Raw genomic sequence first — 60,948 nt, 5'->3', positions numbered from 1 at the left:
GCCCTGCGCACTTGTCACAAAAAATTTTAAGCTCTACTAACTAAAAAAATGTTTTGAGTATTCTCAACTTATCAGGTTTTACAGTGAAAGAATGTGGTGTGGTTTGTATGTTAGTGCCACACAAAAGAAAGATATTCTGTGAAAGAAGCAAACTGTTGAGATTATTATGTAACACATCTAAACTGACAGGTGTTTGTTTTATCAGAAGACATCTTTATCTAGTCTCAGCTATTTACTGCGTAATAAACTTGTGCGTCATTTTTTTCCCCGCAGAAGCATGTATTAGTTATAAAACTCTCAGCTCATCTCCACCCTTGGATCTGACCCAGTATATGAATATGAAAAATAAACTGTCTTCAAGAAGGATTAAGCAGCTAATTGTCTGCACAAAGAAAATAAGTTATGTCTTAAAGGAAATGAGTGTAATTCCACACATTGCTGTAAACTGCTGTGGTTAATTCAGTATTGTATATAATGAGTGTGACATGTGAGACATATGAACATTTTGGGGGGTTTACAAGTTACAGAGATCCTGAAAGATTCACTAGTTCCTTCACTTCAATGTATATAAATTGTTCAAAATGTCATATTCCTATTTTGGATTACATGAAATATTAAGTACATGTTAAAATTATTACTGAACTTTGGTCCAAGTCATAAATATGTTTTCCGATCAGGGACGTAATAAGGATGTTGAGCTGCGATGAATCTCGCAGATCTTTGAACTCTTTTATGGCCATGAGCGCACTGATATTGCACCAATTACTAAGATGAGATTTAAGTCAACTCTGTCTTGTGAACACGACAGAATCCAGCACCTGTTCATGGAGTAAGCGTCCGTCTTTAGAAATGGAGGAACTGAAGCAGCGGGGACGCAAAAGAGAAGGCCGTCACAGGTGAAAGACGCACCATCATTCATAGAATCAATCAATAATCTGCTCACAAGTACAGTAATAAATGCTAATACATTTCATGCTTTCGTTTAATTTTTAAGGTAAAATAGGGTGCATACAAAACACTGATTATATATATATATATATATAATCACTGGTAATATGGTACTGTGTAAAAATATTGATGTAATTTGGCAATATTAACAACAGTCCCTTTGTCTTTATGTGGGTTGGTTGGTTGGAGGAGTGCTTTATTCCTGCATTTTTAGCACATCATTTAGCACAGCATAGTTTATATAAACCGTATAGAAACTATTACCTCAGTAGCTAAATTTATACATATGTATAAAAATATATTTCTGCTGGCACAGAAAATGTTACGTCAGTAGTGCGTGCTACATGCCACTCTCGCTTAAGATAAATGAGTGTGTTAAGCAATAAATTGTGAAAGAGTGAGAATTTATGTTAAACATAAAAAGCTGTGGAGTAACTCTATTCACAATATACAACTTGATTTCAAGACCCTTATTACGTATTACATTAAAATGGTTACTTCATATTAAAATTATTATAGACACAAATTGTTTTAATATGTCATCTAATATAATAAAATGCCATATCTGTTTTGTGTCATCTCATGTTTAATGCTATCTTTGTTTTATGTATAAATTATTTGCTCTAAATTATTTGAGAAGATGTAATGTACTGATTTCACATGTAATCCTGAAGTGTTGGGGAAAGTTACTTTTAAAAGTAATACATTACAATATTGCGTTACTCCCTAAAAAAGTAACTAATTATGTCACTTAGTTACTTTAAATGGAAAGTAATGTTTTATGTTACTTTTGCATTTTTTAAATCTGGGCAGGACTTGCTTGTTGTTGGAGTTTGTTTTTGGCAAATGTAAAAGATGTAAAAAGCCTCAGGCTGAAGGAAAATAAAATGTACTTCTGTACAGTAGAACGCACAAGGAGAGAATTCAATACTATTCAGCAATAAAAAAATAAATAAATAAGCAAAATTGTTAATTTATCCAAACTAATTTTTGCTTATTAACATAGTTGAATAGGCTCATCAAAGGTCAGCAGCAAAGACATTGGTTAATGAAATGGGATTAAATACACAAAGGCTTGCATATACATATCATTGCTCTTTTGTTGGTTTTGATTGCCTCTATTGTCCTCATTTGAAAGACTCTTTGGATAAAATCGTCTGCTAAATGACTAAATGTAAACGTAACATATTTAATTATTGCAAGTTTGTGTCTTATTCTGAGTTTGCATTTGACTGTTTTTATTCATTTTGGGGAATACTGATTTTTTTTTTTTTTTTTGAGTGAGATGAATTAATGCATGTTCACATTTAGTCTAGAATACAGTAACATCAGCACACACAACGCCTTATTACTTATGATTTCTCTCAACAGGAGAGCTGTCAGTCAATAAATGGGAAAACAAAGTAACTGGCGTTTCTTATTTGAAAAAGTAACTCAGATATGTTCTTGTTAATTTAAAAGTAATGCATTACTGTACTAGTCACTTGAAAAAAAAATAAAAATCTGATTACGTAACTTGCGTCACTTGTAATGCGTTACCACCAACACTGTTCATCATCCCTCAGAAACACCACCTCACCGCTGCTTTTCTTCAGTCCGAGTTTTTACCTTTTACAATGACTGTCTGTTTAGGGACACCTGGGACCCGTTCCAGCTGAACCCGATCGGAGCCGAAAAAGAGAGGAAGAGAACATGCTTTCGTATTTTGCAGAACTTGGTGGCCGTTATCGTGGGCCTGCTCGTGTTGGTCAGCGGAGTTATGAGCAAGGTGAATCATTAATATTTATAGAGGCTAAGAGCACCACCGCCCATTACTGTTTACCTAAAGAGTGATCTCCATGGTGACATGTACATTAACTGGAAATCACCAACATCTGGAGCCTGCACACATAAACCGCATTGTTGAGTTATTAAAATATATATATATATATATATATATATATCTATCTATCTATCTGTAACCGATATTCACTTTAGAAACATAAAATGCAATACATTTATTTATTTGTTATTTGTTTGCTTACACAACACTGAAGATTCAGTGATCATAGATGACTCAGCAATCTAACGCATTAAATGCATTATGTGTGTTGTAGGGCTCTCTGCTGGTCTTGACCACTCTGACCAGTCCAGTGTCTTTGAGGAACGACGTGGACAGACAGTTCTACACGCTCATGTTGATGTGTGTGCTAGTGATGCCGAATATGCTGATGTTCCTCAAGTCTCTGTGGAAGTGTGTCTTCAAGAGCTATGTGGCCCCCAACCCGAAGACACTGGCGATCGTGAGTTGATGTGATGCAGATTAACACAGGAGAACACTCCTTTCTACAAATTTGGTAGAAAAAGACTTAAATAAATCCAACAGTTCCTGATATGTGTGTTTGTAAGTGGATAATGAGGAATGAAAAGGGAAAAGTCACATGAATCAAACTGGTACAAATAGGTGGACAAATTAGTCTAGTCAACAGCTCACTCACCCAGATATTACTGCTTTCTGATAAGTCCGGCTAGTCATGGCTGACCATTGGAATTGGTTGTCCAGTTAATCAAATGCTTCCAAACTCAGTCCTGGAGGGCCGGTGTCCTGCAGAGTTTAGCTCCTACTTGCCTCAACACACCTGCCGGGAAGTGAGGCAAGAGCTTGATTAGTTGGTTCAGGTGTGTGTCTAACAGAGGTTGGAGCTAAACTGTGCAGGACACCGGCCCTCCAGGACCGAGTCTGGGCACCAGTGACCGACCAAAAGACCATAAAAGAACAGCTTTGAAATCTATGCAAAACCAGTTACCATCAAAAGCTGGAATTTCCAGCAGGTTGGACTTGTCTGCTCGTGCTATTATATAACAATGATGACTTGATGGCAGAGGAGTAACTCCTGGTCTAGTTCCTGTACCTCAAACAAGCATGAACTGATGAAATGTAACAACTGTCGTCAATATTTCTGCAGATGTGTGGGATCGAGAGTCTGGTGGCCATCGGGACGGCGATACTGGTACTCATTGTGATGCCTAGGCTTGATGTTCTGACAAACCTCTGCATCCCCGGAGGCATCTGCATCCTTTCAGCCGCGCTTCAGATCGCCTTCCGCTTGCAGTCGCAGAGCTGGATGATCCTCTACCCCATATGCTCCCTCATCCTTGTGATCAGCGGCTACATTCTACTCGTGGTCGACTACTACGTGAGAGAAACCTCGCACGTCCCGGGACAAGTAGAAGGTTGTTACATATACGTAGGCATTGCAATCTTTGCATCTCTGCTGGTTTCTCTGAACTGGTGGGAGAACCCTTTTCAGGCCAGCACTAACATTCAGGAAATGCTCAGTCAAATGGACTCTTTCAGAGACACAGTGTATGTGTTCACCAGCGTCATTCGAATGGCATTGACTTTGGGGGTGTACTTCCTGTATTACTGCCTGATTGCGGAAACTCGCATTGAATGGGACGCGTTCACCAAAGCCAGTAAAGGCACAGTAGAGATAGGCCTCGGGCTGTTTTTCCTGCAGGCGTTCTGCTCCGCCGCGTGCCACTGGTTTGGAGTCGTGGCCTGCAAGATCCACTCCGTGAGATTCGCTTTTGCTCTGCCCGTGTCGTTAACTGGTCCGGCAACACTGATCCTGGGCATAATCCTTTTCTTGACACAAGCTGAGAGTTTCGCCCCTTCACCTGAAACCGCGAGCTTATACGTCATCGAAAATGTTACAATTCACACTCCTTTCTGGCCATTTTGTCACGAACTTCAAGCTCTCAAGGACCTCAATACCACCCCGGTTGTAATGCTGGAAATTACCCATAGCATCTGCAAAACGTCACTCAACAATCCAAACGCCATGTGGCCTTTCTCCATGATGGCGCTGGAGGGCGTCTGCATGTGGCTCGGCCTAGTCTCGTGCACGTATTACGTGTGGAAAATAAAGGTGCAGAGAATCGAACGCACATCCCAACTTTTCGTACGCCGCCTGTATGAATCCGCCTTCATTGATCTCTCTATGCTGCTGAACACGAAAATGAAGGCGGTTCGTTCGGCAAACAAGGAGAGGTACGTATAAAATCATGACGTATGTGAGTCGGTACACATCGTACAGTACAAGTGCATAGATTTAGTCCAGATCTGACCTTCTTTCTGTTGTGTAGTAGTAGCAGCAGCAACGATGATATGGAAAACTGTGTCATTTACCTTTGTGCAACAATGTGGCATGAAACATACGACGAGATGCTGAAAATCATGACTTCGATGTTCAGGTATTAACGATGGATGGGTATTATAAGTATATGAAGAGTTCAGATGCAAAACCAGCTAAAAGCCATCTTGGTCAAAAATGAGATAATGATACTGAGTGAATGCTCTTGACACAAATTATACGTCCATCAAATACTTTTTCTTCAAACTCACTAAAATAGCAGCCTCAGCCCAATCAGAAATACCGGTACTTACATAGAAACCTATACATCTGAGCCTGATAAAAATGCATTTTGTAAAGAAAGACATCAGATGGATTTAGCTGGTTTTGCATCTAAACTCTTCATATTTCAGCTCAAAGCCAAACTGACTGAAGCCCCTAAAGTGAAGAAAACACCTAGTTGTCAATGGTCGTTAATCTAAGGGGTTTGTTTGCTGGTCGGTTTCAGACTGGACAGATACCGAGGGGACCCGAAGGAGGAACACAAGGACTGCTTTGACTTTGAGTGCCATATTTTTGTCGATGACGCCTTCATGGTAGAAAAAGACACTAATACAAAGCTTGTCAACACCTATGTTTCCGACCTTATACAAGTAGTGATGGAGGTGTACAGGTAAGGCAAAGGTTTCCTGTCCAGATGTTAATGATGCATTTCACAGCCAACTGTAAATTAAATTGCACGGTTTTTACTTTCAAGGGTGTTTACAAATAAGGAGCCCGATGAGGTTTCCATCATTGAAACGCCGTATGGTGGTCGTCTTGCGTTTGTCATGCCAGAGGGAAACATGCTTTTCGTCCATCTTAAAGACAAGCAACTGATTCGACACAAAAAGAGATGGTCACAGGTGAACGTCAAAGTCTTGTTCCTTACTATGAAAAATAATTCAGTCTTTGCAACACTGTTAAATGTTGACTATTTACCTGATCCAGAATGCGCATGTGTGCAATTTCAGATCATGTACCTGTATTACCTGCTTGGCTGGAAAGGATACAATGTCAAAAACCCTCAGAAAATAACAGTAAGTTCTGATTTTCTTTAGACACTGAGCATTTGGTCACTAGTGATGTTCGAAAGGTCAAGCTTCACACTACTACTATTGCTCATGCGCTGGATTAGTGATTTGAATAAACCCCCAAACTCATTGTGTTATGTGCATAAATCATAAAGCTTTAAAATGAAAAAGGTCCCGCACACTTATACTGAAGGATGGACCCGAGACCTGGGAGACACAAAGAGGCAAACCTAGAAACAGATAACCTAGTAAGCACATATGGCTGAAGATAACTTTCTGCTTTTGACATTCTGTGTTCTTACAGAGACAAAACAACCCGAGTCGTGCCAGTCTCATATCATTAGATGGTGAGAGTTATTTACTACCTTCTCATGACAATGACATGAAGAGGAGGCATATATCCGACGACAACACCTATATCATGGCCTTGGATGGAGACACAGATTTCCACCCCGGCGCTCTAATACTGCTGGTCGATCGTCTGAGAATGTATGACAACGTGGGCGCAGCCTGTGGACGGATCCACCCCACTGGAATGGGTAAAATATCATTTGCGTTCAGAGAGTAAATAGTATACATAGGATACATAAATACATTATAAATAGGGAATGTAGGATGTCAAATTACATAACAGTATTATGTAAAAACCCGTACCAAACTATAGTAGGAAAGGAGCTGCGGTCTGGATTCTATAGCAGAAAATGACATGCCCTTTTATAGGCCTGCTATTAATATACAAAGTCCACTGACGTAAACCCTTTCCGGGCAATCACTGCAGCGTCTTATTAACACCGCATAGTAGACAGAGCCATCGAAAAGATCAGATAGCTAATCTCAACAAAACATGTCATCCAGCTTTTACAATATGATAACAGTGCTCAGTTATCTGAAAGACATAAGCTGAATATAAAAATGCTCACATGCAGCGTACACGCTACACTCCATTTTTCATGTTCTTCGGTCGCTGTGCATGTGATGTTTCAGGCCCAATGGTGTGGTATCAGAAGTTCGAGTACGCAGTGGGTCACTGGCTACAGAAGACGGCGGAGCACGTGTTTGGTTCGGTTCTGTGCAGTCCAGGCTGTTTCAGTCTGTTCAGAGGATCTGCACTGATGGACGACAATGTCCTGAAACGATACACCACCAAAGCCACACAAGCCTCTGAGTATGTGCAGTATGATCAAGGTAAACCCACCAAAGCTCAGAATCCCTGTTTCTACAGCATCAGATATCTCACTGTCATGCTAGCCATCCACTAGAAGTCTTGCTTACTCTTAATAAATAACTTGCAGTTACATTATCATTTGTCTTTACTGTTTCTACTATCTTGTCATCCAGTGAGACATAAAGTATCTGAATAGCCTTTTCCTGAAATGTATGGACACTTAAGTACTGCAGTGTTCGTAAATGGGGGAAAATGTCTTTTCTTTTGGGACTGATTTTACCCTATTGCTGGGGAATGGCTAAAAGGGAACAACATGTCAGTGCCATGCTACCTGTTTATAATTAACAAAGAATAATATCTACTGTCTGCACATATAACAAGGAGCTAATATCAAACTTCAGCAGCAACTAGCATTAGTTTATTTAGACCTTTCTTCTTTGGCCCTGCACTGTACTCACATATACACATTTTAAAAATGAAAATTACCCCATCATTTACTCATTCCATTCTAGGTGTACATGATTTTGTTCTTTCAGATGGATACAGTCGGAGTTATATTAAAAAATGTCCTGGCTCTTCCGAGCTTGATAATGTCAGTGAATGGTGGTCAAGATTTTAAAGCCCGATAAAGTGCATCCATCCATCTTAAATAGTGTCCCACATGGCTCCGGTGGAGTTAATAAAATTCCTTCTGAGGTGAAGCGAAGCTTTGCATAAGAAAAATATCCATATTCATGAGAGAGTGATGTTCCAGCAGTTGATGTAGGACGTAGGTGTAGCTCCAGTGAGAAGTGAGAACCTGGAAGCGCAGCGGAGAGAGCAAAATAAAACACCGGTCACAAGTTAGTACAAAACGAGGATTTGTAAAGACAAATGTTGGAGGATTTCAATATAAGCCAAGACTGGACTGATTTTCCATATTTTCACCGGAGCTTACGCTACACCTACGTTCTACATTATCCACTTTCTTGTGAATGCACAGATACTGGAAGCTAGAGATTACGGCATTACATTTTAAATATGGATATTTTCTGTTACTACAAAAATGCATCGATTTGCTTCAGGAGGCCTTTATTAACCCAGGAGCCATGTGGGGCACTTTTTATGATGGATTCATACACTTTATTTTGCTTCAAAATCTCGACCACTATTCACTGCCATTATAAAGCTTGGAAGCGCCAGGACATTTATATAACTCTGACTGTATTCATCTGAAAGAAGAAAGTCATATTCACCTCGGATGGGGTCATCATGAGGTGAATTATCCCTTTAACACTTTTTTCAGTGCCTCTGTTCAGTATAACAGATGGTTAGACATCTAAGACGTATTGCATCTGGTGTTTGAATGTAGATGATTCTGTATGGATGTTGAAAATCAGGTTCCTCTAGGCTCCATCAGATCATCATGTTATTTAACTGCTCACATTTAGGTGAGGACCGCTGGCTGTGCACTCTCCTCCTGCAGCAGGGCTGGCGGGTGGAGTATAACGCTGCTTCAGATGCTTACACCAACTCACCTCAAGAGTTCAAAGAGTTTTATAACCAGAGGCGCCGGTGGGGCCCTTCAACACTGGCCAACACTCTCGATCTGCTCCACAGCGGAGCGGAAACGGTCAAGAGGAACACCTCCATCTCCATGATCTACATCTTATATCAGATCTTCACTGTGGCTTCCTCTATCCTGGGACCTGCCTCTGTCACCCTCATGGTAGCAGGTAAATATTCAAAGACTGGCTAAGAACATGTTAAGCTGCCCTGCTGGAAACGTCAGCTAAAACCAGCTTCTGATGGGGGTAAGGGTTGACCTGGTAGACCATTTGGTTAACCTGTTAAAGGCTTGTGTATTACCTAATCTGGTTGATATCTAGTTAAACATGCCCCAAGACACAGCTTCGTTTACCAACTTGAACTTCTCAGGCTGGTATGACCTGGTCAAACATACATCTCTGTGAATACATAAAAGTATAAAAACTGATGTGGAGTGCAGAGTGTGCTAATTTTCCCTTTCTTTTCCATTTTAGGAGCTTTCCAGTTTGTGTTTGGAATTGAAGGCACCCTTTGCATAATAATTGCTGTTATACCTCCAACTCTTTACATGATCATATGTTTTGTGACCAAACCCAACTTCCAAATCACAATTGCTGCTATTCTGAGTGTCATATATGCGTTCCTGATGACGGCATCCTTCTTTTCAATCATTGGTAATCATTTTTTTTTTGTTTTGTTTTGTTTGTTTTTTTGTGCGTGTATAAATTGTGTTTGGTGATATTTCATTTCATTGGATGTCTTATTTTAGGTGACATGGTTAAACAGGGAACATTTATAACTCCTACTGGACTCTTCCTGGTGTCTGGTGCGATCCTGTACATGGTGACAGCCATCCTTCACCCTCAAGAGTGCACTTTGATTATCTATGGTCTGATGTACTTCATCTGCATTCCCAGTGGATATCTCCTCCTCACGATATATTCCCTAGTCAACATGCATATTGTATCTTGGGGCACTCGAGAATCCAGCAAGGGCAAGGAGCAGAAAAAGCAAGTGGGTGTTGTGTGCCATCGTGACTGCAAAATGTGCTGCTGGGATGTGAAAGTCCAAGTCACTCAAGAGACCGATAGTCTAGTCCTTCAACAATTACAGCAAGCCGTCAATCCCCACGCACCTGCAGCCAAAGCCGAGCCAAACGAGCCAGAAGAGCCAAAGTCTCAGAGCACCCAAGAAGTCCATAGCAGCTTGGATGCGAACAAACACATCCTGGACTTAAAAGATGAAGAGATGACTCATAAGAAGGACGTGTCCAAAGAGAATCTCAACAAGGACAACGACGAAAGAGACAATTGCTCTGACAGAAGGTAAAGAATTTGAAAATGTGTTTGGATTACATTTGCAATGCAGTTGAAAGGTTCTTATTGTTTCCACAACTGTTGCTTCAAATAAATCTTACAGTGGGAGTTCCAAAAGCTACGAGAAAAAAATCGATGATGACACAGACTATGATGATGACGATGACAGCGACGACGATTATGATTACAATGAATACGATGCTCTGGAGCCAAAAGAAGTTGTGCCTGAGAGTGGTAAGAGATGTAGTAAAAGTATATATGTACCCCCTTTCTGAGTGTACAGTTGGCCCGTGCATCGAGTGTTGTTTACATTGTTCTTATTCAAACGGACAGACTGGGTGGACCCGGTGAAGACAGAGTTCCTGAAGAAACTGACGTACGCAAATCTGAAGAGAAACCTTCAGGAGCAAATCCGATACACACTGAGAAACAAGAACCAGGAGGATCTGTGCGAGGAACTGGTGCTGATTCTCACCGACACCCTGAACGAGGAGCTAAAGGATAAAGTGGGTCCTGAAGACGTGTTGAGTGTGGCTCAGCTGGAGGAACTGCAGTATGCGCTGAACGAAGCCGCCAGGCGCATCGTGAAGACCAACCGCATCGAGAACGGAGCGCAGCGACTGGAGCGACGTGTCAAGAGAGCAATCGAAAGAACACTTGTGGCTCCACAGGTTGAGAAACTATCTGAGGTAATGATTTGTGGATGCTTCGTGTTCTAATAAGATTTACACAAGTGGGACATGTTCCTGGATCTCCATTCCCATCAACGCGTCAAACACAACACTTACCCTAACTCTGGCCGACCATAAACCTCCCCCTAAAAACCAGGGGTGGGTAACTCTGGCCCTTGAGATCCACTTTGCAGTTTAGCTAGTACAGTGTTTCCCAACCCTGTTCCTGCAGGCACCCCAGTAGCACTCATTTTGGATGTCTCCCTTATCTCACCCATCCTTTTCAGATACTGGAGTCTCTATCAATGTGCTGTTGAGTTGATTCAGGTGTCTTTGATTAGGAGGAGTTCAGCAGTGTTTAGAGCTGGGGTGCCTCCAGGAACACGGTTGAGAAACACAGCTTTAGTAACCCTAAAGACCTTGATTATCTTGTTCAGGTGTGTTTGACTAGCATTGGAGCTATAGTTGCCAACCCCGCCCTAACCCCAACTTTGTTCCTAAAGTCTGATTGTTTGACAGGAACAACAAGGAAGTTATTCCAAGAACATGTCCAAACTGGCCAAATCACAGTAAGCAATTGAAGAGGTATTAGCTGTAGTGTTAAGCCTCATGCTAATGGCCAATGGCTAAGGCTAAGGTTAGGGAACAAAAATCTTCAAAACCATTTGTGAGTAGCTCACATTTAAAAATCGTTTTTGGCTTATAGAGACATGGTTGACAGGAATTCTGTTCAGAGATCAACGACGGATGTACATCCAGGAACATGTCTTAACTACTTCAATCTCACTAAGCGATGAGAGATATCAGATGTGAGCATTAAACCTCATGGTAAAGGCTAAGGTTAGGGCCTGGAACACCTGTCTTAACCAGTAATGAGTAGGAATTGGTTTTGGTGTACAAGGTTAGGATGGCTTTAACTGGTTGACAGGAATACTATTCCAGGATCAACAAATTTAGATGATTCATTTGGGTTAATCATGATGTGAAAAGCTGTAGCAGATTGTCTATGGATGAGTGAATGACTGATCGACTACACCACATATATGTTTCCCTATTTAACCAGGATGAATACGACTTCTGGGAGAAACTGTTAGAGCGTTATTTGCACCCTATACAAGATGACAAAGCTCATCTTGAAGAAGTGACACGGGAGCTGAAGTCACTACGGAACAAGGTAAGGTTGGCTAATGAATAGTTCATCTCTCCTGGCTCATAACTTCAAATACTAAATGACTATTCTCTCTGTTTCGCAGGCAGTGTTTTTGTACTTCATCATTAACGTCCTATGGATTGTAGCAACGTTCTTCCTTCAGGCCATTGGCACTGAAGTTCTGAGCATCAATATTCCAAAGTACTACCCCAACGGAACTTTGGCAGACGAACCCTTGAGGGTGGAGCCTTTGAGTTTGATGTTTCTGCTGTCGTTCGCCATTCTGCTCATCGTTCAGTTCTTGGCTATGCTTTACCACAGGTAAAACACACATCACATACTGCCACATAGGCACCTGAACAATCCCTCTACTTTTATACGCACACACACGCACACGTATATGTAAGCTGATTATTTAAGATGTGAAACCCTGTTGTTTCCCATTACAGAGTATACACCCTCATCCACGTGGTATCGTACAGAAGCACAGAGAAAAACTACAAAGAAAAAGATGAGGTGAGTAACTGCTCTTTAGTGCTGCCATTTAGCCCTGCTTCAGCCTGTATATTAAGTGTTTTCCTTCTAAACAGCTGACCGTACTGGATTAGTAAATTGTTTTTACAATTGTTTGGTTCGCAGGAGGATGAAGATGAGGGACTGATCCTGGGGAATCCCGTTAATCTTACCGTCACTGCTGATGACTTATAAAACTGTTGCGAAATGCTGATTCTTTCGCTCCCAGTTAGTGAAGTTACAGTAGAAGTGAATGATTTCTCATGCATGAAAAAGAAAATGAAGCCGATCAACGCCGCATGCCTGGAACTTGAGCTAGGATTTGTTTACTGTAGTTGTTTGCACAGTCACATTTTTCTATGTATTCTATGAACAATGTTTTACTGTTTGATCACTTGCAAGTTAGTTCATCTCTGTGTTAATGTATTAGTTTGTCAAATATTAAAATGTTCTGTAACAAATTGGTTTCATCAAGTCTGTTTCTGTGGGCGTATTTCATTCATGGCTGGACGAAAGTCCTGTCATCTTTTATTCACCCTCACGTTTTAGCTCCATGCCTTTACTCCATGGAGCACAATGCATTTTAATCCTGGTCAATTTATTATCTTAATTTTATGACTACACCACAAATGTAAGGTCTTGGAAAGGCCATTTATAGATTTGTGTGTAAAACAGAATAATAGATAGATAGATAGATAGATAGATAGATAGATAGATAGAGTTGTGCAAAAGTTTACACATACCTTGCAGAATCTGCAAAATGTTATTTTAACAAGTATAAGAAAATAAGAAGGATCATGCCAAATGCATGTTATTTTTTTATTCAGTACTGACCAGAATAAAATATTTCACATAAAAGATGTTTACATATAGTCCACAAGAGAAAATGAGCATTAAATTTATAAAATTAACCCATTCAAAAGTTTACATACACTTGATTCTTAATACTGTGTTGTTACCTGAATGTAAACATTCAATTTCTTACTTTCTCTTGTGGACTATATGTAAATATATTTTATGTGAAATATCTTATTGAGATCAGTGCTAAATAAAAACTAACATGCACTTGGAACAATTTCTCTTATTTTGGTAAAGTAATTAACCTTTTGCAGATTCTGACTTCAGCTGTAGATAGATACGTAGATAAATAGATCCAAAAAGCAAAAGCATTACATTGTTTATTTTATCCATATTCATTTTTAACATACACACTGATTGCATTATGGATGGAAATAAATTAATCAAATATTTCTACATTACATAAAAACTCTAACCGTCAAGACTGTGCTGTAATGCTTAAAATATTATATGTGTAACAGAGAAAATAGCATTAAAACCAATCATCTATGTATACGAATGATTATTTATTGTGTTAAAACAGATCAGATGTTCCAGATTCGTGGATCTCCTAAAAAGCATGACTGTGACCGTTGCGCACATGGTCCTTTATCATTTGGCCATCTTCTTCTCCATGCTGAGGAAGACAATGAGAAACAGATAATGTGTTACCTTATGATATGCAAACACACTCCAGTCTAACAGAACCAGACTAACCTGAACACGATCAGAAATATACATGTTTACGGTAAACGTGAGACAATATTAGAAATCAGAAAGGTGTGTGAAAACACACAGGAGATGAAGGTCATACTTGTATTTGATGAGTCTGCTGCCCTGAACGAGCTGCGCCGCTTCATTGGTAAAGTGGCAGGCGAACAGAAGCCAGTTTCTAGGTTGGACCTTGTAGGCGAAGCGCATGAACAGCAGCGAGTAGCAGGTGAGAGCTGGTAAAAACAAGAGTAAAAACACCTCGATTCACCTTTGACTTCACAATATCAGACTGTTGCACAAGCCGCTGCTCTGTCACGTACCGAAGGTCATTCTGCCGCTGATGATTTCTGGACTCTTCTTCATGTCGCTGATGGCGGCGATAGGCAGGCCCCAGTTTGCCACCGGACCCCAGAAATGCTGAAATAACATGACATACGACAACTATAAGCATCGCACTTGTGCTCTGAGCCGGGATAGAGGTGTGATTACAGCTTACATAACAGAACTTACTGTGCTGAGGTGAAGATCCCACAGGAATCCATAGATCGATCATGAAAGAAAACCATTCTCATAAATGATCAAGGTAAAACAGGCACTTTCTTAATCAAAAACAAAGTAATATACAATATCAAGTGTCTGGTTGTTCAAAACGAACACTCACAAAAACAAAAACTGGCTTGACAAAAAAAAAAGGTCCTGTAACATTACACTGTTTCTAAATATAAAACGATATACTAAATATAACACTCTTGGAACAACTTTTCTAGGAAAACGTGGGCGTTTTATTGTGTTTTAACAACAGGAGTAAACATGAAGACACATCTCTGCAGTTAAACCAATGAAACATGAGTAACAATGTGAACATGTTTTTATTTCACTGTCGATACTGCTTTATATAAAGAAGTTTCGATATAATGTGATTAAAATTAATAATAATACAGCTTCACACATTGTAAAATGTTTATGAGCCAATTTATGTTTATGAGCGTCAATTTTTGCCACGGGCAACTTCAGCGTCCAACAGTGACCTCTGACCCTGAGCTGATGCTGTGACGCGAGAAGCCGCCTGCAGGCTGACAGCGGTACTGCAGCTCATGTCCTTCACGCGCTCAGCAGCAGCTTTCTACGTGTATTATGAACAGTACTCAAAAACACCAGTCTGTATGTGCGTCTGCGACTCATTCACAGCATTCTGCTTAATCATTCTCACATATTGACATTGTTTGACTCGCGAATGAGAGACGCAGTGACTGACCTCATGAGATAGTCTCTGAACTCTTTGCTGCGGAGATGATCCACGGCCTTACGCGCCAGAGTTCCAGCCATTGTCAGTTCAGAAGATGAAACAGCGACGATGTGACTTAAGTTGCTGTGAAGTAAACACTGCTCGCTGTGCAGCAGCTACCGGACGTCAACTAGAGGACAGTGGCACAGGCGCGCTACCGGGATGACGTCATTTCCTGTATAAATATTTACTCTTGACAAATGTAAAGCCCTCAAAATACCGTGGACAAATTACCATTGTTTATTATTATTATAATTAATATTATTATTAACAACAACAACAACAAAATCCTTAGAAATACAATTTACCAGGTTTACGTTAGGGTTGTTTTCACATGTTGTTTTGGTTTTTACCCTGCAGCTACGCTTTTTTTTTGGCAAAACACTCTTTATAATGTATAAAGAACATACATATAATAATGAAAACATGTATTAATAGTTATATTATAATGAATGCATTGAAAGTTGTGTTAATTCTCCGCTGTTTATTTTTGTTTTATAATAGTGTAAACAGTAGTCAACATTTGAAGCGGATCAAAAATGTTCATCAAAGTTGTTCTAAGACAAGAGCGGGTATTGTTTTTGGTTTTAGGACAGCTTTGCTGAAATGTTTTGATCAAATGTTGGCTGCCGTATACCTCTGCACTGCCATTGGCTGTCGTGAAACATGTGGTCAGGTCGTGACGTGTGACGTTGAGCGGAAGTAAAGATGGCGCTGGACGGCTCGTCCACGTCTGTTATGGCTCATAATAACCCATACCACAGTCATGTTTCTGATTATTATAGCAGAAAATTGAGTAACAAACCCGATGTAGTGCCATCAGGAGTCACCGAGAGGAAAGTGTCGCCTTCAGATAAGCCTGACATGGTGGCGCTGGACGTGATCAGCATTAAGGACTCGGGTGAGCGAGAGTTTCTTGGGTTTTTTTCGTGTGTGGATGGGAATCACGGAAGATGTGCCGCAGAAACGCCAGCGCTTCTTCAGGCGAACTGAGACCTGTTTCTAATGTCTGTGTGGTATCAACAACCTCACAGTGTCTGTAAAATGTTAATAAGTGTGTTTGATTGTCATATTCAGATGCTCCGGTGCACAGGAAGAAGCATGAGACTGACACGTATGTGCTGGTAAGACTCGTGTGTAGTCTCATACAAACACTCTCATGAAGAAAACATGACGTCAGACTCCTCATAACAAACGTCATGCGCTGTTATTGGGCTCAGTGACGTGGTGCGTGTCCAGGCCAGAAGGAAAGTCTTATAAAAATTGGCTTTGCCATGTTCTTAGTGTTGAAAAACATATGCCATTTCAATGGAAAGTTTCTCTTCAATAATATATTTTATTTTGAGGGATTGGGTCACGGTTTCTCAGACACGTTTTTCATTACCTGTCAAAAGTTTGGGGCCCGTAATATTGCTTTGATGCCTCTGAAAGAAATAAAAGGGGGAATATTATTAGAGTTTCAAATAGCTGATTTCTGCATGGATCTGTGTTCAGCTGTAATTGATTTGTGTGATCAAAGCTGAATTTTCAGCATCATTACTCCAGTCTTCAGATCCTTCAGAAATCATTCTGATATGCTGATTTGCTGCTCAATAAACATTTATGACTATCAGCAATGTTGAAAACAGTTGTGCTGCACAATATGTTTGTGGAAGCTGTGATGCATTTTATTTTTTTAGGATTCACAGATGAATAGAAAAATCAGAAGAACAGCATTTATCTGAAATAGAAATCATTTGTAACATTAGAAATGTCTTTGCTGTCACTTTTGATCAATTTAATGGGTCCTCGATGAGTAAAAGTATTAATTTATTCTCTTTTTTTTTTTTTACAATCTTGCTGACCTTAAGCTTTTGATTATTAGTTGTATGCCGTTTTTTCTTACTCTGGTATGTTATTCGAAAAGCATCATGGGAGAGTGCACTTGTTGCTGAGCTCACTGGCTGTGAACTCTGACTCTCAGAATTGTGGGTAACTGGCTGTGCTCTGATCTGCTCTCTGTCCATTACTGCAGGGTACGATTCATCCCTTCCGCAAAACTCACCGCTCCGTCCTGGGGAAATTTGCACAGGAGTTTAGTTTGGTGACCTCTGACAGACGGGTGAGTTCAGCTGCACCTTCACTCACCGAACTATAATAAAGCAGTGATCTAAAAACACCACGAAAAGGAATAGAAGATTTCATATCAAAGACATCCACACCATGTTTTTGCATTCTTGCATATGGTCAAAGGAAGTTTCGATGAGCGTTTGTTGGTTATGATATAAGGAGTTGACAAAAATCCAGACAGACTGGTTTTATGAGGTTTAGCACAGGGGTGTCAAACTCCATTCCCTGCGGAGTTTAGTTCCAACACACAAACCATGTAGTTTTCAAAAAAGCCTGAAGGACATGATAAGCTGGATCAGGTGTGTTTAATTAGGGTTGAAGCTAAACTCTGCAGGGCTTTGGCCCTCTAGGATCGGAGTTTGACACCCCTGGCATAGCAGGTGTTTCTGACAGCAGGGGTCAGTGTTTCACTGGTTTTCTCTCATCTCACAGACAGTATAGTTTCTGCAGTGCTGCTGAAGCGAGCAGCTGTTTCATGAATGATTTCTCAGAAATGAGTTGATAGAGATGAGCAGTGCTTGATCAGGTGTCTGTGTGTTTCAGTCTTGGAGGATTCTTCTGTTCGGCGTGTTGAATCTCATCTGCACGGCCTGTCTGCTGATGTGGTGCAGCTCCACGAACAGTATGGGTGAGCAGTCTCAGTGCACACATTACCCAGCATGCTCCAAACCACACACATCACCACTTTAATATGACCGTCACATTGCTTTGTGAAACAGAGCATCTTCATGTCTGTGAATGAATAAACTGTGTGTATTTAAGACCTACAGTATATGTGCAGAATCTGTCTGATTGTTATAAACTTTGATGATTCTACATGAAATATGATTGAAATCTGTTGAGTACAGTGTGACTACACTGACGAATTCGATAATGCCACATAGGCTACGTTTACCTGCAACCAAATAATCCGTTTGTAATCAGATTGACGGCTCGATCGGACCGAAAAGCCTTCATATAAACACCTTAATCGATCCGATTGAGCTCGATCGGGTTGAAGTGGGTGGTTTATTCCTGTTCTAATACGACTGTGAGTGCATGTAAAACACTTGATCGGATTGAAAACCTAAACTGAAAGGACTTTTTTTGGCACTTTGTTTGCCAAAAAAATGAAAGGACTTTTAAAAGGTTAGTTTCGTTGTTAAATACATATTAATTAGATTTTTAATTTGCATCTAATCATAAAATATAGAATCCAGAAAAGTTAAAACGGACAACAAAGAATTTCTGGAAGAAAATAAAACAATGTGTAGTGCACTGTTATTGTTACAATTTTAATACATGTGTTTTATTATTATTATTATTATTATTTATTTATGTATTTTTTTTAACATACTAAAATCACTGTAATGCACTGACTCTTGTTGCTGACTGTGATGTTTTGTAAGCTCCTTTCTGAACTGCTCTGCGGGTGAGTGTGTGCATATATAAATCACACAGAGTGAAGTGTTTTGAGAATCTAAAAATGGCTGTAGTTTTGTAAGAGGTTTAAGTTTAGGGTAAGGGGATAGAAAATACAGTTTGTACAGTAGAAAAACATCACACCTATGGAATGAACCCATAATGATAGCAATACCAGTGTGTGTGTGCACTTGCATGTGTGTGTGAGACGTATCACTCAGCACCACTGTGCTTGAGCAGGAGAAATGTGATACTCATGTATTGAGCTCTTCAGTAAAAATGATCTTAACGTCAATGGCCACTGCATGTAAGAAGCACCTTTAGAGCTCCTCTGTCTCACAGATGGCAGACACAGCGCCCGCGATGATGCTTTGAGGATCAGACTCTGTCTTAGGGTTCAGTCTAAAAGAAACCAAAAAATGATGTGTAATTTAGTGAATTGTGAGCTCAGCCACTGCTTTCATGTGTGTGTGTTCAAGAGTTGACGAAAGCAGCTGTTCTCATGCTTAAATGAGAGTGAGTTGATACAGCCGAAATCAAACAAGGAGAGCGTCTCTGATACAGGCCTACACTGACAGCTACAGGACCTGAAACACAGTTACAGTGGAGGTCTGCAGAGCCGCCGTGTTGACCTCTGTGTCAGATCTCACAGCACACCTCCTACACATGCAGCGGATCTGAGTGTTGTGTCACTCCTGAAGTTTTTAGCCCTGTCTGATGCAGACACATCTAAATGCGGCTGGCTGAAGAGCATGTTATAACATTCTGATCAAAAATTATGAGGTCAGCATTTTATTAAAACGTAAGTGCACAAAACCACAGTTCACAATCAGACCAGTAGCAAGGAGTAAGAAAACGAATCAAGTCAGTTTTGGACTCATGCTGACTAAAGCCCTAGAATTAATTTGATAACTTTGATTTTCCAGTGGGACAGTGAACTGTTGGAATGTGCAGGAAACTGCAGGAAAACTGATAGCTGTGTGACTGCAAACAATGCACCGCGCTCACACCAGTGCTTCATCATGGTTTAAAGGAACAGTTCACCAGTAACTGAGGATTTGCTGAAAATGTAGCATCAGATTTGTAGAAATGTGTCATTCCATCACTGTCTCACCAGTGGATGCTCTGCAGTGAATGGGTGCCGTCAGAATGAGAGTCCAAACAGCTGATAAAAACATCACAATAATCCACAAGTAATCCACACCGCTCCAGTCCATCAGTTCACATCTTGAGAAGACAAAAGCTGAAAATCCATTATTAAGATGTTTTTAACTAAAATACATAGAGTCCATAATCTAGAATAACTCTTCCTCCAGTGACAAACGTCCGTCTCCTGCTGTGTCTCACATCAAAATCCAGCCACAATTTTGTTTAGAGCTGTTTTGGATTGTAAACGGTCCTTGATCTGTGCAGATTTCTATCCTGATTCAGACTTTCACTGGAGAAAGCAGTTCTGCTATAGCATTTATATGGAATTGTCTGTTTTGCTAACATATCAGATACATTACAGTCAGTATAAGTGTAATGTGATATTGTTTTTAATGTCTTAGAAAATGAAGTATAAAAATGTGAATATGCACAGTTAAATATCTAAAATTGAGCAAAAGAAATCTCTGGTGTCTGTCAACAACTTGTATAATATCAAACACTTTTTTTTTTTCTGTGCAAAGACTTGTAGATCTTTCTTCATGTGTCTGTGGTTGTTTGGGATGGCTGAAAGCATTTACTCTCAGTGCAGTCGGGTGTCGTCGTTTATGTTCCCTGGGAAGCGATCGAGTGACCTTGGCTTTGTCAGCGTCACGTCGAGCGGCACGAGCCGCAGTGAAATCCCTCCACGCGTTGCTCCGTGGTTCCCGTACGCCACGGTACGACTCTGCTGTGGTTTGTCTCGCAGGTGGCCGTCGAACGCGGCTGTTGTGCAATCGTAAGGTTTTGATATGGTCGCGGGGCAGGATGTTTTTATTGTGCTGCTCGGCCGTTATTTCTTGCAGGAGCAGCAATCTTTTGGTGCTTCTCAGTTTACCCTCCGCATGGCCACTTCCTCCCACCGGTTTCCATTTTCCCGCCAGGTGTTAGTTTGTAGTTTGTCAATAAAGCTTTTAGTTTACATCTGGAGCTATCTATTGTTATTTTAATGTGCCGCGTTGACAGACACCTGAGCCGAGCCGCTCGATACGTGTTCCAGAACTCGATGACAGCTGAGCGCTGCAGTTTGCAAATCTTTTTTACCGAAAGTACCAGCTAGCAGAGAAAGCCGATACTCACCCTGGGCCGCCGCGACTACGGCCTCGCTCGCAGGCTCCTGAACGTTTCGCTTATGTTTCGGATAACCGACCGGCGCTGAGCGCTTTAATGGGGCTGAGCTCCCGCGAGGCCCGCAGTGAGACGGCTGAAGGTCAGGGTTCGAGGACGATCAGATGTGTTTTGATGCTCTGGCCTGTAGATGTTATTAAATATTCAGCTAAAGATCCTGGCTTGGTTTACCACTGCGTCTTCATCTCCTCTTCTTCTTCATTGATTAGGTCTGTAAACATACACAAGTCACCTTAATCTGCACACTGTGTGCTACAAGATGTGTGTCTTCTGTGTCCCAGCTCTGGGATCTATTTAAGCAGCGCCTCATCTGTCTCTAGCACGTGTCATTACGCCATGCTTTCACCCCGGCGTGTGCACGTTTCTCTCTTTGTTGTTGGATGTCAGGTTTGGCTCTTGTTTCTCAGAGTGGATTGCAGTGTGGTAAAACAGGGCTGTGTAAATGACTCAAAACTGGTGTGTCTGGATGAGTTTATAAAAGTGTTGAAGACAAACGTTGGAGTAACTTAAATGTATATTAACAAATTTCACAGTAGTTCAAACCACAGTGAGCCATGCTATCCCAGTATAACGAGATGAGTCACAGGCATGCAGATGTCAGCACGCTCTGATGAAATCTTATAGAAATCCAAACACACAGGCACAACACAGGGCCCTAAGATTTCCGCGACGCGGAAAAGGCGGATGGAATCCCCGAATCCAGTCATAAAAACTGAATTTACTGAATAACACGGAATGTCACGGAATTTGTCAAAGTTTGAATGAGTTAATCAAAAGTAGGTCAATACACTTAAATCAAACCGCAATATGGACTAGTATCTGTAAATATTACGCCACCAAAATATAATTTACCTGTGAATCCTGTATGTTCTGCGTGTCTCTGTTTTAATGAATGCAGCAGACGAACGCTTTTGTTTACTACACACACTGAAGCGCATGTGACGCTCGCCGTGATTTCAGCATCTGTCGTCTCACTAAATGAGGACATAAATACATGAACAACATCTACTGAGAGTCACTTCATTCCATTTAGGAAAACTAGCATCATATCATATACACAGAGAAATGTAAAGGTAAACACGGCAACCAGTCAAAATAAAAGTCTAGTTTAACTTGAAGACATTGTGCCGGATATATATTACTACTGTTACTACTACTACTAAAAGAAAACAAACATCATTTGTAGGGTATAATCGCACAACATTTCTTTCATGTTTCATTTTTATCAGTAAATTCCCCTTTGTTTGCCAAAAAAAAAAAAATGTGCTTAATTTTCAATAATTAAAAGATAAATTAAATGAATGTTGTATGCCTTCATTTGATAACCAGGACATTTTACATACAAAACACAGAATTTCTGAGGGTAAAAAAAAAACTTTCATACAGCTATTTTAAGAATAAATTTGAATAAATGAAGTATGCTTTCTCAAATAATTAGACATGCTAAAACACTGAATTTGATAACAATAAAACATATGGTGAGAAAAAATAAAACATTTCATAGGGCCCTAAACATGTCATTTTTGTTAAACCTTTAATAAACTGATGTGAAACTGTATAAGTTTCATGATTTTATTTAATTAGACATGCTTTTTGATTAATACAATTTAATTTATCCATTAAAAAGGAATTGAGAAGAATTAAAACAGATTTCATAGGGCCCTAACAACATCAAAACTGAAGCTTGTGGGCTCATGCTAAAGGAACAATCCAAAAGTGACTGCAGATTCAAATTCATGGTTGTGCAGAGGCTGTTTATTTCATCATGCTCTGTGTGAGAAGAGAAACCAGTTTTGTTTTTGTGAAAACCTGAACTTTAAATCATGCTTTTTACAGTCATTTAACAGGTTAATATGTTACTATTAATGCTGCACGATACATCGCATGCAATTGTCAGGCACATTTATTCAGTAAAGCCGGTTCGTTGATCAGTAGTAAATCTCCATCACGTGCGTTCAGCTGGAGCGGCATTTAATACACAGAGTCGTACATCACTGACAAGCTACGCAAAATCACACTCATAATCACAGATGAATCGCATTAGATTATAAGTGCGATTTTGCGCAGCTTGTCAGTGACCAAATAAAGAACCGGCTTTACTGACTAAACGCACATGATAATCGCATGCGTTTTATCGTGCAGCCCTAATTACTACAGACGTTGCCCTTCCCTGCTATGGTATTCATTTTTATTTGTGGAGGTCTTAAAAGCTTAAAAAAACCCTGCAGATACCCTGTTTTCAGACTACTGCCCCAGTTCTGTTTTCTAAAATCTAGGAGCAGGCAGCCAGTGCAACCAAAAGATTAGTAAACCGTAAACATGACTAGAATTCTTAATATATTAATATCTACGTTTTTATTTTAAACAAAAGTTTTTAGTTTTCGTCAGATATCAGCCGTTGATGGACTGTGATGTATATTAGACACTAACAGCCAGATTTACTAACAGCTTGTGCCAGCACAAACCCTCATTTGGCATTAAAAAACTACTGTGAGGGACACGCTGTGGGAAAATAGCGCTGAAAGGGAGTAGACAGAGTTGTTTTTGCACCTGACCTTATTGAATATGCATTTGTAGGATTTTCCCTTTCAGACACGAAATTTATGGAAGGAGAGTATTAAAATGAATCGCGCAACACGATTTACTAACGTATGCGCTCGTCAAATTACTGGTATTTGCGGCATTATTTAACGCCAAAAAAACATGTCTTAAAGCAGGTGATGATGGTAGATTGTGCTGGTCATTTTGGAAATGATCTGCTGCATCTGTTCTTTAATGTGCACATTGTCAGTAAATCACACACAGAATTTCCCCTCCTATTGGCGGTTTTGTGGAATTGTGCTCTAAACGCTAATTTGCCCTGTTTAATTAATCTGGCTCTAAGTTGCTGAGAGCTGCTGTAGTTCCAGTCTCACTGGTGTGCATTAGAAACATCCAGAAGTTCATGGCATTGAGTATTAAAAAGTCCAGCAGCTGTACTTCTGTATGAGTTTCTCCCCTGTTGTAACATTGAAGATTCTTCTCACTCATTCTCACCAGCTCTTCTGTGCATTGATGTCTGACTTGATCCCGCAGCTCTTTCTGAAAGTGCATATTTGTGTCACAGCACTGTTTCAAACATCATTTCTGTCTTCTATTTCAGCCTTAACCGCATACACGTACCTCACCATCTTCGATCTCTTTAGGTAAGTGTCATTTGTTGGTAACATGCCATTAAAAGCTTGTTCCTTGTCTTTAGCAGATACTAATATTCAAAGACTTTACTGCTCTCTTTAGATTCACCTGTTGCATTAGTGATACACAAACAACTTGGACTTGTAAAGACGCTATATTATTGTGTCATTATCTATTAGTGGGCGTAAGGCTGCTCACACTGAGTTTAAAATCAACTAGATGCACTTCAGGCGATACTGCGTTTCATTGTGTGTCACGGTGGTTGTTAACAATCTCATGCGGGCATCTTTCGGTCTTACAGTCTGATCACCTGTTTGCTGAGTTTCTGGGTGACCATGAAGAAACCCAGTCAAGTGTACTCGTTTGGGTAAGAACAGTTTATGCTTCAAATATCAGTGTGTTTGTTTTCTCACTTTCTCACAAAGTTCTGTTGAATCTTGTCATTGTTGGACACGTGTGCAAGACGGCGTTTAACATTTGTTTTGATGCTGATGCCGTAGTAAAATCATTAAATACTGTTCACCCAAAACTGAATCAGAGCACCATGAATGTATGTAGTCAGTATAATTCTGTATAATCAGTATAATTCTGAAAAAAATTTTGTTAGCCAGTAGACCTTAGTCAGGGTAGAGACAGGAATGAAAACGAGGCTGTGAGGGACAGAAGTGCAGTGTTTTCAGTGGATTGACAACATGAAAAAACATTCTCCCAAAAAAATTGTAGTAGACAAAAACTCCAAAAAGAGTTCTGAAAGTTGTGAGTTGTGAAATAAGGTGATTTAGTACCTTTATACAGTCTGTGCCATTGTAAAGACTGTCTGTTCTTCACAGTGTTGTTTTTATGTGTTAAATTCAGTATGGCATCTAACCTAACCAAGGTCTATGTTACTGATCAGCATGTCCTCAACACTCAAAACTATAGTCTTTAGGTCTAACTTACAGGAGAAGTCCACTTCCAGAACAACAATTTACAGATAATCTGCTCACCCCCTTGTCATCCAAGATGTTCATGTCTTTCTTTCTTCAGTCGTAAAGAAATTATTTTTTTTGAGGATAACATTTCAGGATTTTTCTCCATATAATGGACTGATATGGTGCCCCGATTTTGAACTTACAAAATAGAGTTTAAATGCAGCTTCAAACGATCACAAATGTGGTTGTAAACGATCCCAGCCGAGGAGTCAGAATACACAGAGTTCAGGGAGATCAAGACAAGACGAGCGTTTGACATGAAAAAGTATATAAATTGTATTATTTTTATTAAAATAACCGATCATTTTGCTAGACAAGGCCCTTCTTCCTCTGCTGGGATCGTTTACAACTGCATTTGTGATCGTTTGAAGTCACATTTAAACTGCATTTTGTAAGTTCAAAATCGGGGCACCATATCAGTCCATTATATGGAGAAAAATGCTGAAATGTTTTCCACAAAAACACAGTTTCTTTACGACTGAAGAAAGAAAGACATGGACATCTTGGAGGACACGGGCGTGAGTACATTGCTGTTCTGGAAGTCGACTTCTCTTTTAATGAAATTATGACATTTTCCACACAGTTGACTACATTTATCTGACCTCAAACTGGGTGAATTGTTCTGAGTAAAGTTCTTCATAATTCATTCATTGCACCAGTTAAATTAAATAGCAGTCAGAGGTTATAGATAACAGTGATCTGTTCTTAGTATTTACATCATTTTCCTAATATTATCAGCAGGGCTTCATTGACAAAACCGCTTTTCTTCCAGTGGATGTGCCAGTCGTGTGTGTCAGGTCAGATGTTTGTGTTTGTGCTCAGTGTTGATGTGTGTTTTGTGGTCTCAGATTCGAGCGTTTTGAAGTGCTGGCGGTGTTTGCCTCCACTGTGCTGGTTCAGCTGGGCGCTCTCTTCATCCTGAAGGAAAGGTGAGATCCGTGCGTCTCTGCAGAACTTGATCCCGTCAATATTTCGCTGCTGTGGGAATGTGGACAGTGCCTGTGACCCGACTGACTCACGTTCACGTTCGCCTGATCCACACACAAACACACACACACACACACACGAGCGAGCCTGTGATATGAGGACGCAGGTTTGGTGTTTTCTACTCACTGTAGTGTTTCAGACTCTCAGGAAAGGCACTGACATGATGTTATGCATTACCTCTGTTATTCAGTATAACATCCCAGATGTGCTCCATCATTATTCGAATGACGTGTTTGTATACTTCGTGTGTGCTAACTGTGTGTTTCCTCCTTTGTCAGTGTGGAGCGTTTCGTGGAGCAGCCCGAGGTGCACACGTGAGTACATCAGTCACTGAACATTTTCACTTCACTGCGATATATATACGGAACTGATTTTTTGTAAACCTGATCCTCAAACTAGCCTTTATGCATTTTTGCGTTCATTAAGACATTACTGAGTATTTACCATATGCTCCCCACAGTGTAGGAGATTTCAAGTTACTTTTTCACCAGGCCGCTCTGCTGTGTCTGGTTGTGCTGAGCAGTGTGTGCTGTTTCTGTGTTTGTTTTAGGGGGCGTCTGCTGGTGGGAACATTTGTGGCTCTGTTTTTTAATCTCTTGACTCTACTGTCCGTCAAGAACAAGCCCTTCGTCTTTGTGTCTGAAGGTAAGAACTTTCCCCCAGACGGCCTGTGTGGCCGAACGCTGTTGTTTCTGCACGGTTTGGCCCATGTGAGGTCTGAGGGTCATTTCAGTGAGTATGTGTGACCATTTAGCAGATGATTTTATTTCAGATGTCTACAGGTTCAGTTCTGCAGCCATTTAAGGTTCAGTGATGATAATTCACAAATCAACCCTGCATCCTTCCGGTTACCAGCCAGGCACAGTTTCGTAATGAAAAGAAAATATTTTTGCACTTCTCATAACAATTAAAAAATCTATAACATTATGTTTTGTGCAGTTGTGTTGGCAAAGTGTCTGTCAGTCGAACTTGCAATATGGTTTATTGTGCTTGAAGAGTTCACTTCCAGAACAACAATTTACAGATAATGTACTCACCCCCTTGTCATCCAAGATGTTCATGTCTTTCTTTCTTGAGTCGTAAAGAAATTGTTTTTTTGAGGAAAACATTTCAGCATTTTTCTCCATATAATGGACTGATATGGTGCCCCGAGTTTGAACTTCCAAAATGCAGTTTAAATGTGACTTCAAACGATCACAAATGTGGTTGTAAACGATCCCAGCCGAGGAAGAAGGGCCTTGTCTAGCAAAATGATCGGTTATTTTAATAAAAATAATACAATTTATACACTTTTTAATGGTGTTAATGGGGGTTTTAATGGGGTTTTTAATGGTGATTTCAAATGATTACAAAATTTGTTGAATTTAGCCAACATGCTTTTATTTAACAAAAATAAGCATTATTAAATGAAATTGTTTATGAGCTGTTGTCCCCACAAAGTCAAAAGTTTTAAAAGGGTTTTTGTTTTGTTTGGTTTTTTTTTGTGGGGACATTTGTCCTTAATGTAGGTTAAACCAACGTACACACTCAATGCACACAATCAACGTGGATGCACACAATCTCTGTGTGTCTGTTTGCCAAATGACCAAAATGATGCCCCTTATTTATGGATGTGTGATGTGGACAAAAAATGTGTAGTATTTTTAGGGGGATTTTTGTCAATAATGATAATTAAACAATATTTTGCTGTGTTTTTTTGTGCTAGTTTAAGCTTGTCATGGATAAATAAATGACGCTAAAAACTGCCAGTAGGTGGTGACAGGTGTCTGTTTTAATGAATTATTCAATGAATGATTCTTTTTAAAATGGCTGATTCAGTCTGGACTATTTTTATGAATGGGTCATTGAATATTCGACTAATTGGATTGATTCAAAAACAGATTCATTCAGGAAAGAAACACCACAGTGTTGCTCTAAGACACACTGTGTTTTGAACAATTTTTTTTTAATTTGCAAAACAGGAAAAAAGACAAAATATGTCAAAAATGTAACTCACTCATTTAACATGCACGTGTTAATTCCTGTGTAATATTACATCATATAAAATATGATTATATATATGATATATATATATATATAATCCCTGATAGTACAGCACAAAAACGTTATTTCAGGGGAATGTCTTGAAACTCTAATCAAGAAAATATCATACCTTATTATGTTGTCTTTTTTTTTTTTAAAGAAAGTCAGAAGTTGTGCTTAAAGCTTTTTGCACGAAAAATGACAAATACATGCCTGAGCTTGTGTGCAGCTTGTCCAGTACTGAGCTCTGATTAGCCAGTCACCGATATTTAGCTTAGAAATTATTGTATGTACAGAATATTAATATTTTATATAGGTTTACAGGTTTACACAATAATAGCATTAGTAATAGGGCTGCAACTAACCACTATTTTAATAGTCGACTAGTCACCGACTATTGAAACGATTAGTCGACTAATCGAATAATTATTAAATTTTTCTAAAATTTAGCATGAGATTGCTTTAATTCTGTGGAAAATGATAGTAAACACAAGAAAGAAGGGGGTACTTCAATGAAAAATGCATTGTTTATTGAACTTTGCTGCTGATAGGCCGATTCATACTAAAAGTAAATAAAATGCCTTGTCTAAAACCAATTAGGCACAGTGCTCGGTCAGTACAGACATAAATGCATAAATAAAGACACTCTATCATTTTTATTAAGGACGCTTATAAAATGTACAATGTACAGCCAAAACAAAACGTATTGGCTTCCATGTTATTTAAATCTTACCGAGGCGAGTCAAACCAAGTCAGTTTCATTCAACTGTCCGACGTGCTTTCTCTTTAAATGTTCGTGCATCACCGAGGTGCTGCCGTGATACGCAAGGACTGCAATGCAAACCATGCACAGGGCTCGAAATTAACTTTTTTACTTGGTAGCACTGGTGCTCCCAACTTCCCAACTCCCAAGTTAGGAGCACCAAAAAAAATTTAGGAGCACCAAATGAATATTAAGGTTGTATTAAATACAACTACACAACCTATAGCCTACAGCCTAGATATGTTATGTAGCCTAATTTGCGCACATTGGGGAGTCGCTCTCTAAACTTGGGGTATTAAAATTGCTTTTGAATGCGCGCGCGCGTTTTACTTTCGGTTTCGTTTTAACGATGGCGCGAAACTCTCGGCGGTGCTGAGTGTGCATTCTACAATACAAGACATTAATTTAACAAAACAATTTGAAAGTGGGGGGATTTTGAAAAGTGTGTCCCCAGTGGAAATTACGCCCCTGCGTGAGTAAAACTCTGAAGATGAGTTCTCATGTGATGTGAATGTGCCGCGTTGTACAGTATATGGAGATGGAGGCGCCAGAATTGCGTCTGACAGAATGTGCGCTGTAGCACGAAATATAGTATATTTCCTTAAAAGCAGATTGTGGAGACATTTTATTTGTCCACAATCAAAAATCGTCATATCACACACCCCTAACTGAAATGTAGTTTACAAATCCGGAACGGAGGTTGGTTGAGAGAGAGAGAGAGAGAGAGAAACGGCCGGTTCCGAGTTTCAGCGGAGCGCAGCGTCAGTGACAGGGAGTGATTGACGGCTAATGTCTAAAATCTGCAAGTGAAGAATGTACAGATCAAGTTTAATTAGTTGTGTAATGTTGGAGAAAACGGCGAAACTGTCACTGTATCAGCTCACAGCACTCTGGGCAGTATTAGGCTAGCGAAAGTTTTGTAAAGAAATGAAAACAAGTCGCACCACAACAATTTCTCGCACTCGCACAAATGCTTCCACTCGGTCGGAAAAAACATGTCTGGCGACAACTTCGACAATGAAATTCATTGTCGACTATTTCTATTATCGATTTTTGTCGACAACGTCGACGAATCGTTGCAGCCCTAATTAGTAATCCAAAGGGGACGGGAAGAAGGGATGGCGGTTTTACAGAGGGGATGCTTTTTGTCTTTTGTTTTTCAACAAGGGGGATGCCATCCACCTGCATCTCCCCCTCAATTCGAACCCTGCGTATAGTCTGTTGCTCTGCGTGTTTCAGACTGAAGTGTGTCACTGTGTTCACATGAACAGCTCATGATCCAGTGTTTTCAGCATCTCAGAGCGTCTCGATTCACGGTGAAGCAGACTCAGTGTCTCTTGGTGAAAGCTCAACAAGCATTTATGAATGCAGTGTCCACTACTTATTTTTTACTTCAACATTTCCCTGATTTCCAATTTTGTAGACAGACGATTACAGAATTTTAGCAGGTTTCTAATGAGGCTTGTTTGTTAGTTAGTCCATAGTCCCTTCATAAGCCCACGCAGTCCTGTGGAAACTCTGAGACAGACTGGACCTGAACCTGCTTTGATTAGTCTTATGAGCACTTTTACTCATTGTGATGCTGTAGAAAGCTGTACTGAAAGTTCACATGCATGACATGATCAGTAAGAAGTAATAAGACATGTTTTGAATTTTCACTCTGTAGTGAACCTTTGTTTTTAGCGCTCAGGTCATTCATGCTCTTGTCCACACAGTGACAAAAATATGTGTGTGGAGACAAACTTCTGAGTGTGAACCGCAAAGTCTGAGGTGTGATTTGTGTTTCTCTGTGTGTCTTTAGCCGCGAGCACCAGCTGGCTTCAGGAGCACGTGGCCGACCTGAGCCGGAGGTAGCGCATGCTTCTCACTCTGTATGATGAATTGTTCAGTGTCAATGTTGTATAGACGTGTGAACGTTTGTGTGCAGTCTGTGTGGACTCATCCCGGCGCTCAGCAGCGTTCTCCTGCCCAGAATGAACCCGTTTGTGCTGATCAACCTCGCTGGAGCTTTTGCTTTGGGCATCACGTACATGCTCATCGAAATCAAGTGAGGAGACCACGCTTTGTCTTATGTGATGTCACAGCAGTTCTAGCTGTACAATTATTAGTAGATGAACAGCTGTAACTCTACATTCCTACCACAACAGTGTATTTTTACCACTGCATACATTAGTACTTTTGCTACTAGATCTTATTGAATGCTACCCTCAGTCTTGGCCTGTAGTGTGCTCTGAAGCAGAGATGATGTCACTGAGTCTTGTGATCTCGTGTCGTTGTTGCGCAGTAACTATAATGCGATGGACACCGCGTCTGCCGTGGCCATCGCCCTCATGACCTTCGGCACCATGTACCCCATGAGCGTGTACAGCGGGAAGGTGCTGCTGCAGGTGAGTTACAGGTGTTTGAATTGCTCCTGTGTCATACGTGTGGTCAGTAGTATGACGGCTGTTCTCTCTTTCCTGCAGACCACCCCCTCTCATGTGATCGGTCAGCTTGACAAACTGCTCAGAGAGGTCAGTTCATCTGCACTTATTACAGCCCACATCGTCTGTCAGATGTACATTGACTTTTTAAATATCTGCGCTGCACGTGCGCACTGGTGCTGCCAGTTCCCTCGTTTGTATTTGGCAACATCTTTGACCGATTGGTTGATGCTTGATGTTTTTCAGGTGTCCACGTTGGATGGAGTTCTCGAAGTCAGAAATGAACACTTTTGGACTATTGGCTTTGGCTCTTTGGTGAGTAGATGTTTTCTCGATGACCTTTATTTTTAGCACACGTGTACGGTTAATAAATCCTGGAATGATTGTGTTTTGGGTTTGTACAACCTTGGGCTGTGGCTGTTTCGAGATGTTTCCTAACCGTAGTCCTGCAGAACCTTCAGCACTTTATATGTTTCCCTAATCAAACACAGCTGATTCAGATCATCAGCTCAATAATACTGACTCCAAGATGTGTGTGTGAGATGTGTGTACTAATGAGGGGTTTTCTGAATACTTTAGATGTGACCTTATGTAGTTGGTACACAAACAACAATCTCCCTTCAGAGTGCACAAGGCCTCAATAACATTCAAGAATAAAAGCTTTTAAGAGCTGACAAGAGCTGAAACTTTCTGACAAGGCTTTGTTGAGCCAACATTTCAACAAGCTTGACTTGTCAAACTAACTTAAACCTGAGTAATTACAACCACAGTTGCTGTTTGACAATGCGGCAAATTTGCTTGGCAAAGTTACCCACGCAAAAAATAGAAATGCATTGTTGGTCCAAGCAGCAAAAATTTTTAAGCTTCAACCAAGTATGGTTAAAGAAGAAGTTCACTTTCAGAACAAAAATGTACAGATAATGTACTCACCCCTTTGTCATCCAAGATGTTCATGTCTTTCTTTCTTTAATCATAAAGTAATTGTTTCTTGAGGAAAACATTCCAGAATTTTTCTCCATATAGTGGACTCCATATGGTGCCCGCAATTTGAACTTCCAAAATACAGTTTAAATGTGGCTTCAAAGGGCCCTAAATGATCCCAGACGAGAAAGAAGGGTCTTATCTAGCGAAACTATTGGTTGTTCCCCCCCAAAAAAAAATTTTTAAAAAGTACAATTTATTTACTTTTTAACCTCAAATGCTTGTCCTGTCTATTCTCTGCGACACGCATGCAAACTCTGTAATCTGGTTCAGGACAGTTAGGGTATACTGAAAAACTCCCATCTCATTTTCTCCTCCAACTTGAAAATTGTCCTAAATCGCTGCAGAAGTACCGACCCAGTGTTTACAAAGTGAACGTCCCTTTACAAAAAAAAAGGTAAAACAGGAGTTTTTCGACATACCCTAACCGTCTTGACCCGGATTACACAGAGTTTGCATGCACATCGCAGAGAACAGGTAAGACGAGCGTTTGAGGTTAAAAAGTCTATAAATTACAGATTTATAGAAGTATAAACAATTTTTTTTGGAAAATAACCGATCGTTTCGCTAGATAAGACCCTTCTTCCTCGACTGGGATCGTTTAGAGTCCTTTGAAACTGCATTTTGGAAGTTCAAAGTCCATTATATGGAGAAAAGTTCTGGAAGGTTTTCTTCAAGAAACATGATTTCTTTATGACTGAAGAAAGAAAAACATTAACAACGTGCATGACAAGGGGTGAGTACGTTATCTGTAAATTTTTGTTCTGGAAGTGAACTACTCTTTTAAGCTGCTGTTGACCATATCTGGTAATCTTACAGTGTTTTTGTGAACTTTTTGAAGATTCATAGTTTTGGTTTTGATTGGAGGGACAGAAATAACTCTTTGTGTTGGCTGCTTGATGCTCATGAATGAATCTGTACAGTAACTGAAGTATTTAAGTACAGTACGAGAGGCCTGATCACTCGACTCTTCAGTGAAACACTCACGTGAGGCTTCAGATAGGAGTCTTTAACTCACTGTGTTTTTGCGCAGGCCGGCTCCGTTCACGTCCGCATCCGCCGAGATGCTGACGAGCAGATGGTTTTGGCCCACGTGACCAACCGGCTGAACACGCTAGTCTCCACGCTGACCGTTCAGATCTTCAAAGACGACTGGGCCCGTCACTCCCTGACCTCCAGCACTCTGCCCGCCGGCTCGCTCAGCCTCTCGGAGTACGTCACCTCGGCGGCCTTTCCTCCAGCGATGTCCAAACAGCACGACGAGTTGAACCCCGTCACGTCTACGCCTGCGAAGCCCAGCAGCCCTCCGCCCGAGTTCTCCTTCAACACGCCGGGGAAACACATCCAGCCCGTGGTGTTTCAGACGGCCCATCAGCACAGGCCCTTCAATGCGCCTCTGTCCTATGGAGTGTCGCCCTACTCCAGCATGCTGAATCAGGGCTTTGCGCATCCCAGCGGCGTTCCCGCCATGAGGCTGGGCTTTGGGGTCGGGGCGCGGATGCCGTCGGTTCAAGGATACAGGACTCTGAATGCAGCGCCGCACAGATACGGAGGCGGCCCGCCCACGTCACAAACTGGCCAACAGAGACCGTGATCGCGTGATCGTCACACGTCGCTAGCCCACCACTACCCTGAGTATTTATTTTAACGGGACCAAGAGCAACAGTTTTATTCTCAATGGATGTTTTATCTGTATTCTTTATTTGTATTAAACCGCTATCAAGTCACTTGAAGTCGCATTATTTTATGTCTTCATTATGAAGTTCACACTGACAGTCGGATACCACACAGTAGAACCGGACAGAGACTCGCTGTCTTCAGTGATTTGATCACTGTCAGTGTGAACAGGGTTCAAGAGTGCAGTGTTTCATTTTAATAATTGTTTTTTTTTTTTTTTTTTTTTAAGAGTTTGTCTTCTTTTTGTGTGACATCAGTGAAACTGAACATGACCATATGGAAAAGCTTGTTGATTGTCATGTTTTCACACAAATTACACTGCATCCCTTTTCACCAGAATTTTTGACCCTTCAGAATTGAGCTGAGAATGGCTTGTGAGTTTTAATTCAGTGATTCCAATTTATGATTTTGAATTATTAAATTCGAATATAAAGTAAACTCAGATGAATTGAATAGCAATTCATTCATATAAGTGCAATTTTTAACTATAAATGCAAAGTTTGTCAAAACTTCAAAGCTATGCATCAAAGCCTCTCAGTGATTTTAGTCTGGTGCGAATGTGCCATCTCAGTAATCATTACGGACAGTCAGTAAAGATTACAGTGACTTTTATCTTCTGTTAAAATTTTGGAAAGATTATCTCAGGTAATGCTAATCTAGTGCAAATAGACATCTTAAATATTTACGTAAATATTCTGTCATTTACTGGCCTGAAACTTCAGCTGCATCTGAAAACTAGAAAAATGCTGCCATGAAGGCATGTACAAATCTGTCAGCTCAACTTCCTGCCTCCTGAGATACTTTCATCTGATTGATTTTTGAAGGCAGCATAGATGTAGCCTTCCCTTCCTTTGATATCCCACAAAAGGTTGCAGTTTCTAGCATGATATCAGCATTATTGATTTAAATTAGTATTACAGGAATTAATATTTAAATATTCACTTAGATGCAACCAAATTCACCAGTTATCACTCATTCTTGTTGTAGATCATTGAACCATTACGTTGCCCCAGATGGATGTCCGAAATAAGTTTCGTGAGGTGCCTTCATGCACAAACGCTGCCATTAGAAGTCATTGCCTGATTAGGTAGCGAGGCAGTAAGCCAGCAGCCTAGGTTTTCGGATGCAGCCTTTCGTGCCTGTTACCAACAGAATCCAATCAGAATGTAATTAATAAATTCAATGTAGTGCACACATGACCAAGTGATGGTGGTACATAAATCAAGTTACTCCCTCCCACTTCTGGCAGTTTTACTGAGATTTCTTATCCCTCACAAACTGGCCATTAGTAATACAGACGTCCTGTGGTAAAATTACATTACTCTATTCACCCTGTGGTATTGTGGAGCAGGGATGTATCATCTGAGAAAGTGCCAGAATCATCTTCTGCAGTTAAGTTTTGGTCAAGGCTGGTGCAAAACTCTGCAGGACTGTGGTTCTCCAGAAATACATGCATGAATTCATAGGGAGACAGTTCTTCAATTCTGCATTTTGTCCAACCTTGCTAATTCTATCCAGTCTTTCAGCTGCTCCCATGGACAGTTGTTCAGTGTCCCATTCACCTAACCTGCATGTCTTAAGATTTTACAAAAAATTTGGAAACTTGCATTGACACAGGGAGAACATGCAAACTATACACAGAAATTCCTCCTGGCTCGAACCTGCAATCCTCTCGTTGAAAGACAGTGCTAAATTTGGTGCGCTTCGCACAACACGTCCCAGTTCAGCTTTCAAAAATTTGCGTGATTTTGCGCTTTCCCCTGTTCCACTGTACACTTTCTGTGTGTGTCACCCCATAGTTATCATGAATGCTTTCATTTATATGTGTGTGATCACCACCTCCACTATCCATACAGACTTTCTTCGACCTGACGCTATGGCATTGCTCAGTTGCTTCCATTTACATTTATCCAAAAGTGTCTTTCATTGCATTCAAGGTAAACACTTTGTCATTTTATGCATTCCCTGGGAATTGGACCCATGACATTGGTGTCGCTACCATACTCTACTGTGAGAGCTACAGGAATACTATTACAGCCATTAAACATAACGCATTGTTCATACCAAGCTGAAGCCTATCCAGGTGTCTCAGGCTACAGGTGGAGAAAACATCCTAAATGAATTGTTGAGTCCATCACAGGGCTGCAGTCATGTCTCAATACAAAATCTTTTTGGATATGGACAAAATAGCTGGATATCACTCAATTGTTGTGTTCTGAGACCGGTGCCAGTCTGACCTGAGGCTGTGTCAGGCGTTTGACAGATCAAGAAGTACATACAGTAAAAGGCTTGAATATGGCAAAATTAATTTGGATAGGCCTGGAAGAGCGTTTTTCGGAGTGATGTGTCCAAACCGGAATAGCTGGTGCAAAAAAAGAGACGCTTGTGAGCAGAAAAACACCACCCCTATGATCAAACATGGAGGTGGACCAATCTTGATATGTGGGTGTTTTGCTGTTACAGGAAGTAGACATCTTGATTGTTTTAAGTATTAGGCCTTTTTAGCAAAGATTGTAATGCCTTCAGTATGTGCAGGGAAGCTTGATGTTTATTGGACTTTCCAGCAGGACTGTGATTCCATGTTTCCATCCAAATCCATCAAAGCTTGGTTTAGGGATCGGTCTGTGTTCTTTAGTGGCTTGTTTAGTCTCTGGATTTAGATCCCACTGAAAATCTTTGGTGTGACCTGAGAAAAAAACAGTGACAGTATGGAAACCAAAGAATATAAGTGTCTTTCTGTCATTAAAGTCATCTAGATAACAGTCATGGACATTTCCACCACATCTCAAGTGAGGATCTCAAGAATTTCAATTGGACCACATGTAGACCAGATTTGTGTCGCCTTGCTCTTAACTACAGGGAAGAATTTTTTTGTTTAATTTGGTTTGAAAAATAAGTCAAATTTACGCATTCTGTCTGATTCCAACCCATGTGAACAGCCCCTAATGCAGCACAGGACTCAGATAGCACATGCCGTCTTGGCTGTTTAGGCTAGTTAGCGTCAGTATCCAGCACCTGCTGGTAGCTGCCGTAACTACAAGCTTCTGTGGGCAAAAAGGTCCTTTAGTCAATCAAAAAAAAAAAAAAAAAAAACATCAATGTGTTCTGACAAAATAAACTTTTTTGTTTGTTTTGTTTTGTTCAACATTGTAAATTAAGTCTTTTAGACATTTCAATATTTGTCAATGGTCCACTCAGGTGTTGTGTTTGTTGTATGTGGATATACACAGGGAACGTTTTTTAGTGTTTTCTGATTTGGTTTGATGAGGTCAATCAAGTATCATTCACCAAGAATTAGGAACAAAAGTTCCAGTGTTTTTATATGCATGAGTTTTATTTAAGAATGAAGTCAGATGATAAGCTCCAAATATTGCAATGCCCAACAATTCACAAACAATGATGAACCAGAACTGTGATTTGCTGAAGTGTGGTGTGAGTGTGTACTGTATGAGTCTGTGTGTGCCATCAATTAGACCGCAGTGTTGTATTTTTCTCAGGACTCTTTGTGTTCGGGAGTGAGACGGGTTTGATCCTAAAAGGGCCTGACACATTCACTCAAAGGTCACATGAGGCCAAATCTGTTAAACTGACAAAGCTTGAAGAATGCAGAGAATGAATCTGTAGAGATAAGAGAGGGCATTTTTTTATATTTCGTATAGACTATATGTGACCCTGGAACACAAAACCAGCCTTATGTAGCAATAGCCAAAATACATTATTTCACGAGTTCACCCTTACATCTAATCTGGTTGAGTAAACAGTAAGCATATTTTGGCGTGCTGTCCTGGGGGAGGGCTCCGAGCCCGGAATATGGCCCGAACCCAGAGAACTCCCCCCATCCCAAGTATAGGATGAGAATAGATTAAGAGTGAGGAGTTGGGGTGGAGGGAGGATGCCGAAAAACAGTTGAATGACGGAGGTAAGTCGGCTGTGTGCATATATATGACTTGTGCTAGTTTGGATGATTAGCTAGACGAGTTGCACCTGTGCCGAATTAGTTGATTATCTGATCGTGCTCCTCCCGAACTTTGTTATTAAACATCATTTCACAAGTTCACCCTTACGTCTAATCTGGTTGAGTAAACAGTAAGGATATTTTGGCGTGCTGTCCTGGGGGAGGGCTCCGAGCCCGGAATATGGCCTGAACCCAGAGAACTCCCCCAAAAGAAGCTTAAATGCCTGGGACAGCAGCCCGACTTGTTAGTTTCCCCCCAAAATATGCATTCTGGGTAGAAATTTGAGAGGGGGGGGGCAGAGCGACTTGGGGAGCCCATGCACTGCTCGACGGGAGCTGCGGCTCGTGGTGTCAGACTGGCGAGCCCTACATGTCGCTAAAGGAGGAGCATGATGGCCGATATAAAATGAGGTGCTCTCGCTGCTTCCGAAGGGCAGACGGAGGGCTCACACTGCGAAGGGAACCGAAGCGAACCGAAGGGAACCGCAGCCCTGCTGCACCGGAAGGGGGAGCCCGGTCCGATGCTGGATAAGCCAAAAAGATTCGGAGCGAGTGGTGGAGGGACTCTCACTGCGACCGAAGGGAGCTTCTGCTCTGCTGCACTGGAAGGGAGAGGTCCTCTTGCGATGATGTATCGGGTGGAGGGCTCCCGCTGCAACCGAAGGGAGCCGCGGCTCTGCTGCACCGGGAAGGAGAGTCCCATCTGCCGCAGAGTAGGCAGCGTAACTCCAACAGACGACAGACGGGGGACTCATGCTGCGACAGAAAGGGAGCCGCGCCTCTGCTGCACCGGTGGGGGGTGCCCCGTCCGATGTTGAATAAGTAAAGAAATTCAAAGCGAGTGATGGAGGGACTCTCACTGCATCCGAAGGGAGCTGCGGCTCTGCTACACCGGAAGGGAGAGTCCCCCTTGCAGCTGAATACGAAGCGTGGTTTAATGCCTCGGATGGAGGCCTCTCACTGCAACTGAAGGGAGCCGTGGCCCTGCTGCACCAGAAGGGAAAGCCCTGTCCGTTGCTGGATGTGCAAATGAGATTTGAAATGTTGGCTGAAGGGCTCTCCGTGTGACCAAAAAGGGGCTTTGACTAGCTGCATCGGAAAGGAGAGCCTTGACTGCCCAAGTAAGCAACGTGATTAAAAGCAGGGAATTTATTTGTTTATTTATTTATTTCTGATCAAGGCTAGATGGGCTTCCTTTATGTGGTGGTGATTGGACCGGATGTAGCTTCTGAAAGCATCGACCGACCGCTCGACCAATCTGATGCTGTGAGAGACTTGTTGAGCTGCTGTAGTTGCTGCCCCGATGCGAAATGAGTGGCTGGACAATTTTTCTGTGGGTAAGCCCGTTTGAGCAAGAATCAGTTTTAGATGTCTTTGAACCAGAAACACGTTGCACATTGGTTAGAGTTATTGACGCAAAGAGGGTCAAGAAGGGATTTAGATTGAGTGTTCCTGAGTTGTAAGTAGGAAAAGGGAGCCTGATATTTTAGATTGAAGAGGAGCGTAAGAAGGAAGATAAGGAAGGGCCATAACCGTTTGCGGAGGCAGCCTCACGTGTGGATTAGCTCCTGGCCATCGATAGGGAAAAGGAGCAGCAGGAGGGTAAGAGTAAGGTGGCAGATCTTGAGTGGCTAGGGAAGGCAGCCTCACACTAGCATCTGCTACCAGAGGTAGAAGAGAAGGGGTGGGAAGGATAGGAGGTTTGAAAGTAGTGTCAGCGTGCAGTGTGAGGAGCAGCTGAGCCTTGATGATCGAGGAGAGCTGAAACTTGATCTGGAAGAAAACAACGTTATTTTGAATGAAGTCGAGAGCTGTGAGGAAGGGAAGCATGGGGTGCAATTGTCGGCGAAGGCAGTATCACTCTTAAATCGGCCTCTGGGCTAGTGTCTGCTATGGGAGCTGGAGGCCACTGAAAAGAAAAAGAGTTATTAGTAATGGGAGGAAAAGCCTGAGATGTGTGGGCCTGAGTTGCAAGCAGAGACAGCCTCACGTTTCCTTCAGCTGCTGTAGGTCACGGGAAGGGAGTTGGGTTTAAGACATCCAGAAGAGCCTATGGAGCCAGTGAAGGCAGCCTCATGCTACCGTATGCTGTTGGAGCTGGAGGCCACTGAACAAGAAAAGGATAAAAAGTAACGGGAGGAAAAAAAAGACTGAGATGTGAGGGCTTGTGTTGCACACGGAAGCAACTTCAGGCTTGTTTCATCTGCTGGAAGTGGTTTGTGACATTCTGCAATATTTATTTATTTATTTAATTTAATACGTTATATATTTATGTTAATATTTGACAACTTTTGCAACTTTTCATAAAAAGTGAAAAAAATTATAAAAAGACATGCTTTTCCTCTTAACCACACAAAATGAATAAAGTGTTGAAACAGCTGGCCAGCTGAGCAGCAGATCAGCTGGTAAGAGAGGTGATTAGCAGTAAGCTTATCACGTGCAAATTAGGTTGCTAATTGCACTTCTTCAACAAAAACATTAATAGTTTCTTTATGAAGCATTAGTTGTGAGTATGCACCTATGATTGTTAATTTAGCTGCATTGTTGAACTTATTTTTTCTCGAAAATCAACCTTTTCCATCTTATCTGTCCGTGTACAACGTGTAATTTAAAACCAGCTAAATGCAAGTGAAAATTAATACAGAATATTTGAGTAATTTCGTTTAGCGACTTCCCTTACAAACACACACACAAATCATTTGCAAGACGGCCTGCGTCGCGCTAGCGACTGCTCCGAGAGCTGGAGGCCTGACTGCATGCGGCGCTGCGGCCAGAAGAGCCGCAGTGAAAAGTTGAGCCGAAGCGGGAAGCGAGTGAGGTTTTGGTGCGGTGAGAACTGGGACGTGACCCAGCACATTAATGCTTGTCTTTTAGTTACCAAACATGCTTTTAATGCTTCGAGAGCATATTGTGCAGTACTCTGTTCTTCCACTTAAAAGATTGCATGAGATTCACACTTCATGACAGAATTTTGCTTCCACACCATTAGCTCATATAGTAAGAGTCCTTCTCTTACTCCCTTTTTCATTCATCTTAAGTCTTTCTTTTTTTCTTTTTAAAGGGACTTTTGTTAGTAACATGGCAGGCATAGAATGCTAGGAGCTACTCCTGATCCAAGTCATACATATGAGTTTCTGGAGCTCAGTCATGTGGTATGCTGCAGCCAGGTCCACTCCAGCCCCAGAACTCATCCCAGAGTCCACTTTATATTACAAAGAAACCACACAGAGGCTGCTCTGCTCCCTCTCATCACGGCCATAAAGGCCACTTCTGAGCCCCTCATATCAACCACAGAAGCTATTCCCGAGCTCCACATCTCAGGGACCATTGGTTCAGTTCAATAACTAGGTAAAGTTCATTATGAAACAAGTTCACTTCAGCTATAAGCAGCTCTAGTGAAGACAGTGTAGATAATTATAAGGAGTCAGCTCAATAACAGTGTCGACATTGCAAAATTTGTCAGTTATGAAAAATTCAGTTCAGCTATGAATCAGCTCTACAGAAAACAGTAGTGTCATTATTCAGCTTTTGTCCTCTTCTGCCAGTGTTATATAGATCTCTTCTTCCGTCTGCACTCTCAAGGTGTCTTTATCTCACCGCTTCAACAGACAATCCACCCAACGTCCTCCTTCCACTAAGAATCTCCATTTTCTTTCACTGATCAGATCCAATTCTTGCCCAAATGCTGTCTCTAAACATCCTGCAGCAGCCTTCAAACCCTCCTGTTCCACCTTGGATCGCCATTCCTACGGCTTTGCCGCATTCTTCTGTTCCTCTGGTTTTTCTGTCAACTTTGGTCAGATCATTAAATTGTCATTTAACAAAAAGCCACAACAATGGGAAGAAGATGCATTTAAAAACAAGTTTTAAATCGGCTTGCATTAAATGGACTCATAGAGACGATGTCACACTCACCATCCTCACTCTGCTCACTGTCCCTGGACAACAATCATCTCCTCACCAGGAGCTGTTTAAAGCTCACACACAAACACACACTGGTTGCCTGCTATTGTTAGTTATCTGGACTAACTTTTCTGTGCTCTGTTGTTGTTGGATCCTCCCTTGTGTGTTCATCAGGGCGTATCTTCATGGTTCTGTGTTGATTGTATTCCTGTGATCACCACCTGTAAGTGCCACCTTCAAGTGAGTTCATATTCTGTCTCCATTTGAGTGAACCTCAACAATGAACTCAGTAGGGTTTTCATGTTTCACTCCCAAAGACTGTCTGTGACAAAACTGCCACCCTTTGGGGGGGTATGTAGGAACTCCACCACGAGCATACACCAAGAGTTTCCCCAATGCCATCGCTATCTGTAGCAGTCATCGCTGTACTCACTTCAATTCTGAAGCTACCGTTGTCCAGCACAGACCCTCTGACTCCTCCCATACCAGAGCCCACACCAACCACAGACCCAGACCCAGTGCTGACGCCAGTCAAAGGCCAGAGGGATTATCCTTCGTGGTGCTAGAGTCTGCAGCCATGTCCATCCTGGAGCCTGAGCCTGCCACCATGTCTATTGTTGAGCCCTGAATGTCACAGAGGCAGTTCCTTCTCACTGCCCTTCCAGCCTCTTCCTGTTTCGCCAGTCCTGTTTGACTGCCTTGAGTCCCACCTTGAGTCCTTCCGCTCCCTCTAGTTCCATCCAGCATCCAAGCTCTTTCATCTCTCTAGGTCCCATTCAGCCTCAAAGCTCCCTCATCTGAGCTGGTCCCAATCAGTTTCCATGTTTCCTCACCCCAATGCAAGAAACCATCCAGAGTCATCCTTGCTCTGTTGAGCTCCCTAGCTCTGCCTTGGGCTACCTGGTCCACAGCCTAGCTCCACCTCAGGCCTCCGAGCTCATGACTCCATCTCGGTCTGTGGGTCCATTGGCTCCACCTTGGCTCATCATCCCTCCCACTCTGACAGATGCCCTCATAGCCCCAGGCACCACCGTCCTTCTGGCTCCGCCATTGTCCTCCGGGTCCACTTTGGTCTTCTGGGCCTCAGTCCTGCAAGCCAGTGTCATTGTTTTTATCTGTCATTTCTCATTTAGGTTCCTTAAAAAAACAAGTCAAACATTGTATTTTATTGTTCATTTTTGAATATTGTCATACTTTCTCATCTTCTATTTAGATTTTTGTTGGCTGCTTTGGCTTATTGTGATTTCTTATTTAAATGAGCGGCTTTGCAGCTTATCTAGCAAACATCTGGCCAAATGTAAAATCGTGCTGTGGAGCAGCCAGTGTTTTCTCTGTATGTGCGCTGATGTCCGGGTCTTCAGTCTGGATCAGCAGAAATAATAATCGAGCATCTGACTCCCTAGCATCTGGCTCCAGATTATAAGATGATCTGCACTGAGATCATATTCCCTTTTACATTCATCTTTGAGGGTGAGATAATATGATAACATTTGATTAAATATCACAGTTCGTTGCTTTATTCAGTCTGTGGTAATGTACCTGGACCACAGCTACAAGCAGAAAAGCACACGCGGGAAACTGGTCTCGATGAAGGTCTGTAGCTGATCTCAATATCACCTCTTATTCATTCCATTTAATTTCCTGACTGTACAGTTCACTACAGAATCTCCATAGCAGCATTGTTAAGGTGTTTGTCCTCGATTCACTCAGACTGCGTGTCAAAATGACCAGAATGATGGAAAGCCTTCAATGACCTCCTTCGGACCAACCAGCAATTTGATAGGATATCCAGCTAGCCAATAAGAATTCACTGTTTTGGTTTCTGATTGGCAGGGATTTCCGCATCGCTGCTACACTGTGCTGAGATCACAGACCAGAGAAACAGAGCACAAAGCTGATTCACTGTCTCACACTGTTCATGCCTGTACAGCCACATTAAATGCACGGTACGTTTTATCTTAGATGTGCTACTTTCTCTTACAGTTTTTTTTTTTTTTTTTTTCCTTCTTTCCAATAACTGATTCTTACACTATTACACACAATCTAATCAAAGCTTTGTGCTTATAGCTCTGCAGACAGTGCTAATTTACTACTGCTAACCTAACCTAAAGTGCTACATTGAGTTGAATAGATAACTCTGCTAACTCTGCCATGACAGTGGATTCACAGTGGAATACAAATAAAGACTGTAAAAGAAACTTGTTTCTCTCGAAACCATGGGGTTAAAAACACACCACTGACATATTCCAAAGTGCTGCAGTCATTTTTTTTTTTTTTAAATGAACAGTCAAAAGGGTGTTGGCTTTTCAAACGAATGTTCATTCTTGAAGCCAAATGAACAAGAATGCAATTGTCTTCTAATGCTATGAAAATATTCCATTGAAGTGTACACACAGACATCACAGTGTGTGTACATTTGTGTAGTTCTGCACTAGTCTGTAGTTAGTTAATGGCAACCCATCGAATCTGCTGATGGGATGCTGCTGGTCTGCCGTAGACGACAGATGGAAAAGCTTACAGGAATGATAATGGGGAGATCGTGTGGCCTGTGCTTCCCACTTAACATTTGAAAGCAGCGAGACTAGAGAATTATCTTTCACAAGCGGACCATCACAGTGCAGGCAAAGGTAAATATAATGCATTCGTACAGGAGGAACATAAATGCAGCGAGATGATTAAAAAACGCTCAAGTTACTTGCAGAGAAATGTGATGGTCTAAAGCTAGCAATGCTAAATGAATGCTTCTTTGAAACGTGGATCTTCAGTGAAATATTTACAACCATTAGGGACCGGTTCTGTTTGCTGAGGTTCATATTTAGGAATGTAATCTTCAGCCACTGACTTCCTGACAGTTTTACATTACTCTGCTCTTCATCTCTCTCTTCTGTTCCTGCAAAGATTAAATGTAGCCACCGTTTGCAGGTGTATGTCTATCGAATGCGCAGGTTGCTGGTTAAAACTGCTGGTAACACTGCATTCAACCAGGGTGTTATGTGCAGTAAAGATCTCAAAGTTTATGACAACAACAACAACAAAAAAGATGCAAAATGAAATGTGCACTGGAAAAATTTAGTGCAAAATAAAACAATACAGCAGGAGAGAAACGTTTGTAGATCTTGTCAAAAAAAAAAAAAACTCTGATTGGAGTACAGTGATTATACAGTGTCTGGTGTGAAAGGATCATTTGCTAGTTTAATAGAGATGTAAGTCACTGTTTGTGGTGAATATGGAAAGAGCATATGGCTTACAGGGATTTTTTATGACTAATTGTTCCCATGCTGCCGTTGATGACTGTAGCTGTAAATATGAAAGCCAGAATGAACCTGCACAATCAATGCGGTTCTCTAATGCCATTTAGAATGGATCAATAGTAATTTAGTGCTCTTTAAAATATTTGTTATTATTATGTGTTTTCCTCCTTTATACATTTGAAATGTAGCTTAGGGGGAGAAAAGACTTTTATCTTTCAAAATATTTGAAACAAATTAACATCAGCAGTGAAACTCAAAGACTTATTAGGATTCAAAATAGTGTTATAAAAAAATTCCTTTTTTACTGTAATTTCAAAGCTGGTCAGGAGATGCTGGACTGTTTTAATTTAACACCTTTAATAGTGAACACTGGAGAGACAGATCTCAGGCGGTCTACAGAGGTCTGGACGGCAGGCAGCTGCTGTGGCTCCACTGTATCTATATCAGTATTTGTTTGTTTTATTATCATTGTTTCACAACGGTTTGTTTTTATACTACTTGCAGTGATGGAAACCTTGCATGACGTGTGAGTAACGGCAACATTAACATTCTGTGTCTGCGTAACAGATTACTGTCACACAACATCGCTGTTTGCTTAACCTCTTCACTAGCGCTCGGGCAGGAGGCAAAGGTCACAAACACAGTCCTGTCGTTACCCTGATTACTTCACGATTCATCAGGCACACCAGGGACGGGCTGAGACTGAACGCTGACCCGCCGACACCGACAACCCTTCACAGCGCACGTGCTACACGAACGTCTGAAACACATGAGCAAAAGGTATTCCTGTCTGTGCATTTCCAATGACTAGAACATTTCCGAAGCTTTTATTCTTTGATCTGACTGTCCTCCAAAACTGAGCGCTCAGACCAGATGAGCCACAGTAATGGAGATGTACGGCCTCTCTGAAGGAGTTTCAGTTCTCTGACTCTAGTCACGTCTCATCTGGAGGTAAGTGAGAGACTCTGCAATCTGGGCGAAACTTCCTGTGATCTGTAAGCCCTATTTCTGCGCTCAGAACGCTGTCCTTTCCATGAAACACATCAAGTGTTTTAGGTTGTATATGATCTTGTGGATGCGTCGAGGCACCGTCATTTTAAGAGCACGGGTGTGTGAGCAGTGAACTCAGGAATAACCTGTTTCTCTGTCTAGAGAGTGTCCTTGTAAATAAAGTCCTTCTGGAAACTGGGATGCAATGTGTGTAAAGAGTGGAATCATCTCCATGTTGGTGGATGATTGATGAGTGTAAAAAACTCTCAACTATTCCAGCAGAGCCCATTCGAAGGGAAACTACTGTTTTTGTTGCTGTTGTTGTGTGATGGGACGACATCTGGCACAAAAACTGACCATAAGCACTAAAATGAATAACCAAAAGAGCTGAAAATTGAACTCAGGATAAATTAACCAAACCAAGTCTAGTAGTTTTAGATGTGTAAAAGCATGTATTCTAGCACTGAAGCCGTTTTACAACTGTGTAGATCTGCTATTTGTATTACTAAATGGAGAAGTATTCAGAATATATATTATACCCATGTTCTCCACAGCCAACATTTCATTTGATTCAGTTAATAAAAAATGTACAGAATGGGCACTTTTACTCCAGTTAATATTTCTCCAATTAGTAATTGTTAGATTACACAAATCACCTAAATCACCCCCTTTTTTTATTGCATGTGGAGGTGGAGGTTCTAGCTGTAACGTACAGACCAGCAGAATCAGAGACCATTTCTGTCATCAGGCCATTAAGATATTAAGCTGAATCCACATGTTGAGTGTTAACGGGGTTGAACTGTATCAGTTTGTGAGTTTTTATCAGTGGATATTTTTCTATGAACATCTTTGAAGAAGGTTTTCATCTGTGTGCAGTTGTGTCTAAGATATGACAAAGTGAACTGAACTGAATTTAATATATTACATGATTATTATTATTCAAATCTCTGAAGAACCTAATTTACAGTACTATTAATTGTATGTTTTAAATACTCTTTTTTATAACAATATATCATATTAATACTTAATTGTGTTCTATTACATTTACTGCAAATGTCCATGATGTGTTCCTTATTCAGAGACTAGTTAATAAAAACACTTTTATTTCAACAACTCATTCAGCATCTTTTAGGCATATCATTTTCTTTGTAAAGAAACTTGTTTTACAGAGGAAATGTGTCATTTTTATAAATACAGAAATAGAACTCGGAACCATTTATTGATAATATTTCTAAAGTGTCACATCAGTTCTAACAAACATTCATATAAAATCAGCCCTGTTTAAGGAGACATTTTAAAAGAGTTTTTGTCAGCACATTTCACATTAAAATGTATGTCTCAAAATTCACATCAAAATGTTTTTTGGGGGCGGGGGGAACATTTTTAGTTTTTTCACCTGTGTAATTTACACAATACACTGTAGGCCAAATTTTCTCAAAATTTTACTGTGAATGTTAGTGCTGCTGTAAATAAACAGACGTGATCTCAGCACACATGAAGCGGCGAGCGGATGAGCTCGTGAACCCAGTGCCAGGAGAAGAGAAGCATAATTAGAAGTGACTTCCAGTGCCAGTGATCCATGCAGGTTATTAGTGTTGTCACGAAATGTTGCAGTTGCTGCTGCGCATGCGCTCTGCTCCCGCTTCACCCTTCAACTCCTCTGCGAAGGTCATCTACAGCCTCTCCCAACACGCCGAGGAGGTTTCTCTACTGAATGACCTGAAGAGGGCAAACGGAACCAATCAAACCTGTGCAATCTGATCAGTGTAATACATTCAGGAGAGGCACAAGATCAGATCCTGAGGTTGATCGTGCTGGAGATGATGCTGACACAGAGCAAGGCTCCACAGTCTCTGCAGTGCTGGTTGTGTTTGCTCCAGAAAAATACACTCAGATACTTTCAAAAACAGGTTAGATTAGCACGATGAACCGATGAGTAGCTTACTGACAGATATAGATATGACATGTGGATAGACAGATAGAGCGATAGCATAATGATCTGGGTATTTGGAAGCGTTTTATGCAGGTGATTTCATATCATAGCTCAGTCTTTTTCAGTTGACAGATTTGATGCTTGTTCTCTTATTGGCAGAGTTTTTCAATAATGCAAGTTAACACACCATTGTAGTGTAGTTTAATGATAGCTTTTGCTGCTTGTTCGGCCCAACAAACGGTCATTGGTGTGAAAATGTTTCCAAAACCAGGAGCTGTCAGGTTGTGTTGAACTAAAGCCAGAATATTCATTAGTATCTCCAGGTGTTTGTTAAAATGATGTTTTAAAAAAAGAAGCCTGTTGCCAGGCATTTTGATTTCGATGCATTAAAAGTTGAATGTGGTAGCATAACACTTGAGAGATGTAAGAGCTCCAGTACAGACAGACTAATGGAAGAGGCTCAGATGTTATTACAGAAGATATGGATCATCATAAAGGACTGGTGTCTGCTCTCTGAACGGAAGCTGAGGTGAGACAACAGCTGCTGTGACTGTCCTGTTACAGACTCACTGACGCACATCTCAACCTGCCACTGGAGGAACAGGAGCAGAACTCTTTATATTTAATAGAAATACAGATGAAATATATATTTAATTGCCTTTACAGAAATGAAACCTGAAAATGCTTTTCTGGGAAACTTCATGATCATTTTTATTACCATGGTTTTTATAGTATAGTTAAAATACTGTAAAACAATGCCAATATGTTGTGGTTTTTCGACAAATAATTGAAGTAGTACTGTAATAAATCGATGGGTTGTTATACTGTAAGAAAATAACAGGGGAAAACTTCGTCCTTGTTTTTCCGTGTCTCTGCACTTCACAGTATAAATGTTGCTCTTATATTTGATATAGTCTACGGGCGTGACGAATCCCGAATTGTTTCATATATACTGCAACTGTTTTATATAGTGAGAATCGTGCGGTGGACCCGCGATGTGGCCTTGCAGAGTAAACAGTCATTATCAGTCATATGTAGGATTATACATGATAAATTATTATTAATATTAATAGTCATGTTGCAACGGTATTTTGGGGTTATGTGCTAATGGAAATGCGGCCCGTGAAGTCCAAATCCAAGCTACCCACTAGATTATTTATTTTAAAGGTAAATTTGTAAATTAAATGATCAGTATTCTCTATATATTATCGCAAATAAATTATTATATCGGTCTGATATGGTTATAATGTTGTGTTCTGGCTGCAGCCAGTTTGTTTAATTTGTTGTGTTACCGCACTTCTATTGACTCGCAGTAACTCATCTGACCCGAGCAGCCGCTTCTTTCTCCAGCTCCGCAGAGTCGCTCACAGCAATACAGTTCTCATGGAAATATTAAGTCACAGTGAAATTAACAATTGTTCGTCTCAACTGGATGATTCGATATTATGTTTATATATTATTTAAATTAGCCGTAGCCTACAGTATTTTTATTCTTTAATCTAACTTATTTAATCCAAGTATTATTTGTTTTAATTAAATTTAATAATTAATCTATTTATTTTCTTTGAATCGTAGCTACTTTACGAAACGTTATGTCATTTATTTGTTTAATTTTTCAGTCACTGCATTTACCGCGCTATTCCAAATAATTAGGTGCAAAAAAAAACAAACAAACAAACAAAAAAAAAAAACAACACCAAACAAGCAACACCAACAACAACAAAACACCTTAAAGTTTGTTGAATTAAAGCAGGGGAAAGAACAATATACGGTTTATATTATTTATATTATTTTATTTTATAGTTTATATTATTTTATCCCTTACTTTATTTCAATAAATATATTTAGGGCGTGGAACCTTTTCTGTACCCAAATCTCGCATATATCCCTTACAAAAAAAAAGGAAAAAAAAAAAAAATAGAATATGTTCATTTTGGCATATAGACTGCTTTTGTTCCAGAAGTCCATTTATGTTCACAAACTTTTCACACGAATTTGACTAACTATATAATCGAAATGTGCATAATCAATGTCAGTCATGAGCTCTGTAAACATTAAAACAAAAAAGTAATTAAATAAATAAATACATACATACATACTTAGAATCCTCATTTCGGTATGAATTTTAACCAGCGCACACTAATATCATCTTTTGTGTTCCACAGAAAAAATAAATAAATAAAAAAATTTAATAACGACTTAATATCAGCAGTATTAGTTCAATAACGTATACAGTTATGGTCTATAAAACGAGAACAATTAGAATTGTCTTATGCATTGGATTTCCTAAATGAAGTCTACATATTAAAACATTTATTTTCGTTCAACTGTTTTTAGAGACCGTGGCCAGGCACTGAAGGGCTTTAGAATTATTTCTGGCCAATTAACTGTTTAAAATGAGAAATTATATTTGAGGTATTTATTTATTTAGCAATACAAATTACGGCTAAATAACATGTTTCAAATGTTTTATTAATGAAACACCACACATAAGCTCAAAATTCACAGAATAAAGAAAAACTTTAAATTATTACTTTGATGAATTTTAGCTGTTTAATTAAACTTATTTCTGCATTTCAATTTGAAAATAGAGACACGGCAAAGAGTTCTGTTAAAATTGCATTTTGACAAGAACAAGCATTTATTGTTTGTTTATTTGTACAAATTCTTCATTACTGTAAATACAAAAGCGATTTTTGTTCTTTCAGTGCTAAACAAAAAGAATCTCTTTTTTAAAAAGTGCAAAACTTTAAAGCAGTAATTGAATGCGGTAAAAAGGTCGGCTGAAACTGGATTTCATCTCCACAAAAGAATTAAGTACAACGCGACGATTAGAATATGTTAGTGTTCGCCTGCTTTATATCTGCGGCCTGGTTTAAGGTGAGCCTCAGACCAACGGTGTACGCCGAACCGAATCCCAGAAAGTGCTTTAGTTTGCGAACATTGCCAACACATTGTAGATCCTTCTGTCATGTGCTTATTTATGATTTATTCGTTTACGAATTGCGCCGTATGCCTAATATTTTTCATTAGCCGTGGGTGTAGTCTAGCCTATTTGAAAATGATTTGACTGCAGCTAATGCTGGCGGGCTACATTTTGTAAAATGAGGCCTATATATGACATGTAGTAGCCTAATTTTAACAATTGTGAGTCCCGTCTCACATGTGGTCCGAGATTCTCCTTAATATAAATGTTTTGTTTATTTGAAAAGGACAAAGCGTGCGTGTAAACTCTGGGACGCCAAGACGTTGTTTTTCACTCTTGAACTGTTTGCAGCTACAGTGATCTATAGCCATACTGTGTGTTTGACATGCCTCTGTGAGCTACACATTATCACACAAGCCATATTTCATCACTATTTGTTGGGTACGAGTGGCACCTGAGAAATTGCAAATAAATTAAAGCTTTGAAGAGCATCTCTGATTCTTTGTCTTTCTATCACTTATGCCCTCACAGACTCGCAATTAAGACCAGCAACTTATCTAATTTCAGTAGGACTGCTGATTAATGGATCACGGATGGATACATGACGTCAAATACATTTAGGAAAAAAAATATAAATTAACCCGACTTCGAACAGCATATAAATAGTCTGGAGTTAAATCGCATTACGTAACCACAAGGTGAGAAGGTTTGCGCTTTCGAAGCACATAAAAATGAAAACCAAGTCAATTATGCTCGTCAAATGTGTATGGAACCATTCAGTCCAAGATGATGCGATTTCACGGCAACGAAATCACCATCAGTTTAAAACGAATCTGGAGACACTCTGTCATGGTGACACAAAACTCCAGGCAAGCCACCGGAAGCAGCAGGTGCGAACGATGACAAAGTGGTCCTCAGGGTGTCGGTGAGTAACGTCTGCTGAGAGCTGAAGGCGTTTTGCTGCAGGGCCGGCGGGTGCAAGTAGCCTGACGGGACGGATAACAACCCGACGGGAGACGAACTCATCCCGTAAGTGTTCGTCAAACTGAGAGCTCCGCTAGAACTGCCCAGAACGGGCCGCGCCACATCCCGGCCGCCCAGATGCTCGACTCCAGGGACGAAAGAACCGTAACTATGACCTTGATTCAGAAATCCGTGCGACGTTCCGTTGTAATGCGGATGGTGTAAAGATAACAGAGGCGATATTTGCCAGTACAGCGGATTATTGGCCGTCTCGTTTATTCCCAGCCCGAGTGGGGAAAATCGAAGTCCTCGTTTGATAGCCAGCTTTCCTCTAGAAGTCGCCGAGCGTCTCCGGAGTTTGCCCGTCGTCCCGCCGATAAAAACATCATCGCTCGAAGGGTCTAACATCCAGTAGTTGCCTTTCCCCGGGTCATCATAGTGTCTTGGCACTTTTACAAAACATTTATTGAGACTCAAGTTGTGACGGATGGAGTTCTGCCAGCCCTGCTTGTGCTCCCGGTAAAACGGAAAGTTCTTCATGATGAATTCGTAGATTCCGTTAAGCGTCAGTCTCTTCTCGGGGCTTTGTCTAATTGCCATCATAATCAGCGCGTTGTAGCTGAACGGCGGCTTATCGAGCTTCGCACTTTTGCCGGGTTCTTCTGCAGCATCTTTGACTTTCTCCGAGTCCAGCAGCGCCGCGGACTCCATCTCGGCGGGCTCCGCAGATCGTTTCGGATCGGCACCCGACAGCAGCTTGTTGTGCTCTGGACGCGCCGCGTCGTGTTTGTCACTTTTGGATGGGAGCAGCAGACTCTTGATACTGAAGGAACTCAGCTTTTGCAGCGCCGTCGATTCTTTCTGATCCATGTCGCTTTGTCAAACCACAGCGAGAGTTTGTTTGAAAAATAAAGGTCAGGCGCTGTCAGGACATCATGTGCAAGGAAAAGCTCTTGGACAGGAGAAGAGTCAGAACTGGGCAAAGAAATTCACTAATTAAGGAGGTTCCTTGACATGTTTTCATCACCGAAAGAGGGAGGAGCCTCGACCGGATTGTTTTAAGAGCCAGTTGATCCTGGTCTGATGCATGGAATCAAGACGGAAATGCCGGCCACAGTTTTCGTTCCGTGACAAATATATGCAACCTACCACAACACCACTCCACTTACACACACACACACGAGCACAGTGAAGTGAGTGGTTTATCCTGGACCAAATGCTCACAAATGTTTCCAATAATTGTCTTACCTTACACAGACTGTGGGTTATTTATTGTGTTACACCAGCGCCAAACTGGATTGAAGACATTCATTCTCCATGCAGTTTGGTTGTTCTCACATCAGTTACAAGATCGTAACATTATGAACATGGAAAATGAGGGAGCATATCTTTGATTTAATGTAGTAAATTTTCATGTTCAGATTATTATTTCAAAATTCAAAATTCACATAAATTTAAGTTTAGTGTGAACATTGAGTTTCAAGGCACTTAATTCATACTGCTAAATACGAATCGAAACTCACTGGCTTTCTACACATCCCCGTATCATGAGATCCCCGTTTCAATGCGTTGAAATGTTCTAACACCAAAACCTGGAACATTCATTCAAACCATTAATAATGCATGTTTTATCCGATTTAATAAATCAATCGACTGTTTGCCACCCTGCTGCCATTGAATCAGAACAACTTATTATTGTATCTGGACCAAGAATGTACTTGATGTTATTTTTTTAATGTAAGTGCTAATAATTTCAGTGGCTGAATTATGAGATATTGAAAAAAGAAACTCACAATTAAAAGACAAAAATGCAAATTTCAAGACATAAAACTGTGATATTAAAAATACCTTTTATTAAACACTGTTTAAATTCCAAGGCAAAAGCTTCCATACTTTACACTAGGAAAATTATTTTGCTAGAGTCTTCTGTATGTATATCTTGTGTCATTTTTGCATGTGTCCCATCTATTTTTTATTTTTTTATTTATTGTTTATTTATTTTTGGTTTATGTTTTTTTTGTTTTTTTTTTAATTATTATTATTATTTTATGTTTCTGTATATTTCTCCCTAAAATGACCCAAACATATCATAAAGACAATTCTTAAACAAAATGGTAAATTTGGTTAATTGGCTTAGCAAAGACTTATTCACATGTGCATTTCTGATATTTCGAATTAGTTTTAAATAGTGAGGATGCTAATTCCAGATATCTACTTCGATGTTTTTCCCCCCCAATCAAAAAGCTAAATGCAGATAACAAAGAAAGAATTTCCTGGCCAAAAGTCATATTGAGATGAGCTTTAATTAAGTTGCAGATATCTGAGATTTGGCAAAGAAGAAACAAACTGTTCAATCTATCATGAAACTGTATAGTCAGAAATGCAGTTCAAGATATCTAGAGTTGTGTTGTTGTAATTGTATGAGAGTGGTAAGGCTTTCAACAGAAGTGTCTACTCAGAGAGTATGTGATTCTGGACGGAGCCGTTGGGTTTTGGGTAAATGCCTGAAATACAGCCTGTGGTTAAAACAAGCTCAAGCTATTTTCATAATTTGGACATTTTTAAGCCATTTCACGTCAGATTTCATTGCAGATTTAAAATGTGAAACTTGTGTTTGCAAGCATTTTTTGAGATGTCATTATTTCCCCATTGAAATAGACAGCAGTTGGTTTTGGATCAAAGGGAATTTGACCAACCGCCGTAGAGAGGTGGTGTTGTCAGAGGTCTAGATGCTCAGACCAACATCATATAACATCAACACGTTTTTCTCACACTGTGATAAATGAGGGAAGGACAATCAGTGCAGTCTGTTGAGTGTTCAAAATCTCAGTCAAGGAACTGTTGAAGTATGCTTATCAAAGTGTTTACAGTGCATCTTTAAAATAATACATGCATTTTTAATGTGCATTTTATTTCTGTTCTTGTGATTATGATTATCATTGTGAAATTGTAGCATCTTAGAAATCACTCAGCTACATTCTAATCAAAACAGTGGTCAGTCTAATCAAAACCTGATCTGTTTCTTTCTCTGGCATAATATCCTCACGCCTCTTTCTCTAGCAGGTATTGTCACAACACCACTAATGAAAGCATTGTAACACACTATTTAATATTACCATAGTGACCTCTACTGGTCACTCCAGGACATCAGATAGAAATATAATGTTATATATAAATATATAGAAATATAAAAGTTATTTTTGTCAGGGGTGCCCAAACTCAGTCCTGGAGGGCGGCCATCCTGCAGATTTTAGCTCCCACCCCAGTTAAACACACCTGAACCAGCTAAATGTCTTACTAGTTATACTAGAAATGTCCAGGCAGGTGTTTTGGAGCTGGTTGGAGCTACACTCTGCAGGACAGCGGCCCTCCAAGACTGAGTTTGGATATTTAAATATACAAAATATAAGCCAGTTCAAAGTGCACAGAAGGCACGGGTGCATCTGTCAATCTGTTATACCGTAAGATGATATTACTGTACAGTAAATATAAATCACACCTAAGAAAAAAAAACATACCTAAGTTTGGTGAATAAAAAATAAACCAAAAAAAGAAAAAGAAAAAAAAAACACACTTATGTATGAGTAGATAGATGTGTGTGTGTACATATATATCTATATCGATCTATATATGTGTGTGTGTGTAAACCTCTCTCTCTCTCTCTCTCTCTATAGATATAGATATAGATATATAGAGATGGATAGATATACAGTATATAGATAGATAGATATAGATATATACGTGTACATACACACACACACACACACATATATATATATATATATATATTTGGTATATTCATCAAACTTGTGATTTATTTTGAGTGTGTGTATGTTTATGTATATTTTTTATTGCTAAATAATTACTATGTACAGTAAACATTCTTGTTTTTGTAACACTGGACACTGTGTTCTCCATTTTTTGGTCTAGTGTCTAGTGAATGATCTGTAGTGCGTATAGTATTGGCTAATATGTGTCTGATTTAAAAGCTTTGTTTGATTTTGAGTACACGTGAAATGGTTTTGAAGCAATTGTTTGATTTTGTCAGAAGAGTCAGGGGTTCTGTGAATTTGAATATTTGGATTTGTGCTTAAGATTTTGAGAAAATGAGTGATGGTTTCAAAAAATGTTTTAGCATTTCAGAAAAACTGTAAAACAAAAACATACCAGTATGTCATTTAAATTGCTTACCAGCACTTAATGTATTAATTTCTTAATTAATTAATTTATTTTTTCTTCTGTGTCACAGGATTTTTCAGTCTCAATCCACATAACGTGCTGAAGGCTGCTTGTTATGAATAATATTGCACACATAGAATTTACAGGCTGCAGCTCCTTCTAGTGGACCAGTAAGCCTACTGTAAGTAGACCTACATAAATGTGTTATTTTAAAACGTTTTGGACAGCTCCTCTTCTCAGGTAACAGGTGTTTAACTATCACAGCAGTTGCTCTTATTGACCAGATAGTGACATATGCTACAGGAAAAAACAACAACAACAACAACAACAACAACAACAAAAAAAAAAAAAAATCATGATTAATTCCACTCAGGTCTTACAACAGTTCAATCTCTCTGGACTGTGGCACATTAGGTCAAGCTTCTTATGTCAGCAATGAATTAATGTTAAAATGATTACACAGAGAATGCATAAAAACTAGCTTTTATTATGTTTTAAAGCATCGTGATGTTGTATTATAAAATGTCCATCAACTACTGATACCCTGATGTTACCTGCAGCAGAGTCATTCACAAGCTGCAAGCGCATTAAAGAGCTGCTTCAATGACCAAAAATTGACCAAAAATGATGTATGTATGTATGTATGTATTTATTTTTTGTTTGTTTTATAAAGTATCTCCTTTAGTGGGAGAAACTGCTGCAAATTATTCAATGCATCAAACTAAAACGACTTCAGACCTTGTTGTAAACCCCTGAGTGACGCACATCCTTCATGATACTACAAATTGCCCCTTGCCTGGTCCATAACAATTGCTTAAGCTTTAGGTTGACTGTATTTGGTTTACTTTCAACCAAATACAGAGAACTTTTTTATGTTTTGACCATTCGTTTAAACGACAAGAGCGTTTGGGGGCCTGAAAACACAAACTTCTGAAAGACTTTGAAGATGATACGTTATTGTAATTTGTTAAAACAGTGATGTTGTGTGTGTATTAGGTGTTCGTAGTTGTGTGCACAGTGTTATTTTTACAAAATGACATTGTCAACTGCTGGCCTATATCCATATATCCACTGATGAAATGCACACACACAAATGTCCTGGGACACACAATAATGCCGAATAAATGAAGTGTTAATATGAAGTCCACTGCAGAAACATAGTCCAGTTTAGTGTTTAGTCAGTTGTGTCATGAGATACTGATATTTTCTTGAATTATGATCTTTATCTGTATGCTGATATAATGATCTTTACACTGGAGTTTATCTGTACTTTCTCTCCTGTTTTATAGCACCTACAAAAGTTCTACATGGCAAACCAAACAACAGCCATCTTTTAAAGAGCTGCTTATACTGCCCTACTAAACAAACGTCAGCACTGATTGCACAGAGACTAAACTGAACTCCATGCTGAAGGGTTCATGCCTTCAAAAGTTTTACTTTCCACAGTGACAGATTGATGAAGGGTGTAGAGGACCAAAAACTGTTCTGCATCATCTTCCTGAGCTAATTAACGAGGCGCCATCAGCCCACAAGTAAACCTGTACAAAGCATCACAGGAGCAAAGTGTCCATCAGCTGTATCCATTAAATCCTTGTTTCTGAAGGGCCCTTTGAAGTGGCCAGTTTTGAGCACTTTGGTTTGTTCCATGATTGTTTTCACTCCGAGGTGTCCTGCAGACGCAGATGTATCTTGTGTGGAACACAGCACTGATCTCACACAAAGTATTCCATGCTTACAGGTAATGTGCTACTATTGACATCTAGTGGTTAGACTAGCAAAGTGCCCTATCAAGACATACTAGTTTGTACTGAACATAATAGAAAAAAGACAAAAAGCATCAAAACAAGCATCCACTTAGATTAATGGTGTTGTCCTGTATTATGTAAACTTATCATCAACTGACTAAAATATCAACCGATATTATGATCTGTATGTATGACTTACAAGCTATAAATAACACTGATTGGCCAATCAGAACTCAATATTCTAGTGCCCAGATTCATGTACACTATAAACTGATTTACTGTCATGCTACGGTGTCAAATAACACGCACAAAGGGGATGATGAAGGCAAAGTCTTTAACTTTAATTTGATTAAATAGTAAGGCACATTGATTATATTTAGTGAGACATAGGTGAATCAAATGACAAAATCAAAAGGGAGACAGAAACTAGGTCACACAAGGAAGACTAAGACAATAATAAGACATGGACTCCGACAGTACTCCCCCCTCCCCAAAGGCATGACCTCATGCCCAGGCAGGATGGACAAAAGAGGGTGGAAGGGGGCGATGATGGAGGGAGAAGCCACAGAGGAACCCGGAGGAACCACGGAGGAAGGAGCCAGGACAGAGACAGAAGGAGCCAAGGCGGATCAGATGGAGGGAGAAGACAGGAGGGACTTGGAGCAGGAGGAGCCAGGTGGGACCTAGGCTGCTGCCATGAAGGCAACCCACGTTGGAGCCAATGGAGCAAGGAGCCATGGTGGAGGAAGGGCTGACGACTCCAGGGGGGCAACCAGTGGTGGCAGCTGAAAGAGGAGCCCTGGGCAGAGACGGAGAGCTGATGAGCCAGGGTGACGCAGAGGATCTGGAAGGCCGGGGTGTAGCAGGAGCGACAGAGAACCAAGGTGGAGCTGGAGGGATGAGGGAACCCGGCCAAGCTGGTGGACTGACAGCCACGGTGGAGAGAAAGGAGCTAGGAGCCATGGTGGAGCCACTGGGTTGACGGGCCGAGGTGGAGTCCGGGACTCAAAGGCCAGAGGCGGAGATCCTACAGGAGATCCTACAGCCATGACGCCAGTGGAGACTGGCAGACCCGCGACAATCCCACTGCACAGATGATGGGCTGACAGTAAGCAAAGAGACAGTGACAAGGCTGAGGATGCAGTGATGATGGGCGGAGCCAGGAGATGGAGGGTGGGTGGGAAATCATGATAGGTAGAGGGTTCTGGGAAGGTGTGTGCTGCCCACACGCACCATATCTTGACTCCCAAAACCGGGGGTGCAGCAGATAGGAAAACGACCTCTGTGGTCGCAACAGGGTAAACAGACAGTTCACAAACAGCCTCCTTGGCAAACAGAGAGGTCTGAAGATGGTGGGAGAACAGTGGGCATGTCTGCATATAAATCCAAATCAAAGTCTATTAAGTCCTCAGAGTCCAGTGGCAGCTTACCCCCAGCGGTGATGCAGTGGGCAGGACTTTCTTCCACCGGCGCGTCCTCAGTTGCCGGCTCTCGCACCTAGTCTTATGGGTGAGACTCTGTCTCCGGGGCGATCCTCGGCTCTGTCGCTTTCTCTGGTGGTGGCTCATCATTTATGACAAGCTCTGGCTCTCCGCCAGTGCTGGGTTCAGGCTTTTGCTCCACGCAGCAGGGTGATAGTGGGCTGGGCTCTGGGTCGAGCTGTGCTCTGTATCGGGACTGGACACTCTCCAGACACCGGGTGATCGCCTCCCTCTAGCTCCGATGGTGTCTGAGAGGTCGACAGGGTGATTGTAGTTTGCCCCGATCCAGAACAGAGACTTCAGCATTTCATCATCCAAGGTGGTAGTGGCAGTGAGAAGCCTAGCATGCCTCGTGAAACTCTCCAGATCCTGGTTCCTCTGAGCCAGAGCGGCAATTCTCACGGCTATCTCCATAATAAAAAACCAAAAGAAAAACAAAATCAAAATGCAGGGAAAACACGTTGCATACTTATACTTCTAGGGTCCGGTATTCTGTCAGACTGTGGTGTCAAATAGCACGCACAAAGAAGATGATGAAGGCAAATAGTCTTTAATTATCCACATAAACGTAAATCCACAAAAGGAGGCATATACATTCAATACCAGACAAAGGCAAACGGAACAGACTCACACTTAAAGGGATAGTTCACCCAAAAATAAAAATTAGCCCATTATTTACTCACCCTCCAGGCATCCTAGGTGTATATGACTTCCTTCTTTCAGATGAATGCAATCGGAGTTATATAAAAAATTGTCCTAGCACCTCCAAGCTTTAGAATGGCATGGGCAGGTGTTTCTCTTCATCAGTCCAAAACAAGTCCAATAAAGTGCATCCATCCACAATAAAAAGTGCCTCACACGACTCCAGGGGGTGAATAAAGGCCTCCTGTAGTGAATCGATGCATTTTTGTTAGAAAAATATCCATTTTTAAAACATAATAATAACTTTAATCTATATTGCGCCAACTGCCAGAATAATTTTTAATATAACTCAGATTGGATTCATCTGAAAGAAGGAAGTCATATACACCTAGGATGCCTGGAGGGTGAGTAAATAATGGGATCATTTTCATTTTTTGGTTGAACTAACCCTTTAAATAGTAAGGCACATGAGGATAATTAGTGAGACAGGTGAATCAAATGAGGAATTCAAAGGGGAGACAGAAATTAGATCACACAGGGAGAACTAAGACAATAATAAGACACAGACTCTGACATTCACAAACAGGAGCCTATTGAGACGCACCCTTAAGGTGGAGGTGATTTGTCAGTGTCATTGGCACAGCTTGCATAACCAGTAGTTGGAGACAAGTGACTGTTTTCATGAGTGAGCAACTAAACAGTTTGTTTAACTAATTTGTTCAAAAACATTGATTAATTCAGGAAAGTAACAAGTTGCTGAAACTATGTGATCTTTGTGTCACGGAGGCGAGAACAGAAATGAATGATCGAAATATGTCCCCGTGTAGCGCAGCGGAAAACTCAAA

At 40.6% G+C, this 60,948-nt stretch overlaps 4 protein-coding genes across 7 annotated transcripts; 2 read left to right on the top strand and 2 right to left on the bottom strand.

Annotated features, from left to right (window-relative positions):
- Positions 1-782: 782 nt before the first annotated feature.
- On the top strand, positions 783-13,391 carry chs1 (chitin synthase 1). Of its 2 annotated transcripts, none has more exons than XM_051125753.1 (19): positions 783-896; positions 2,581-2,716; positions 3,045-3,230; positions 3,894-4,981; positions 5,080-5,184; positions 5,572-5,736; positions 5,821-5,968; positions 6,077-6,142; positions 6,441-6,675; positions 7,121-7,321; positions 8,732-9,016; positions 9,323-9,502; positions 9,598-10,153; positions 10,248-10,378; positions 10,478-10,833; positions 11,879-11,989; positions 12,069-12,286; positions 12,415-12,481; positions 12,605-13,391. In XM_051125753.1, exons 1-19 carry the CDS (start codon positions 850-852, stop codon positions 12,671-12,673), a joined length of 4,350 nt encoding a protein of 1,449 aa, XP_050981710.1. In that variant the 5' UTR covers positions 783-849; the 3' UTR covers positions 12,674-13,391. The 2 variants fall into 2 exon arrangements, with proteins under 2 accessions (XP_050981710.1, XP_050981709.1); XM_051125752.1 differs by having other exon boundaries at positions 5,077-5,184; positions 12,605-13,389.
- Positions 13,392-13,639: 248 nt separating this feature from the next.
- On the bottom strand, positions 13,640-15,482 carry mpc1 (mitochondrial pyruvate carrier 1). The gene is made up of 4 exons (XM_051125757.1): positions 15,281-15,482; positions 14,350-14,446; positions 14,130-14,262; positions 13,640-13,952 (listed from the first exon to the last, which is right to left on the bottom strand). Exons 1-4 carry the CDS (start codon positions 15,353-15,355, stop codon positions 13,928-13,930), a joined length of 330 nt encoding a protein of 109 aa, XP_050981714.1. The 5' UTR covers positions 15,356-15,482; the 3' UTR covers positions 13,640-13,927.
- slc30a6 (solute carrier family 30 member 6) lies at positions 14,440-34,185 on the top strand. Of its 3 annotated transcripts, XM_051125755.1 has the most exons (16): positions 14,440-14,612; positions 16,100-16,215; positions 16,392-16,438; positions 17,329-17,415; positions 17,967-18,051; positions 24,280-24,322; positions 24,613-24,678; positions 26,131-26,211; positions 26,548-26,583; positions 26,820-26,914; positions 30,856-30,904; positions 30,982-31,101; positions 31,339-31,441; positions 31,520-31,567; positions 31,724-31,792; positions 33,492-34,185. In XM_051125755.1, exons 2-16 carry the CDS (start codon positions 16,179-16,181, stop codon positions 34,050-34,052), a joined length of 1,527 nt encoding a protein of 508 aa, XP_050981712.1. In that variant the 5' UTR covers positions 14,440-14,612; positions 16,100-16,178; the 3' UTR covers positions 34,053-34,185. The 3 variants fall into 3 exon arrangements, with proteins under 3 accessions (XP_050981712.1, XP_050981713.1, XP_050981711.1); XM_051125756.1 differs by lacking the exon at positions 16,100-16,215; XM_051125754.1 differs by lacking the exon at positions 14,440-14,612 and having other exon boundaries at positions 15,733-16,215.
- Positions 34,186-51,915: 17,730 nt separating this feature from the next.
- foxg1d (forkhead box G1d) lies at positions 51,916-53,033 on the bottom strand. The gene has a single exon (XM_051126869.1). It carries the CDS (start codon positions 52,924-52,926, stop codon positions 51,916-51,918), a length of 1,011 nt encoding a protein of 336 aa, XP_050982826.1. The 5' UTR covers positions 52,927-53,033.
- Between the last annotated feature and the right edge of the window lie 7,915 nt (positions 53,034-60,948).

This window comes from Labeo rohita, chromosome 13 (genome assembly GCF_022985175.1).
Source record: "Labeo rohita strain BAU-BD-2019 chromosome 13, IGBB_LRoh.1.0, whole genome shotgun sequence".
Lineage (NCBI taxonomy): Eukaryota > Metazoa > Chordata > Actinopteri > Cypriniformes > Cyprinidae > Labeo > Labeo rohita.
The sequence above is the reverse complement of the archived record's forward strand: the minus strand, read 5'-3'. Positions and strand labels throughout refer to the sequence as shown.

Coding starts and splice junctions, on each gene's coding strand:
- chs1 (XM_051125752.1), top strand. CDS start 850: ATGGAGGAACTGAAGCAGCGGGGACGCAAAAGAGAAGGCCGTCACAG. Junction 3,231..3,893: donor ACCCGAAGACACTGGCGATC/GTGAGTTGATGT, acceptor ATATTTCTGCAG/ATGTGTGGGATCGAGAGTCT. Junction 7,322..8,731: donor GTATGTGCAGTATGATCAAG/GTAAACCCACCA, acceptor GCTCACATTTAG/GTGAGGACCGCTGGCTGTGC.
- mpc1 (XM_051125757.1), bottom strand. CDS start 15,355: ATGGCTGGAACTCTGGCGCGTAAGGCCGTGGATCATCTCCGCAGCAAA. Junction 14,447..15,280: donor GAGACTATCTCATGAGGTCA/GTCACTGCGTCT, acceptor ATGTTATTTCAG/CATTTCTGGGGTCCGGTGGC. Junction 13,953..14,129: donor AGCAGACTCATCAAATACAA/GTATGACCTTCA, acceptor TGTCTTCCTCAG/CATGGAGAAGAAGATGGCCA.
- slc30a6 (XM_051125754.1), top strand. CDS start 16,023: ATGGCGCTGGACGGCTCGTCCACGTCTGTTATGGCTCATAATAACCCA. Junction 24,323..24,612: donor ACCATCTTCGATCTCTTTAG/GTAAGTGTCATT, acceptor TCGGTCTTACAG/TCTGATCACCTGTTTGCTGA. Junction 31,568..31,723: donor TTGACAAACTGCTCAGAGAG/GTCAGTTCATCT, acceptor GATGTTTTTCAG/GTGTCCACGTTGGATGGAGT.
- foxg1d (XM_051126869.1), bottom strand. CDS start 52,926: ATGGATCAGAAAGAATCGACGGCGCTGCAAAAGCTGAGTTCCTTCAGT.